We start from the raw sequence: 72,089 nt of genomic DNA on the forward strand, positions 1-72,089 counted from the left end.
AATCAGCATATTTTAATTTCCTACGACACGCAAACAAAGTGCCCCTCGCTTTGTTAACCGTTAATTCTAAATGCTGGTTCCAGTTCAGTTTATTGTTAGAAAGAAGTCCTAAATACTTGTACTCCTCGACCCGCTTTACTGGTTGTCCATCCAGTAGGCAACTAAATTGACTTGGCTTTTTTTAACAGGACACTGTCATGACGGCTGTTTTAAAGAAATTTAACTTCATTTGCCATTTTTTAGTCCAACACAGTATCTCATCCAAAGCCTGCTGATATTCTTAGGATTTGCGTTTTCGCACCACAAGCCTTGTGCTAGTTCCACGAGCGGTAACTTGAGAGGTTCCCCGCGCTTTTCACGTGCTTCGAGTCGTCTTAAAATCGACTGATATAGGGGTCTTTGATGACACCCAGAGCAAGTTTCTAATCAGAACCATGTGCTTTTCACTAACTGAAACGTTAATTAGTAAATTTAATGTTATTCCTTTACTAACTAGTATGTTTTTTGCGATTCCTGACGTTTGCCGTGACATGATAATTTGTTCGCGAAAATATACTCTTTTTTTTTTTTTACTTAAGCGCTATTTTTAGGTATGTTTGTAACTTGTAAGCCTTCGCAGAAACATCCGGTATAACCTCTCAGAATGTCGGAGTCCGAAGTATGCGACCTCAACTTCGCATTTCATTCCGGACCACAGCTCTCTTACAAACTGGCAGGTACGCCACGGGAGCTTGACAAACCGTTTCAGCTCATACTGAACGGGATAGTGCGCACTAAGAATAAATAATATAAGTACCTTTATATTTTTTTTTTTTTTTTTTTTTCAAACAAAAAAAGGCCCGTATTGGTACTCTTCCATTCGGGGAGCGGCATGACTGGAATGCCTTTTTTCGGAAGAAGCTCCTCTGAGAGAGCCTCGTCCGAGGCAGCAAAAACGAAAGCGAGAGAAGAACAACAAAGGACGAAAATAAACGCTTTTTTTTTCCCAGCGGAGCGCACGTCATCTTCTCGGCGCGTAATGCAGCCACGTCGTCGGCCCCTGCGCGCCGCCGACTCATCGCGTGAATCGGGAGCTCTGACTTTTAACGCGACGAAGCGGACCGCATTCGTATTTCCCTGCCGGCAGGACTCTCCCCCTATAGAGCGTGGATACCCACAGCCATATTTGGTGTATGTCTGTTGTGTTCGTTTTTCTTTTAATTTGTTTAATTGCAACCATGAAAGTGACTGTTCCGTGCGTGCATCAGCAAGATCATAGACACTTCGCCATATGGACAGCCTTTTCTGGGACGAATTAGGTAAAGACATGCTGAAAGTGGCGACGGGGGGCAAGTCGTTCTATGACTAAATAAAATAATAGATAGCGCGCAAAACACAAAGACCGTTCTAGTACTGACAAAACAAGCGCTTGAACTTTCTATCCTCTACAAATTTGGTATTTGTGCTTTGTGAGCTATATATTAAACGACTCTTTCTTTCTTCAAATCTCTTCTTTTCTTTTTCTCTTTCTTTCTTTTTTTTTGGGGGGGAGGGGGGGGCGGATGCGATAAGTTCGCGAGGGGCGCTTCTGTTTTCCTTACTATGGGTCGTGCACGTGCTACCCACGCGGTTATGTCTTAATTTTCATAGTGCATAGAAGCTTGGCATTGCACATGCTTGCACCAGCAGATGAATTTGAAGTATCCTCACTCTGAGTTCTGAAAATATTCCACCAGGCGGCGACACCATCACTGTACGTGATATCTCGTGATAACTGTATAATCAGATAACTACCGGAAAGAATCCAGTATAACGTTTCAGGATCTGGACTATAGAACTGGAAACCTAACTGGAATTGTTTTCTGGAAGCCTGAAATCTACATTTCAGACGAAGGAAGTAGTTTCTGAAAACCTGAAATCCAGATGGAATCCAGATAGATTTCCAGTTCCATAATCCAGATAGCGAAAATTTATACTGAACTTTTTGGTAGGTTTCCTGTGGCCGCCTCTGTCTGTTTTTCTGCCTTTCTCACTCTTTCTGACCCTCGAATAATGTGACATGATAACATTCATTTATAGTTGCTTAAAAAAAAAAAAGAAAGACGTTTACAATCCCCTGTAACGCCGAATTAGAGCGCAGCTCTTGAGGAGGAGGAGGGAAGGGTACTGAGGGGAGAAGATGGAAAGTCCCCCACTACTAACATGGGTGTGGATCGACGTGTGCTTAACGCAAGTCCCAGAAAATGCACATCTTTGGTGAGAGCGCCGCGTGTAAATTTGGCGGGATTTTAGCGGGGCAATTTTTTCCCCTGACTTTAGCGCGGAATTTTTTCCACTAGATTTAGCGGGGAAATTTTTCCGCTAAATTTAGCAGGGAATTTTTTTTTTCACTAGATTTAGCGGGGAAATGTTTTCCGCTAAATTTAGCGGGGAATTTTTCCGCTAGTGACATTACACGTGACGTTACAAGTAACGTCACGTGTAACGTCATCAGTGACGTCACCAGTGACGTCACTGATGACGTTACCATAATGCACCGCGCGGTTACGCCGACGGCGACGGCGACGCCGCTCAAGTCGGAAACGGGCGCCTAAGAGCTGCGCTCTAAAAAAAATTGGGTTCTTTTTTTATCTAAGACATTATATCTTTAGATTGGCAGCTGTGTTCTGATATTTCAATCTAGCGATCAAACCGTCGTGTGCTGAATTGCAATGTATGACGAGTGCTGGGTTTTCATTGTGCTTTCTTTTTATTAGCCCTCCGATTAATCACATGATGTCACAAGATCGAATGTTACGCGACTTGGTCACGTGGTGTCATGTGTCACCATCAGTGAGTTGGCCTGACATCATGCGGCGTGGTCACGTGACATCACGGCGTCAAGTCGTGACGTCACATGAGCTGAAGTCACCTGATCTTGTCTTGTGACGTCAGGAGTTACGCCACGACTTGACATCTAATGTTACTAGATCAAATACTGTTGTCGACACCGGGACGTCACGTTACCTGACGTGACGAGGCGACAGGTCCCGTAACGTGTTATGCACGCCATGGACGAACATTAAATCCGAGTTAGCTTTCGTTAGAATGCAATTCTGCTTTCATTCAAATGAGGGGCACATTCGCCAACGTATGAAAACTCGACCTCAAGACACCCCTCAAAAATAACGCTTTTTTTGTTGTTGCTTTTTGTACAAAACAAACTTATTTGTATGTTTATTTTCGTGGGCAGACTAGTGCCCGAGTCCTACTAGAGAAACAAAGAAACAACCGACACCGACAAGCCTCAAACACGTGCAGCATGCACGGGAATGCACCTTTGGCAAGCTTGCAATCACTGGTCCCTGCTTCACTCGTCCTTGCTTCACTGCAAGCCTTCCGAAGGTACCATCACGTACGTGCTGCGCGTGTTTCAGGCCTGTCGGTGTCGGTTGTTTCTGTTTGTCGCTCTATTGGGACTCGGGCAATATCACAAACGCAATGCAACAAACGATGTGCAAAGACCGTTAACGTAATGTTTATTTATTGCACTACCTTCATGAAAAAGGGCGTCACAGAGGGGAGTGGGCAAATAAACACAGTAAAAAATGGAAGCCGTTTACAACTCCCTATAACGCCGAATTAGAGCGCAGCTCTTGAGGAGGAAGAGGAGGGAAGGGTACTGAGGGGACGGTATACCCCTCCTCCCTCCTCCTCACCTCCTCATCCTGTCTGCTATTCCTCCCTCAGAGCGGCGTCGCCGTCGCCTCACGAGGGTCACATGTTTTCACAGGGGTCACGTGACCCCGGTGGCGTCACGTGACCCCTGTGAGGTCACATGACGATGACTATGACGTCATCAAGATGACATCATCGTCGTCGTCGTGATGACGTCATCAGCGACATCACCAGTGACGTCACGTGTGACGTCATCACGATGACGTCATCGTCACTGATGACGCCGTAAGTTACGATTACGATGACATCCGTGACGTCACTGGTGATGTCACTGATGACGTCATCGGCATCGGTGACGTCACCAGTGACGTCACGCGTCCCATAATGCACCGCGCGGTTACGCCGACGGCGACGCCGCTCAAGCCGGGAACTGGCGCCTAAGAGCTGCGCTCTAAAAGACATACATGTATAGGAATTGAACATTGAGGAACACTTACGCGAAAAGTACTTATTCACAGCAGTCATAAACAAATATAATGATATGCAATCGATATTATAGATGCAGGAAGGTGCACGTTCCACTCTCACAATGTTCTGTGTTTGAAGGAATCGTTATAGGTCGAGGTCTGTCAATGAGGAGTGCTAACTTTAAACTGATGGTCGAGGCGTTAAGATGTGTAAGGTGGGTAGAGGACGAGTGTTTATTTTAGGATAGGATTAGTACAATATGTTTTGTAGAAAAAATATAGACGGAAGCATCTACGGCGCAATGAAAGAAGAGGTGAAAAGAGGTTAGCTTTTATGGATGAGACACTGCACGATGATAGTTGATGAGTATAAAACGAGCGCTGCAGTTTTGAAGTGACTCCATGTTAGCTGCGAATGTGGTCTGACCAGGATCCCAAATGGCCCAGCATAGTCTAATTTCGAGCGAACAAAAATTTTAACAATAGAAATTTAAAGGAGAGTTTCGTTTTTCAAAAGAAAGTTTCGTTTTCCAAAGGAAAGTCTTGTTTTAGGTAGCCTAGCATGAAATTGACCTTGACGAGAATGTTATTAATGTGAGTTTGCCAGGATATGTTGGAAGTAATATGCACGCCGAGATTTTTATATGAAGTTGCAGAAATCAGAGGAATGTTACTAATCCAGCAAACTGAAGTAGATGTGTTACGACATGAAACTCTCACTGTTTTGCATTTTTGTAGTGTTAAGGGCCATGTGTCTTTGCTGATACCGAGTAGATACAGCATTCAAGTCATTCTGAAGAAGCAGGCTGTCAGAATCCGACAAAGCACACAATTAACCGCAAACAAACTAAGACTCGATAAAATACACAAGGGTAAGTTCTTAACATAAATTAGGAACAATAGAGGTCACGAGACGAGACCTTGAGGGACACCAGACGCAACAGGACACGTAGGGGAATTACAATCATTTACATTCACGAACTGGGAGCTGTTTGTTAGTTAAATCACGTTAGTACATTGGGGCCATAGTTGAGTTTACCTAGTTTCAGGAGCAGCAGGTTGTGGGAAGCTTTATCGAAGGCCTCGCAAAAGTCGAGAAAAATACAGTCAGCCCGGAAGACGTGGTCAAGAACTGAAAACAAATCGCTAGTGAAGACCAGAAGTTGCGTTTTACAAGAGAAAGATTTACGAAAGCCATGTTGTGAAGATGAAAATGAGTTGGAGTCAGGAAATGTTACCAAGTGAGAATAAATAGTATGCTTTAGAACTTCACAATGAGTGCTTATCTAGGAAATGGATCGATAATTGTTGGGACAGTGTTTATCGCCGGAATTGTGCACTGGGACCACTTTGCCTATTGTTCAGTCTTCTGGAAGAGCGCCAGCAAAAAAGGACTGCTGAAAATCTTAAAAAAACGTTGCACTATTCATTTTTTTAAAGAAATTTGGTATTAATGTTGTCAATACCACAAGATGAAGAAACTTTCAGAGTGTAAACCAGCTGAACAATTCTATCAAAATCAAACACAACTGGGTTTATAGGGAAAAAAGAATGATTTGGGTAAAAAGCACCAGAAGACCCAACATCCTTCGAAAAAGATTCTACAAATACATCGCTTAGATATATCCTTGCACATTCACAATTGGAGACAACAGAAACATTTAAGTCAAAGAGCGAAATAACTTGTTTTGGCTGCCATGCACGACAATCCAAAACTTTTTTTAACACTTGTTGACAAGAGACCAAGCAGAGTCTGGGTAAAACTAGTTTGTTTAGCGTTTTTATTTCCTCTTTATAAAAATCGGCAGCATTTTGGTACGCCACCCAGCGCTCGGCATTTTCACTACGCTTTGCAATGCGAAAAAGGTTTTCTTTTTATCCGAAAGTCCTTTTAAAGCTACGTTAAACCGCCAACATGTAGAGTAAGAAATAATAGATCTCCTTGGGATAAAAGGTGATAAGTGAATTGACTTATCCCCCTATCTTTGAACATGGTCCAATAAACCTTTACCGTGAATTCAGAGAAACTGAAGATAAAAAGATCAAGGACAGATAGCTCGTTGTTCAGAGCATTGAAGTTAGCTTTACCATAATCAAGGAAACCCTTTTTTTTTTTTCCTCTCTTTTGTTAAAAATGCATACAGAAGCGCTGAGGTTAACGTGAAGCAAACCGTGGTCACTGATACCAGTAAGATTGGTTAGAGAAGAAATGAGATCAGGCGCACTAGAAAGAACAAGCTCGATCACAGTGTCAGAAGACCGCAATTCGGGTTGGTTTGGTGGCAAGCTTCGACAAAGAAAAGTCCGAACAAAGATTTAAAATTTAAAAAAAAAACACGGAAGAATTGGACGTATGACAGAATATATGCACCAGAACAGTTTATACCTGGAGGGTAAAAATCGCCCAAAAGAGAAGAGAGAGAGAGTCGAAAACTCTTACAGAAATAGCATTCAAAGTGCCCTGCAAATCAGTACAAACGTTTGCCACAACATTACAAGGCCGATAACAGGGACATAAAAGAACCTGCTCATGACTAAAACGCAAACGTAGACATATAAATTCAAAAGGTGTGGTAAAGTTAAAAAAAGTACGAATCAATTTATAGCGATTAAAACACTGCCACCACGCCTCGATACTCTATCGCAACGACTAAAATCAAACCTTTTCTCAGAATAGAAACTTTCATTGTCACGTACAACACTATAGATAACCAAGCTCCCGTGTGAACAACTATCAGCGGCTGTAGGATCGATAGCAGAAGATAAGTCGTCACGATTCCGAAGAACACTTCGTATGTGGGGGTGAATAAAACTTAGAGCTTAGTAACGGAAGACCTTGCGTTGTTCAGTATCTGGCTACATTAAAATGATAACGGAGACACGGCCACTGCACGATTAGTGTCAGTGCGCACGTAACTCCAACGCCCTATAGGTGGCGGGGCGGTAGTTCCAAAATGGCGGAAGAGACGGGGATAGATTCTCCAGGATTTCCCGTGCGCCTGCTTGCTGAAGCTGGTCAGTGCGCTAAAAATGATTTATTTTTCTCCAAACGCGAAGTGGTCAGGACATTATCATATTACTAAGTGACGGGGATGTTCATTCGCGTTAGCAAAACGAGCATGCTGATATTTAAAAGTTTCGGAACCCTCAACTTGCGAAGTTTTGTGGCGGGCGAACCCGTTTTAGGCACCGGCAACTTCACGGTTTGTGGCAGAATATTTTTGAGGGTGATGAAGGTATCGTGTTTGCGCTTTCCCTGGCCATTAGTGCTCTAAAAAGAGCCACGCGCGGTGACCTCCAAGCTTGGGAAGAGCAGCGTTCACAGTATTGGTGTCTTCGTGTCACAGGCTCGCAACTCGCTGCTTACAGTCTCGGTTTTTGGTGTATTGCAACACGTGATCAAACTGCTCTATGGTAATAGATAGGAAGTTTGTTACCGCAGTCTACCATGCGGTGTAGCATTACAACCGCAAGCTCGCGCTACGCCTTTGAAGCACAACTTTTAGCGCGCGCCAGGAGCGTTGCCGTGCTCACGGTAGCCTGGGGTAACGCTATGCTAAAACTGCCAATTCCCATAATCGGCATGTTTAGGGGTTTTATTTATTGCTCCATCAAGAATAAATATTTTAATATACCGTGCTTTTTTTTTTTTTTTTTTTTTAGTTGTATTTGCAACGTTGCGGCCTCTCTCGCCAAAACTGCCTGTTCTAAGCTCTCGTCACGAACGACTGGCTAACACAGAGGCGCTTAAAATGCTTCGGGAATTTCTTTATTTACTTCGTAAGTACCCAAAAGCAAGTACGCGTATTCTATCTTTTAAAAGTGCTTGGAATAAATGGTCATGTTCCTTGTAACGGCCTTAAAACGCGAACCCATTCCCGATGTCTATTGCTTGACCATAGCGCGACCAGTTTTCTCCTACTTAGGGCAAAGAATAGACTTTTTGTAGACCATACGCTAGAGCTCTACATTACTAGGGGGAGCGTTTTCCGTCACGTTGAGCACAGATCGAGCTGGCGGTCATGAACAAGACGAGAAATCCGCAGCGTATGCAATATACAGTGTCCCTAATGAAATTAGACATCCCGGTCTTTCGTGCAACGATGTTGCAAGGCGGAGCACAAGAATTCCTATTTTAACGCGCTCACTTTTTTCGTTAAAACGGCTTCACGCACCAAACGCACCAAAGCCGACAGCCCCGGCCACCGTTTCCGCGCTGCCGCCGCCGCCGCTGCCGTCCCCGTTCCTCTGGTTCTCCGTTCGTCCGAGGGAGGGCGAGCGGTGCGCTGGAGCTGCGACCAATGCTCACCTTGTTGCAGCGTTGCAGCCGTAGCGAATTCTAATAACTTATTATTAGCAAAACGTGTGGCTGGGGAAACATCTTCTGCCACAGAAATGTCGCTGCCAAGTAATTTGCCGCTCGAAATAAGATATTGTCTTTGGTCTTGAAGGCAGAAACCTTCACCAAAACAGGCCGACATTTATTGCCATCAAAGGCACGCCCAAGTCTATAAGCACGGATACTAAATTTTGGAGAAACGGCAATGTTTATTTTGTTCGAAAGGACATCGCCCACCATGTCTTCCTTTATAGCCCAAGTCTCGGAGTGGGTGTCATAAATGCCGTAAAAAATTAGGTTGTCTCTTCAAGATCTTCCTTCGAGTTCGTCTAGACGTGCACGTAAACTGGAATTATCATTTACAAAGTAATCAATTGTGTCTTTCACAGAAATTAGCTTGTGTCGTAAAGTGTCAATACCCTATTATTGTTTTATTCCACGCACTTAGTCTTTTCTCGATGCCTGTTAACTCAGATTCAATTGCATTTAGGTTATTTAACATCTTTAACTTAAGACATCGTTAAACATACTACAGAATGTGATAGAGCGTAATAATGGTCATCTATTAAACTAACTGACGAGAGTTGTAAAAAAAAAAAAACGAAGACGATAATGTAAATAAAATACAGGCAACTTCAGAGCTCCCTGAAGCTAGAAGTTAGGGATGCAAACATTCTTAGAATTAGAACGGGGAAAATGGTGACCTTGAAGACTCGTTGCGCTGGATAGACCCTATTTCACCGTAGAACGAGCCACAGAGGACACCACAACAAGCTATCGAAGCCAATTCCAAACAGTGTCAATGTCACGCGATCATTTTCTGGAAGAGCTTAGAAGGGATCGTAAGTTTAAAAGGAGGCGAGGAAATGGAATCTTTTGAGAAGCGTGTGTCGACGTCGATTCTGGCATACAATGCCGATGGCGAACTCTTGGGGATTACTAAAGAGTCGCTCAAAGGCACCCAACCCACCCTCAAAAAAAAAAAATTACTTTATGGTTGTTTTTTGGCTTTTGTGGATAATTTCTTTTCCAGGCGGAGAAGACCGTGTATTTGGGTGCTTATGGAATTCCACTTAGAAGACAAAAAGGCCTGCGGACGTGACGTCATCGTTTGTGGACCCCCACCCCAACCAATCAGAAAACACGGCAAAGCAAAGCGGCCGGCAGACGCGTACGTCGTGGTGTCTCCGCGTGCGCGTAGCGTCGCGCACGTTCTGAGACTCCGTAGGACGCGCTTGGCGGCAACGCTGACACTGCGTAGATCCACCGGTGGTGACGCTCTAGGGGGGAAAGGCGGGCAGGCCTTTGTCTTCTTCTAGGTGGTATCACCGAGAGCTGCGTGCGGAGATTATGTCCGCTATCCCTCTCTCACACTTTGTCTAACATACTTTACCAGGTGCCACCATGCACCGAGAAGTTAAAGTCTTAAACGCTCGAATAAGTAGTCCTTGCCCTTCAAAACTTTATTTTTTATTACTTTTTTGTGTGCAAGATTGTGACTTTTGTTAGTAATGGTTGCATATAGTTGCAAATTGTCTCTTTAAATGAGCTTTTTAGGCCATACCCCGATACAGCGTTGCACCAACATATTCTACGTTCTGTTCTGTTCTGTGCTATAACAAAAAAAAATGCATGGCGAATTGCTGTGCGAGTGTGTTGCACGTGAAATGTGTGGTTTCAGTCCCATTCCTCTGGGATCGATGTCGCTCTCGGCGCTCTTTATAGGTTAGTTTAGCGACTGGCTTAACGCGTGGCATGTTCGCTCGATAGCAATTCCTGGAATGGAGATTGGCGCTATCCCGGGTTTTAAACCCCTGGTGCTCTTCCAGAACCCCATCCAGCCAATCAGCGTCCATCTAGGGGATGTGACCTCATCACCCGGCTCAGCCAAGCAGCATCGAATTAATCGGCGGCTTCACTTTGTGTTAGCTCTTATGACACATATGCCTACCTAAACAAACAAATTACATATAAAATAGCGCAAAAAAAAAAAAAGACAAGGACAAGAAGTACACAGGACAAGCGCCAACTTTCAACTATACTCTGTCTCATCCTACGAGGGACTAAAGGCCAAAGCCAAGGGCCGCCAGGTCCAATCACGTTCCACGCTATACTATGACACGCTTAACATTGATTAGGGGTGGACGTATAATGCTCGAATCTAAAAGCGCCGCATCATATCTATAGTTTTGACGCTGCAAAGAGCCTATATGTCGTGGCTTTCTTTGCGATATAAAATTGTTGAGTCACTCAGTGCTCTTCAATTCGAACCACTGTCCACCCGTCCCCTCATCAGTGATCCGAGACGCGGGCACCGATACGTGCATCGAAGCGAAATACCGCACAATTTCTAAGTGGCTCGTGATTGGATCTCGTGGTCCATAGCTTTCGTCTTTAGTCCATCGTAGGGTGAGACGAAGTATGGTTTTACTCAGGAAAAGCAAAGTATATATACACACCACACGCGAAGCAACAACACATAAAAGCTGTCTAGTCAGTATCCGATCATGCAAAAACTGAACATCGTTCCCATGGAGCACAATTGATGTATCGCTGGCGCATGCCTTCCCACTTTATTTGATAAAGAACGCCTCCAAAAGTTATCGAGCGACAGCCTCAAGGGTTCTCCCCAGAATCCTTATCTGCTAAAGTCGCGGAACACAGGCACACGTTTTGCAATGTATCGGCAAATGCGAGCCATATTTATTTTTTACCGGGAGTGCGTGCTCCCGTGCTCGGTCATTGATGCACCGCCCCGTCTGGCCGATAGACTTAACCACAACTCAGTGAGAGATTTCGTAGGTTCGCACCCACTGTGCTGTCCACGTGAGGGGTTACGTGTTTCTTATCAGACGGCCTTTTTGCTTTCTCGTCAGAAATGCGGGAGCATAACCCAGTCAACTTCTTTGAAACAGAGAGCATGACGGGGCACATCTTGTTTGCTTGCCAGTTTCTGCATCAATGACCGAACACGGGAGCACGCACTATCGGTAAAAAATAAATATGGCTCGTATTTGCCCATACATTGCAAACGTGTGGCTGTGTTCCGCGACTTCAGCAGATAAGGATTCTGGGGAGAACCCGTGAGACTGTCGCTCGTAAACTTTTGGAGGCGTTCTTTATCAAATAAAGTGGGAAGGCATGTATGTGCCAGCGATACATCAATTGTGCTCCATGGGAACGAAGTTCAGTTTTTGCATGATCGATACTGACTTGACAGCTTTTATGAGTTGTTGCTCCGCGTGTGGTGTGTATATAGGCATTGCTTTGCCTGAGTGAACCAGTTGAACGATCGCGTTTGTCCAGTTTACTTCTTGTCCTTGTCTTTTTTTTTGCGTTATTTTATGTTTAATTAAGATCAATCAACTAGCCCGAACATACGCTAGTAAACAGATTACATCATGAGACATTAGCAATTTCTAAAACCCAAAGTAAAAAGTCAAAGCCGTTTACAACTCCCTGTAACACCGAATTAGAGCGCAGCTCTTGAGGAGGAGGAGGGAGGGTACTGGGGGGGTCAGCGGATTTGAGGGGGGGTCACGTGACCTGGGGGTCACGTGAGATGACAATGCCGATGATGTCATCAGTGACGTCACTGATGACGTCACCAGTGATGATGACGATGGCGATGCGGATGTCGGTGACGTCATCTGTGATGATGACGATGCGGACGCCGGTGACGACATCAGTGACGTCACTGATGACGTCATCAGTGATGATGACGATGAAGATGCGGATGTCGGTGACGTCATCAGTGACATCACTGATGACGTCATCAGTGATGATGACGATGCGGGTGCCGGTGACGTCACTGATGACGTCATCAGTGATGATGACGATGACGATGCGGATGCCGGTGACGTCATCAGTGACGTCACTGATGACGTCATCAGTGATGATGATGATGACGATGCGGATGCCGGTGACGTCATCGGTGACGTCACTAATGACGTCATCAGTGATGATGACGATGGCGATGCGGATGCCGGTGACGTCATCAGTGACGTCGCTGATGACGTCATCAATGATGACGATGACGATGCGGATGCCGGTGACGTCATCGGTGACGTCACTGATGACGTCATCAGTGATGATGACGATGACGATGCGGATGCCGGTGACGTCATCAGTGACGATGACGTCATCGGGGGCAGACTTGTACACGTTACTGAAAAATAGTAAGGAATTACATTTACAATTACGCAAGGCCAAATTGTAATTTATTACAATTACAATTACCCTCTCATAAAAGTAAGTGGCCGTTACCCCAAAAAGTAATCCGTTACTTTCGTGGCGTTACTTTCAACATTTTTGTCCTCAATTAAGAAACAAAGAAAAGAAGATTATTTAAGTTCTTATTGGTGCCACCGGCTCCATTTATTGACCTTGAGTATGTTGGGAAACAGCTGGCTCTCGAAAGTCTCGTCAGACATTTTCCGTCATTTCTTACTGAAGATGTCGACTGCTACGCTGAACACCCTTTGAACTGAGGCACTGGATCGGAGTGCCATATTGTGCCTCACGAACATTTAATGCTCTGCATTGAACTATTTCAGTGAAGCAATGGAAGTACTATTTAGCTCAAAGATAGAGCAAGGCTTCATCTTTGCAGCCGTTGCCTGATATTCGAGAGTTTTAGTAGAGTTGGTAACAGTAAGGTGATAATTAAACTAATAAATAAGGTTTGGCTCGATATTCTTCTTTCTTTGGTTATGAACAGGTCGAGCCTCGGTTGAGACGTTGGTGAATAAGAGTTTCTAATATATAAATATAAGTAATCGAGAAAAAAATAACCAGGACACTCATAACAACAATTAATTAGAACGTTGGTTAAAACAAATAAATGTAAACGCACGTTTGCTGTATGTACCTTTCTTTGTGCCTTTCAAAAACGCACAGAGCACGGGCTGACTGCAGTTTACTCCGATGTTCTCCAGATAGACATCCGCTGATGCCACGGGCAGCGAAAGGTAGAGTACTAAGTAAGACACACTATGAAAGAAACACTCACGAGTTTCACTCGCTCCTCCAGCCCAGAATATCAGTCTACGTCAGCCATCATTATGTTCTATTTGTAAAAATATCTGCTTGAGATAAGATGCGTATTGCAGGGGTAAAAACAGGAAAAAAAAAGGAAAATTATTACCTTTTTGGAAGTGCTCGCGAAAAGTTGACTCACAAAAGGGTGACTGAGATGCAGATAACCTGCCTGGAGTTCACAAATGAAGTGGGCTAATCCTAGAAGTTAGACTAAAAAATAACACCTTCACATATCATAACATCTCTTTTAATGAATTTTAGGGTAAACGGAGCGTTGTCTCGTGTTGTGACATTATGAAAATTTTCGTAGTCACTATAACCGAGAAGGACATTGTTAATTCTTGTCGTTGCACTTACTGCCTCGAGCTTGTCGAAGGGGCACACAATCACTAGGTGTCCTCTTCTCCCCATCTTCGATCGCAAAGAAAAAAAACAGGCACTAAAAAAAGCGGATATAACTTGCCCCCCCCCCCCCTTTTTTTTGGTAGAAATGTTTATTTGGATCTTTGACATCGTTGTTAGGGTGAAAAAAAAATAGGTGCAGGGGCTTGGTGTTGCAAAAAAAGACTGCGGAACTGGAGTGCCAAGCCTCCCTTTGCGCTGGTCAATTCGCGTGAGTGTCACCGCATTCAACTTTACCAGAATGAAAGAAACCTTTCCTTTAGAAGGGGGGGGGGGGGGGCTAATCTTGAAAAAAAAGTAACGGATTACAAGGAATCTGTTACGTAAAAAATGTAAGGGAATTACTTTAAAATTACTCTAGAAAATATGTAATTTTTCCGTTACTAAATTACCGATAAATGTAAGGGATTACAAGTAATTTCGTTACTTGTAACGGATTACGTACAAGTCTGATCGGGGGTCACGTGACCTCGGCGGGGAGGGGGTCACGTGTCCTCGGGGGTCACGTGACCTCAGGGGAGTCACGTGACCTCCGGGGGAACACGTTACCTTGGAGGTCACATGACCTTAGGGGTCACGTGACCTGGGGGTCACGTCACCTTGGGGTGACCTTGGGAGGGGTCACATGACCTTGGGAGGGGTCACATGACCTTGTGGGAGTCACGTGACCTTGGGTTGACCTTGGTTACGCCGACGGCGACGGCGACGCCGCTCAAGCTGGAAACGGGCGCCTAAGAGCTGCGCTCTAAAACTTATTACGGAGCTCAAAATTTATCCTATCATATCCCGGATATCCCCAACGAACAATATTCACATTTATAAATTGGTAGAAAAAAAAACAACTTTAAAAATAATCGTTTGTGTTCCTTTAAAAAAATGTATAGCACATCCACTTTACGTGGAGATGGAGGGCCAGCGAATCCGTTATCGTTACGACAACGACAACTTGGCGAGATCTATACGATTTACATATATAAGACTGCAATAAATACACGTACACGACTTCGTTGCTTAATTGCCTTTATTCAATTCTTTGTGACTAAAGTGGTCATTGGCTTATGGTCACTTGTGGGCAAGTTCTCAACCCAATTTTTCGAGGCACACCTCGAGGACAGTTTTTTTTTTTTTTTTTCCCCGATTGAGCCCAAATCTTTATATCAGCATCGCGGAAGCGAAAGAAAAGAAGGTTAGATGGGCGCGTTCTTCCCCCAGCCCCGTCACAGCGCACTCTTAGCTGAGGTAAGTCGGTGACCGTAGATGATAACAAGGGATCAGAACCTCACTATCTAACAGGGCTGGGCAGAGATACTCCAAAAAGTATTCGGGAATACAAATACTGACATACATGTGTTTTAAGGCCAAAATACAGGTACAGAGATACATTTGTCTTTTATGCAACGGGATATCCCTCAGATACTTCCGCATTAGCGGCCGAAAAAGTATTCCAGAATACAAATACAGGTACTCATAGAAATACATTCGTTCCCGAAGGGTGCTACGTGGAAAGGGTGCAGTTGGTGGCGAAGGCAAAACGTAATTCATGCTTGTGCTCCTCTTTTCGTGACATTTTATGCCACTGCCCATTACCTCGAACTCTCTATCTATCAGTAATTCCGCTGAAAAAACATGTCACCCCCGTTGCACCACATAGTTAGAAAATGGTAAAGACTCCGTACCATGCTTGACAAAAGGCGTCTGCCCAAAGTTCACCTTGTTTTGCCGTGAGGGCGCATCTCAAACTCGCTGAGTCACCCAGGAAATTGGACAACAGGGCCGTACCTTTTCTCGACTTCTTCACAGCGTTCACTCCGCTAAAATTTAAAGAGTGGGAAGCTTTGCGGGAGCAGTTGATTTTGTTATTCTTGCAAGTAACCTTCTTTAAACCACTTTTGTTTTTGTTTTTTTGTTTTTTTTATTGTTGGTGACTGAGATGGATAATGTTATAGGGCAGGTACATATTATAAATTCCGAAACAAGTTGCACCAAACAGATGTTATTATCCTTTAAATTTATCTTAAAAGGGGCAACAAATGGAACGAGATGCCTAAGTCGGGGCAAAGTATCGCGACACAAGCGATACATCTCAGTAGTGAAATACTCTGGAGTATTTCACTACTGAGATACAAATACATTTTACAAATGTATCTCGATACAGAGATACAGGTACTCGAAAGTATCTTTAAGATACTATCGCGATGCATTTGTATCGCGATACTGCCCAGCCCTGCTATCTGATGATGCCAAGGAAGGCTGACTCACGCGGATTGCCCCCTCTTTTTATTTATACTTGCCACGACCAATCGGAACGAAGGAGCGTCATTTAAACGGAAGTTTTTTGTTAACATCCATGGACGGCATTTTTTCCCAGATCCTATAGCACGTAAGTAAAACAGAAAAAAGTATGTTAAGGATTAGTTTATTCAGCTATAATCTAGCGCAAAAACCTTGTAATTTGTGCGTACCTTTCTGTGTTAAATTTGTGAGCCTGCTGTCTGAGTGCTGTATTGGTGGCTGGGACCTTGTCGGGTGATTTTAATCACCTTTTGTCTCAACCGCTTTGAAACTTGTGCCAAAACGGTTCAGACAACTTTTTTTTTTTATGTTAATGACATAGCCGACAACATTGATACAAGTGTGGCTGCGAAAATGTTTGCTGATGACTGGGTTGTTTATAGCCAACCGGCAACGGCCAGGCGGCGCCAGCGGCGTGAGAGCGCACGGTTATACCCTGTTTCGTTGTAACTTGGCAAAGGGTGAACGATAAGCGCCACACTCCGTGCCCAAGGCTTCGAAATGCGCGACGCATATGAGCGCGACGCATATGAGCGCAACGCACACATATTGGAGCATGACGCAGCGAAAAGCCTGATATTTCTCTGGAGTTGAGGCGCGCTCCGGTGATACGCAGTCACGTTTCGATTGGCCCGCCGGGGCCGTAGCTTCCGCTCTACTGGCACGTTACGCGATCACGGCTTCCTGGGATACCCAGTATTTCTTGCTTCAGACACTAGGCTAAGCGGCGCCACCAGAGTAAAAGCTCACGTTTGAACAATGCAGCCGCCACTCCCAGGGTACCCAATATTTCTTGTTTCAGTCGCTAGATGGCGCCAAACCAAACAGCATTGCAGCTTGCCTATAGAACTGTCAGAAACACGTTGGATCCAGTATCGCTTAACGAAAACTTTTGCCAAAATTTCCGAATGGTGTGAGAGGTGGCAAATGGTTATTAATTACTCAAAAAAATGCGCTGTCAAGTATTACACACAAGAAATCCCCTCTTAGCTTTGCATACCACGTAAGAGACAAATCCATCTAAACTGTAAACGAGGTAAAGTATCTGGGCCTAAATCTTAATTCAAAATTAAATTGGGAAACTCATATAGATAATACAACTGCAAATGCTTAGAGAAAGTTGTGTTACCTAAGACAAAAGCTGGGACCTATGTGATTCGTCGGTAAAACTTTCGGCATATAAAAGTCTTAACTCAGCCAGTGCTAGAATATGCGTCCATTGTGTGGGACTCGTACTTAATAAAAGAGATTGAAAAAGTTGAGATAATTCCGCGCCTCAGTGCATGATTTATTTCTTCCGATTTTAGGCGCCTGTCATCAGTGTCGGGCATGATACGTAAATCCGGACTTGAGTTGCTAAACTTTTCTTCTTTTTTTTTTAATTTACAATAATGAGGCAGGTTTAGACAAAGCCTTATATATTTTGCCACCTCCTCATCGCTCTGCAAGGTTGAATCACACAAAAAAATGCTCCATATGCTTCTAAAAATAACATATTTAAATATTCTTTTTTTGTGCGTGCGATTAATGATTTGAATTCACTGCCCTCCGATCGTGTGCACGCCCCAAATATTGACTGTTCTGTTCGAAACTTTGTGTAACCCTCTCCTTCTTGGATGGTGGAAAACCATCTGCAGTATTTCCTTAATATAAATAAAATAAAAAATAAGATTATATATGTCAAGCAATCAATCATTTGAAAATAGCGGTGTCATACATATTGCTTCAATGCTATAAAGCGAGCCGGCATGTCGTGTCTGTCCCTCGCACCGCGAAAGCCAAGAATGACTCAGCAATTTTATATTCAAACTGCCACTCGCACACCCGTCCTTCGTTTCACCATACGACCGCAGCCAAAGCCTGGCAGATGTATTAACACAGACACAGTGATTTTGGTTGGTCCCACCAGTAATTTCCCTACACAGCCCTTTTTGTTTGTTTTTTTTTGGGGGGGGGGCATTTTTCTTGTTTTTAATTCGCAACGACTCCTCTATTTTGAATGCCCCCCCCCCCCCCCCCCCCTAAAAATGTAGACACCCCTCCTAATTTCAATTCCTGATGAATCCCCTGGGTCCCACCGAATCGCTGCGTCGTCTGCTATTGGAACTTATCGTGAAAGGAAGTAGTTTTTGTCTCCTTGTATTCTGGGTTCATGTTTTGCGGCACAATTATATGTACAATGACTCGATTACAACCTCAAAATCAGGACGGCCGGGATTTTTTTTGTTGTTGTTTTTTTATGTCAAAGTTAAGCCAAGGCTATACACAGGCTCGCGGACACCGACATGCCGCGCAGTCCCCCTACAATCGTCCCTCAATGTCACCATAAAACGACGCGGTCATAAAACGCAATGGGACGGGAAATAATAGCGGCCGATGACCACACGCCCTTCCCGCGCCGGCAGCATCTGCTTCTACAGCGGGCGGCACCAATCATTCAAAGTGAAGGCAGACGACTCGCAAAAACAAAAACCAGACAGAACCGACCCCAGCGCCGCGTTGCGCAAACCTGCCGCCGTCGAGTCACGTGGCAAGCACCCGCCCCGGAACGTGACGTCAGCCTCCACCGCTCCTCCTTGTCCCGAGATGGCGCAGGTGGCGTCGCGACGTGACGTCACTTTGACGTCACGCGCCTCGGGCGGGCCATCCTTGCCGTCGTGTATTCGTGCCAACCGCGTGCTTGTTCGCTGCCGCGAGCGTCGGGGCGAGCGCTACGCAACGCCGTTGCTCGCCGTGACTCATCGCTGGGCGAGAGCGCAGCAGTTCGCGTCGCCCAGAAACTACTCAGTACGGTTCCTCGCTTCCCGTGCGACGCCACACCGCTCGACCTCCCCGATCGCAGTCGGATAAGCGACGGAAACTTAGTTTGTGCACTGGTTCTTCACGTCCTACCTGCTGCCTTGCTTCGATAACGTCGTAGCAACGGTCGTCTTCGCACATTTTTTTCCCAGGTGAGTTCAAACTTGCCTTCGCTCTTCTAGCTCGTAAACACGCGACGTTTCACGAAGACTAAAGGGTACTTCGTCCTGGCAAAGTAGACTTTCAGTGGCTTGTATTCTTGTTTTGTTTGTCGGCTGTTTTTGACAAAAGACAATCGTGTACCGTGGCTCGCGCCTGCTGCTCCACATGTAATTTTATATCGTCACTTCTTTTTTTTTTTTTTCGTAAATAATTTTTTTATCGGTTATCAGGAAGTGTCTACAGCTTTAACAGGCGACTTTTCGAACAGTTTTGACATTTGAAATCACGGTGGTGTGATTTAGGCAAGGCTGTCTTAGCGCGAATGCGCCGACTAGTGTAAGTTTAAGTTAAGTGTGCGCTTGAAATACATTCGATTATTATTTATTTATTTTTTGAAGTTTTCCTTTGACGAATTTTATGCACCTTGGATAACGAGCATTACCTTTTTTGAGTTAGGGAAACTAAAATTTAAATTTGTCGTCTTGTTTTGAATTTGTTGTACCGCCACTTAATTTCACACAGAAATTAACGGCATGTCTGTATCTGGTTTAGGTGGTGTACTGATTCCAGCAAACGCAGGAAACTCGGACGAGACTGCGCTCTAATTTCTGTAATCGCAGTACCTTAGTCGCGTTTGTTGATAATAATAAGAAAAAAAAAAGTTGGCCTCCCCCTTTTTTCTATATCGAGATAGTCTGCTCTTGCTCTATGCATATTTGTTGTAGTTTGACTTCTGTTTGAGAAACGTGCTTTGGCGGTGCTCGCTGTGACAAGGTTCCGAGCTGTGCCCTTCAACGCCTGTTGCAACAAGGCTATAGACGTTCTGTTTTCCTTATTTTTTTTTAATTATTATTCCTGTTTTTGCTCTCTAGTTGGTTGCTGCAGCCTCTGCTTCAGCCTTTCTTTTTCCTTCTCTACTTTCTCTTTGTGTATTATTATTTGCACCAGGAAGAGTATTTTACATATAGCGTTGTTTGTCGTTTGAACTTTTCGAGCCGTCGGCTGTTATTCACTGACCTCCGTAGACGCGAGCTGTTCTTTGTCATAGTTGACTACGATAATGTTATACGTACTTTACATGAAGGTCGGTGCTTGCACTCTATACCGCGGCCGACTTTATGATTCAAGTAATGACTCATGTGAGTGGAAGTTTTTGTTGCTTTTAAGTGAGGCTTAACACGATCGCGCAGTACACTGAATGACCCGCGAATCCTAGCCAATGTTTGTGATGATGGGATGGGATCATGCCGTATATGATGAGGCAGTATCGTTTTAGTCCCATCATCCATGGCATCGTTTCGAAAAAAAACCTTCATTGTAAACGCAGCTTGGAATGCTAAAGGATCCGGCTGACCAATGGCTCGCGCGAGGACATTCTCTAGTCGTAATCATCATTTCGAGTCATGACGGAATCATTTGGCAGTTGTGCCGTATATCCCCGCTAACCAAAGTGCTTAGTCATTGCTGTATACCTCCAGTTTCATACACCCCTCAACTCGACTAAGCCTGAAACAGCGATTCGACATGACTAAACTTGCGTCATGTCGAGTATACTTCAGCTTGCCCGCAATCTTCTTTCATGTATTAAACCTGTCCCTTTTTAACTTTTGCTCCAAATTACGCGCATCGTTCAATCGTCCAACCCATCCAGTTTTTTGGGGTCTTTTTTCTAATATTACAATTTTCCTCATTTCCTACAACAGTCTTCTCCGCACAGGTATCGGTGTTTGCCGCGCTAGTCTGGTAAGGCCCTATAGACCTTTGCAGAAATCGCCTCCTGCGCGCTGCCATCTTTGTCTGCTGGGCTGTGGAACACCTTCCAAGCATGCGCTGTTGATCTGCTCTGCGGTATATCGGACGTTGCGCATGCGTCCACAGCTCAGTGACTCAGCATTTTTTTCCCGCTCGCTTCGTTCGAGACTGCCGCTGGAAAGATCTATACTCTTTTAAGAACCCCATCAGGCAACATTGGCGGCCGCCGTTCCTTGACACGTGGCAAGCACCCCGGAGCTCCCATCCATTGAAGGGTGAAGGGAGACATGAGCTGGGCATCTTGCGAGGTTAGAGAGGCGATCAGTAGGTTGAAATTTGAACTAAGACTGTACACAATTGAGGATACACGATGGGCGGGAAAGGTTAATAAGCATCTGTACATGAAACGTTTGAACACTCATGACCTAGCAGAACCCGAAAACTGAAATTCAAAACAGTCAAGTGCGGGGGTGGAACAAACTACGTCTGTGAACAAAAGGAAGTAAACGAAGTTGATTGAAAGATGTGGGAGAAAAGAATGCAGGGAAAATCAGCTTTAACTACGTATAGGGGACGAAAAGAGGAAATAAGGAAGGAACATTGCTATGATAATTCACGGGGGAGCTCGTTGTTATTCGAGGCTAGAACAGGAGTATTGAGGACTAGGACATATAGGACAAGGTATGAGGAATGCATACGCGGTGTGCCGTATGCCAAGGGGAAGACGAGGGAATAGAACATGTGGTGTAGAGGTGCACAGGGATTGCTCCCGCCCTCCCAGAGGGGGGATACGGATTTAGCCAGAGCGGTGGGGTTTGCAGACAAGAGTGGATGATAAGTGCATTTTAATAACAAAGAGGAGATTGGAAGACTAGGGAGAATTGAATGGGGACTTACAACTAACTGACACAACTGGAGACGGGCGGGACAGAGGAAAATTGGGGCTGCCTCCTGCGTGGCTTCGGCCCAAAATCTCCACCCTGTGTCCCAGTGAGCCCAGTGCCGGGGTAGCGACGACTAGATTTGACCAGAGGAAAATTGCCCACTCCCACGGCGGGGGGAAGGGGTGGGAGGTAAAGTTTTTAGGGTTTATTTTCTTGCTCGCTCCCCCGAAGGTCATTCTGGTGATATCGCACACCGCCTGGTGATAGTTACGAAATTGCAGAGTGTAAGCAAATTGGCGATGGAAAGAAAATCATCCTCTTGGTTCTTAACTTCTAAGATAGGTGGCGCAAGCTACCGCCCGTTATAAACAGTACAGCCGTTAGCATCCATCGGGCACGAAGTGTGTGATTGGATCCGAGTCTTCGCCGAATGCTGACGCAGCCCTCGTGTCCAACGCATGCTCAGAGTATATATCTCGGATGCCATGGGCAGACTCGGATAATTGGCGCAGCAGCTACCAGATGGTGCACATTTTTGAACGGTGTCTTTTTGCCTGTATTCTCATCGGTGTTGTCGGGTGTTTGTGGCCGGCACTGTTAAACCATCCCCAGTCGTTCACTTCCGGAAGCTCGGGACGCTTCTTGATGTACAACGGGCTTAGCGAGCACCGACGTAGCACGACTCAAAGTCGCCCGACTTGACAGTCTAAAAACCCGCATGCCGGGCGTGTCATACACTTTTTGAAAGTTTCGTCCGCGTGTAAGCGTTTCTGATTGTTTGTTTTCCTGTGTTGATGTCGAATGCACGCGAGCGAGCAAGGAGTACGACACCTGTCCTCGATAATAACTGGAACGCGCGCATGACACATCGTGTACGCCCGGCTAGTTTCTCGGACAGTGGGAATTGTTTGTTGTTGTCTGACCGCTGTGCTTGCTATTCGGCCAACGGTTGACCCGCTCCAAGTTTTTTGCCCCCTAACCCTTCCCCTCTCTCCGCCCGCACATCGCCTCGCTAGCAGCTGACTTATTGTAATTTCCGGACTGTTGTCCGCACCCTGTGTACATCAAACGGCCCAAAAAGAAAAACAAAGTTCGTCTGCCACTTTTGCAGGGGTTGTGGTTACGTCAGAAAGAGGCCTAGCTCTGATTGGCTCTGACTGAAGGATAGTGGGTGGACCTCAGAGAAAGCTGCCTCGAGGTCTACCCACTATTCTTTAATCAGAGCCAATCGGAGCTAGGCGTTTTTCTGACGTCACCACAACCGATGCAAAAGTGGCAGACGATACTTGCGCTCTGCATAGCGGATGGTACGAAAGACTCGCTTTCAAACCGGCACGAAAATCTGAAGTGACCCGAAAAGTAACTGTTACTTTTTCCAAATAACGGCCATCTACTTTTCTTCTCAAGTAATCGAGTAATCTAATTGAATACTTTTTTTTAACGAAGATACTGTACTTGAAATATATATATATATATTTTTAAGTAACGTGTCCAAGACTGCTTAGTCGTACAGAAATAAATTTCACATAACAACGTCACACAAAATCCGTGAAATCTAGTTACAAAAAACGATATTAGGAAAAAAAATCTTGTATATATAGTCCGTACCGCGTCTAAGATCTCCGCTTTTAAACACGTAGTATTTACTAAGTATTAACCACGAAAATATCGCACACTCTTGCCGACTCGCATAAAATGCTGCCCTCCGGTTACTGGAGCTTCCGCCTACGTTAATGTTTTCTTGTTTTTTGTTTTTTTTCCCCCGAATGATCGATCGATATGAGTGACGCGATAGTGACTCAGCCAGATATCTCGGAATACTTCCCGCGGGGGCAGTGATTTCTTTTCCCCCGAAATATACGGAGTATTGATGGCCCCCTGTCCACTCGGAAAGAAGTGTTGCACCTTCTTCGGTGTAGGCTGTTGCACCACTTTGGGTGTAAAGGAACGCCCGACTACCTGGTAGCGTCGGCTCAGCTTTTGACGACGCTGAAATCCTCCCGTTATTTTTACGAGTCCCACTTGAGTCGAGTAATTTTGTAGCAGGAAAGTGGCTTTGTTAATGTACAGTTTACATCGATGCACTTCTTCCTGAGCCCCCTTGCAAAGTAGTGGATTAGTATTCGGGCAGGCTGACCTTTTGGTTTTTTTGTATGTGAGAAATCTATTTGTCTTAAGACAGTAATACAGTTGAATAAAGTATGCACTAAATATGCTTACATTATTCACTAAATACAATAAAGTATGCGCTAAATACAATAAACATGCGTACTACACTAAAAGTATTCACTATATACAATAAACATGCGTACTACACTAAAAGTATTCACTAAATACAATAAACATGCGTACTACACTAAAAGTATTCACTAAATACAATAAACATGCGTACTACACTAAAAGTATTCACTAAATACAATAAACATGCGTACTACACTAAAAGTATTCACTAAATACAATAAACATGCGTACTACACTAAAAGTATTCACTAAATACAATAAACATGCGTACTACACTAAAAGTATTCACTAAATACAATAAACATGCGTACTACACTAAAAGTATTCACTAGACTAAACAAATTATTCACATATTCACACTAAACCTTTGCACTATATAGAAACTAAAAGTATTTACTGGATACACGAAACGTATGTACAGTGCTAATCACACTTGTCTATAACGCGCGAGCGTGCAGCTTTCTCCGGGGAGCGCTAGACTGGTGGCATTCGTGGGAACTAAGCTAGTCACGTGGCGCAACTTAGAACGGCCCGCTCGAGGGGTGTCCTGCCCACTCTATCAGCTTTACAAGCGATAAAAGTAAAGTGCTTTATGATATTTTTTTTTTTGTTTTTTGATGACGACATCGTTGATACGCCTTCATGCTTTAGTTCGTTTATCGTTCGAGCAATGATGTTTGCGAAAAGCGTGCGAGCAGCCTCCCGCGTTCGCCGCCAGCTGATAGAGTGGGCAGGACACCCCTCGACCGGGCCGTTCCATGTTGCGCCACGTCACTAACTTAGTTTCCGCGAATGCCAACAGTCTAGCGCTCCCCGGAGAAAGCCGCACGCTCGCGCGTTATAGACAAGTGTGATTAGCACTGTACTAGATACACGAAACGTATGTACTAGATACACGAAACGTGTGCACTATAGATGCACGAAACGTTCGCACTAGGTACACGAAACGTGTGCACTAAATGCAGTAAACATGCGCATTATACACACTAAAAGTGCGCACTCGGTGCAAAAGTACGCTGATTGCTCTGCCAACGGTACGTTAAAAGTATGTTTAGCCCTATTGAAAACACCAGTTTGAAGTCAATTAACCATGCGTAATTTTGTACCTTTATTAGATACTTCGCAAAGTATATTACAATTTACTCGTATAGTTTAATCGCGTACACCTTGGCTGCCGAACTGAGTCGACGACGCGCTAACCGTGCCACTAAGATACAAATGAAAATAATCGAAATATACTTTAAGTGTGCTTCGTTTTTTTAAATGTGCATTGGTGTATACCTTTTTTGCATCGCTTTTACCAAGGGGCGCTATAGAATCCCCAAATTGCAGCTCATCTCCGAACGCGCGAGCGTCATTTAAACGGTGGTGTCACAATAGACGGCAGGAAAGTGACACTAAGGGAACGTGTCGTCTCGGCGCGACCGGTTCGAAACCGGTTAGTGTACACTCCTTCCTATGGGCCGACATCGAGAGGACGGACGGGCTGCCGTCTCCCGGAAGTGGCGTACTTGCGTGGCTTCCGGTTTCCCACCCCTCGACACGGCGAGATTTCCTTCGCCGGTGTCGACCTCGGCATTAGCGGGAACACACCTCTGGAAAAAAAAAACTCCCCGTCTAATTTGTTCCCACGGTTGCTGACGCGTTGTTGCGTTCTTGGTGTGACACCGCGGCCTTCGCTGTCCGACACGACAGCCTTTTGTTTAAGCTCCGAGGCGTCTGATTTCGTCACGTCCAATCAAGTGGTCACGTGGAATGCCGAGGCAATGCCAGTGTTGTAGGCGTTATACAGAAAAGAAAAAAAAAAGTAACGAAATACGTTACTCGTTACTTGGAAATAAAAGGAACGCGTTATCGTTACCGATAAAAAGTAAGACACGTTACTTTTGAGGTACTCTTTTTGAAACTGTGAATGAACATGTTTTACTGTTTTGACGGAACAGGTATATCCATAAGCGCCATATTTCATGAACTAATACGTCCATGCACACACTAAACGTAATTACCTTACTTTCTTTTCTTTTTTGTTTACAGTTTTACTTAAAGGAGCTGTGCAACGATATTCAATTGGAATGTTGTTCTCTCTACACGAGCTTACTGGCACACCTGGGACTCAAGGATACTCACACGCAACACAACTGGCCAAGAAACGCCTTTGTTGCGGTGTAATTTCAAGGACAAAAGCGATCATTTTCATTCAATCTCTCCTTTGCAAAATTTGATGACGTAACTCGGGGATCGCAGTACACCCAAGTGACGATATTTGAATGCGGCTCATAGATTGGACCCGAGCATTGCGTGGGCACTCGACTTGGGCTCGTGACAATTGCTATCTCGAGAAGCATTCGGGTTGTAACCCGTGTCCAATCGCTGCAACGACGACAATAGCCGAGCCATAACAATGTCTGGAACTCAGCGCGTGTCCTGCGCTTTGCCAACCCCAGCGCGTGGCTATGATCAACATTGGCGGCATATAATCGGCTCCAGATCACGTGGCCGCTTGTTCTGGCTGCGAGTTGAGGGGGTGAATGCTGCTCGTTTTTCTTAAATTTTTTTCTGGGACTTCTATTGCGTGAGGTGAAAAACGAACGCGTGTTTTATAGGTCATTAACGTTAGGGATCCGTTTTACGCGGTATTTGTACAAATTACAAAAATTGTTGCATTGCTCCTTTAAATACTCGCTAGAAAAACGCAAAACAAAACTGATTCACATGGCTTGACGCCCAAAAAGAGATGAAGTGCTATTTTTATTTTTTTAGGTTTTCGGAAGAATATGTAACGAGTAATGTAACTATGTTACCCGTTACTCAGAATAAGTAACGCAAGTCATTTACTGTTTTGAAAATGTACCGAATACGTTACGCGTTACTAAAAAAAAAGTTCCGCGTTACCGGTAACGGCGTTGCATGGGACGCGTTACTCCCGACACTGGTCAGTACCGCTTAGAGAAGTCGAGGCTTGCGCCTCTGCCGCCCCAGACGTCATTACGGAGCACGTGTAGCTGCTAAAGGCTCACGTTGCAGGCAGTCCTGGGTTCGATGCCCGCCCCTATTAAATAAAGCCCGCATTTCCTGTCCATGGGTTTTAATGTAATGATCTTTTATTAGCTAGCCATGTGCCCTGAAACTCTTTTTCTGTGTGTGCGTGTGCCCTTCTACGCCTTTGTCTAGCTTATTTGTGGCACCCTGATTTGAGGAAGCTGCAGAAGTGATCTGACGACGTAAAATTGTTCACGCAGCGGGAGAGAGAAAAAAAAGCGCTTGAGCAACATTAGGAAGCGCCGCAACAATAGCGCAAGACAGCTGTCGAGGATATCTTTCGTCGTATTTCTTTTTCGGGGCAAAACGGGAACAGGTGAAGACGTTGACAGGCGCGGATTATGAAGAAAATAAAAGGGACGGAGGGGGAGAGACAGTTTACTCCGAAATAGGAAATGGTTAGGATGTTGCGAAACTGCGGAAGGTCGAGCACGACCAGGTTCGAGCTTTTTGGAGCATAAACTTCGCCACAATTCGTTTCGACGCTTGCGCGGAGGTGGATGGATGGGTACGGCTGAACCCTCTTAATCGGGCGGCGACCTGCGCCACCTAGCCAAAGCTTCTATATCGAACAATTAACTAATCTCCAATTAAATTCCGATTTAATCGAGATGGACAAACTACCATACATCTTCTTTCCCCTGGAAGTTCCGACAATTTGGTGTAAAAGTCTGGCAACACTCTTGAAAGGTCGAACTTCGTTAAATTCGTGTTAAAGATCGGAGGTTCTGCGAGCTATCGAACCTCAGTGCAAGGTTGGACAAAAGTTCGCAGCTTCCCTAACAGCAAGTAATGCGCTATGATTTCGTAATTTTTAGGAAGCATATTATTATTACATTGACGTAAAACTGAGTTCGTCGCAATTATGTTCTTCGTCGGTCAAAAAAAAAAAAAAAAAAATGCTGACGTACATCTGTATTGTGTTTTTCGGTACGAAATACTGGAAACCTTAATCGTGGATAGAGAGAGAAACATGAGAGCACGTTTGGCGTGAACCGCCTTCACTTGCAAGTGCGGAACAGAGCAGAAAGAGGTCAAGTTAGGTGTCTTCACTTCGACCCTTCACCAGCAGTTGCGTATTTTTCTCGCGGGTCGTCGGTTGTGAGGGGAGGTACGCGAATTAGTACCGCCTCTGTATATTTTTCTCCCCAAATATAGCGTTTTTAACTAACATTCGCACGCGTTATTGCTGCATTCTTCGCGAACATCGAGTAATATCGCGGTAAAGTGTCCATCATTCTCTCCTTCCGGACGCTAGCCGTAGTTTCGAGCTTTCGTCGTTGCGTGAAAAGGGCCGGCGCAAGCGCACAACTCTGCTCTAAAAGTGTCCGTTAAACGTCTAATGCAGCTGATCCAGTAAAGAAAAAAACAAAACAACTAGTTCTATTTTTAGGCTAAAGCCGCAGTTAGACTGCACATGCGTCATACGAAAGACACGGAGTTTCTCTGCAGATGCATTCAGAATTCCCTGCGGATGCATGCCTCACGCATGTTGCAATCATGTTTGCCTCATACATGCTTCAAACATGACCGTAAACAGTTTTTTTTTTTTATTGTTTAATGTGACGGTATTGTCATACAAGGAAGAAACTGGCCTCGGGCAGTGTCTATACAAACTGTCTTTTTGTATTATATATTTGCAGTGTGACGGCGGCTCAAGATGGCCGCGTTCAGAAGGCGACTATTGGAATATTGGTCTAGTATGTCGTTTATATACTTGTCGGGGGAAAAGAAAACAATTCTGGCATTTTGGTGCGGCGATTGTAGGCTGGAGCGGCCATGCACTTCTCAATATAAAGTATAAAAAAAGGGCGATGCTTTAACGATGGTGATGAGCAACAGTAACACAACGGTTCTCCCCGCTGTAAATCACGGTGTTGAATTGTTCAGTCGGGCGTTGAAAGGGATTGCGATCGCGAGAATGTATATCGGAGATGCATCACCAGATTGTTGGTAACTTGAAAAATATCGCCCAGGGCTGTGTAAAATATTGTAAATCGAATTGAGGATATTTTTTTTTATGAATTTACGAACAACGCGGTCGTAAATGGGGCTCACGCGGGAACACTTTCGCTGATAAGTCTCGTCTTGCAACCGCGATTATTGGACTAGTTTGAGGTACAGTGGTGTGTTAGGAACGGGGGTTCAAGGATACCGAGGAAATGCACAGCATATTCCCAGAGAATCTTCTTTAATAACCTTCGGAACGGATATACGATAGACCATTACGAACGTTTTGTCACTAGCATTGTTCACGATCGTGAATAGGACCCGTCACGTAACAAGGTAGCAAAAATGTTTAAACTTTTCTTTCTTTTTTTTTTTTTTTTGCGAAGTGAACGAATTTTTCTTTTTTTTTTTTTTTTTCTTCGCTACTCTTTCTTGCAACCTTTGGAACGGACCATAGAATTTGGGAAGACTGCTGCACGAGGGCCTTCAAACTTCCGGCACCTGGCTCGGCGCCATCTTGCTTTCAACTCCCCTCCATTTCCCACGGACGCCGGCAAGCTGTCACGTGGTCTAAGCGGTTCCGACTCAAAAGTCCCAGGGCCGGAAGTGACGCCAGTCTACTACTAGGACCGGAACTGCTTCTTGCTTCCGGTGGGGTGATTCTGTGGAAAGCTAGACGCGGTGCTTTCTTTTATCGGTATTATTATGTACGAGTGCGCGTGACTTGAATTTGTCTGTTGGAGGGAAGTGAAAGTAAGAAAAAAAAAAGAGTTAACGTATACATACCTAGTAAAAAAATAAAGTCGCAACACGTGACACAGTAAAGCTGTTTTTATCTTTTTTTTTTTTTTTTCAAATTTTGGGGGTCAGGTAAAACGTCGTAGAACTCGGATCAGCCCTCGTTCTCACCGACGAAGCCGGAGTCCCCACAGAAAACGTTGACTCAGCACTTGTGTGCACCCTGTTCACCGTGTTTGCCTCTTTTAGGTGACTTCAAAAGTTAAGCACTACTGCATTGCTCGCTAGGAGGTGTTGCTATAACTCTCCTCCTTGCTATCAGGGTGGTGTTGATATAACACCCCTCCACCCTTTTTGGCGCCTCCACCGGGGTTTTTGTCATTATCATCATCATCACAATCGTTATCACCTCTCCATGATGTCAGCCGTTCCGGCGAAAAAAGCGGAGCGATTCCACATTCCTTCCGCAACGCAGAAAAACTTTTTGCCATACCTGCATACGCGAACATCTCATCGCTTGCGGCGCGCACCCTGAGTCAGGCCCGCAAACGTTGACTCACGCGCGATCGGTCGGCCGGAGTAGGGGGGGCTTTGCATTCGTTTGTGGACATTCCATCCGCGATAACTTGCCTCTCCCTCCCCCTCTATTCTTCTTTTTCATCTCGAACCCCCCCCCCCCCCCCCTTCCCCTGTATTGAAAACCCCTAGGGTTTTCAGATTGCGAGCTACAGTTGCCACCTTGGGTGACAGGTCATCTTCCGCGGGTAGCGGGCAGCATTGTCTCGTGACTACGGCGTGGCGTGGTACTAGTATAGTGGTTCGGCCCACGTTGGCTTCGCCCGATGACACCTCCGTGACTTCGGACGTCCAGTTAATAGTTTCCTAGAAGCCGCGCACCACGGGTCTGGCGAAAGTCTGGCGAATGCCGGTAAGTGCAGTCGTGCGAGACGCCGTTTTTTTATTTTATTTATGATGCGTTTGTCTTTATATCTACCTGGTAGGAACGTTTGGCGTAAAGCCAGCCCGCGTTTTTATTTTATTTTTTCTTAATATTGTTTCTGAAGTTTTTGTCTCCGATCCGCACATTGCTGGTTTTGTCAGGTGAGAGTTAGTTAGCCTTCTAAGTTCTCGTCCCATTCCGTGCACGCGCCTTCATTGCCTTTGTTGTCTTTGCCGAACTTAAGCCGTCTTGGTGTGTTTGAGTTTGTCTTACAAGTATAGCGTCAGATGTGTCAATGCACGAGTTTGGGTGTTCGCGAAACAATGATAGTAGGTACTCCAAAGAAATGCGAAGCGTGAATTTTATCAGGGGGTTTTACCCGAACTGATACCTCTGCCTGTTCGTTAGAACAAATTAATTCGTTGCTTCTATCTTTTTTTTTTTTTTTTTTTTTGCTTTTTTATGTGTGCAGTATTGTCACGTTTTCTGATAACTCCCAGTTAGTTGAAGCCGTAGACCTTCAGTCTGCACTCATTGTCTTCGACCTGCAGCTCTGTAGCACCTATCGCCTGTGCTTTTCTTGGAAGCAAAGTTCTGCTTAGTGCTTTCTTGCCCTGTACAGTTCGGAGGAGTCGAAGTAAACGTGAGACTTGCCGTTTCGGAATAAGTTACACGGTATGAACACGAACCGCGTATCTTCCGTGCTTCGTCAGTAAGCCGTAATCGGTTGGCAACGCATGAGTTGATAACAAGGAAATGTAGCGACGCGCACTAACGGCGTCACCAAAAGACTTGTGGACTTGCGCAGTCTTCGAAGGAAAACGAAAAAAAAAAATACTGCAGACCCTTCTTTTTTTAAAATATGTATTGATGTTATTGGCGTGTTGGCTGGCATGACACCCATAGCTTTAGAAGAAAAAAAAAACAAAAAAAAACAGCAGAGTCGCAGCAAAATTTACTAAAAAAAAACGCCACGTGTACTTTTTTTTTTTTTTTTGCAAAAGCAGGTGTTTTGTTTGTGCTTTGTCTCAACTTCTGAAGGGCTGCCGACGTTATCAATAAGGATGTTGCGAAGCTACACAGGTTCCACTTTTTCGAACTTCTGTCGCAAAGCTCGGCTGAAGTTCGACTGGGGTTCTCCTATTCTATTTGCATCCGCGGAAATTAAAAAAAACACGTTGACGCCACTTTACGGAGTATGGGCACAAAAATTTTTTTTTCTTTTTTAATTAACGTATTTGGGCATCTGGTTTTACCACCCCAGCCGAAGACTGAGGATGAATTGCGACCCCTTGAGGATCTTTTGGCATTAAACCGAAGACTCAGCCACGCGGCGCCTTCTCCGCAATAAGCCTCCGTCAGATTTCGGGAACCTCGGCCGGGGTTCGTACCCGCCTCCCGGGGATCCGTAGGCCGTCACTTCGCCTCCGAGACCCGAAAGCGACAAAAAGGCGTAACTATCGGTAACAAATTAAAATAATCACCGCACTTCGTCGCTAACACCGTCTTACATGGCCTCACTACTTCGCGCGACCGACACCACCACAAGCATCGAGATTGATGCAAGGTTCCTATTTAAAGCTATCCCTTTAAAATGGCAGCAAACGCGATGCAAAATCCGAACCATGCGGCACGTCACCTTGCTCCGGAAGAGCGCCAAACCGAGCCCGGCGGTGCACCCTCCCTCCTCCCGTTCCGCAACGCGCGAGCTTCGAACGTCTCCTCGCAACTCTCTGAGTCAGCACGGCGGCGGCGGCGGAGCGCTGTAGCGTCGTCGCAGGTGCATCGGCAGGAGGGAGGGGACCCCTTTTGGCCGTGCCTGAGTCACCCGCCGCTGCCTTGGCCCGGACCCAAGGCTAGAACCCCCGGAGGGTCCTCGACCAGGTGCTCCCCGCTCCTCTCGGGAGACCCGAGGAGGCGCTAATTTCAGACTCCGACTCAGACCGCGGGCTCTCGGAGAGGGAGCGGACGCCGTGCTTCGTTTTCGCCTCCAAGCTGACAGTGCGGTGGGAGTTGCCCGTTTGTCGGACCGACCGGCCGCTTCCTTTTTCAACGTCTGCAACATACAAAAAAACCGTCTGTGGACGCTGTCCTGGAGCGTGTTGCTTCCTTGTACTATGTAGGAGGGCAGTGTGAGCTTCAGCGCGCGTGCAGCGAAAGCTCACGCTGCAGGCTCCGGGGACTCTGGGTTCAAATCCTCTCCTCGCCCGTTTCGATCTGGATGATCATCGTACCGGCGTGCGGTCGTGTTAAAGAATCGCGTCAAAGACCGACGACCAGTTCGCGCTTTTCACTACTCCCTCGCCTCCTTTTTGCCCACCTTCTACCCTGTCCACCATTGCCTGTTTCCTCCTTCCCCACGATGCGGAGGATCTTCATCCTTGCAGAATCTCTAGTCTGGTTGTCGGCCTTTAAAGACCCCCCAGGCTAGCGGTGGTACCGCACCGGCCAAATCTCGTCTACGGCAGAGACGCCCGTTAGGGCTGAATAACTTCCCGTTGTCTAAACATAGCAGGCACGCCAGAATTGCTTTACGAGGGTATGGGCGGGGGCGTGATCACGTGACGAAAGAGCGACGGTATGACTGGTCCGACCAGCACGTATACCTTTCACCGCACTGTCAAGCTACAGTTCCGACCGTGGGCTGCGGCGGTCGCGCCAGGTAGCTGCGGGCTTTCATTTTTTTTTTTTTTTTTTAGTACACTAAGGTTTTTTTGGGGTGAGTCGCTCATCCTTCTTGTAAAGGGGGGAGGGGAGATTGTAGACTTAAATTGTTCCGCTCTGCCCTACCTCTTTCGTCAACGTCGCTGTTCAGTCTCCGGGCTCGCACACGCTTGAGAGGACTCGCGAGAATTGTGGGTAAAAGACCCACGGGCGCTGGTATTTTCGACACTTTGTGTCGGTCCTTCCTCTCTCTTTACACGTAAAAGCTGCTCCCGGTAGGGGTGCTGGTTTTGAGTGGGATGACGTCATTTCGACGTTCATTCGATGGCCTTGGCATGTGATGACGCCAGTCTTTCCTCTTGTGCTTGCCTCACGCGACAGGTTGGCTACAATTTTCGTGACATTGACGGGCGGGGCATGCCCCTAAGCCACGGTGCCCTAAGCTGAGGAACCCACCAGGGCGGCGCGTGCGTGTGTGCAAGCATATCATATTAGAACCCCAGAAGCGCGAGAAAGAACGCCAAGATCGTACGGGACGCCAATCGTATACTGAACGGCATCCTACACACCGCTCGTGCGATACAACGTTGGTGGTGCTTGCTTTCACAGTGTCCCAAGCAAGAGAAGGCTCTGTCCGTTCGGATAGTTCTAAAAATTGCGTCTCGCGTTCGTCTAGACAGCGAGAACTCGGTCAGCGCCGATGGACGTCTCGGTGTCTCCGCTAGATGGAGGAGAAATTTAGAAAGTGGAGTCGTCGCTGTGCTGGGGTTTTCAATGTGCATGACACTGCGCGGTGATTACACGACCGCACGCCGGAACGATGATCATCCGGATCGAGGCGGCCAGGGGTGGGGACTGAGCCTGCAGAATCCCAGGGTTATACCGATATCACTGAAACGACGAGGCCTCCACCTCATCGCCGCCGCAGCGCGTCTCACATGTCGGGAGGTCCAGTAACGATGACGTAGTGCGCGGGCCTCCTCCTATGTGGTATTGGTTATAAATACGGCGCAAGCCTTCGCTCCACGGGCTCAAAGATGCGATGTGGGTTAACACATTCAGCCACCGATCCTCTCCCATAGGTCAGAGTAGTCGGGCAGGTTAAGAACCCAGCATGAGCTCCGCCTCCGGCACGAACCCGTTGCCTTCCTGCGGTCTTTGGCCGCGCGCGCTGGAGGCGGAACATTAAAGGGGCGATGCAATAATTTTCTAAATGCCGCTTGGAACTATTTCTCGACATTCGTATAGCCTATAAATCAGGCGTTAGTTGTCGAGGTACTGATCGTCACGAGCCGAAATCGAATAGTCGCAAGTTGCTCCTGTTCATTGTATGAGCTGCGTTTTAATATCGTCACCACAGGTGTTCCGCGTCAACAATGGAACTGGCGACTACGTCATCAAATTTCGCGAAGGAGAAAAGGAAAGAGAAAAGTCCGCTTTTTTCCTCGAAATTACGCGGCGACAAAGACGCTTCTTGGTCAGTGGCGTTGCGTGCTAGTGCTTGGGTCCCATAATGCCAGTGAGTGTGTAAAGTGAGAAACTTTTTTTCTTCCCAATGTCGTTGCACGGCCCCTTAAAGCTGTCACCGCCCATCAAGGAGGCGAATAACCGAGCCAAGTATATGAACGTAGCCTCGGGTCCACCACCGTGCAGTGCGCGGCTTCTGAGGAGCCGTTCCCGGTAGCGCCCAGCGGGCTGTTTGTGACGGCTAAAAATACCGCTTCCTTCCGCCGCTGTTGCGCGGCACCAATCGCCGGGAGCGTACACGAACCCCGAGGGCAGAAGCAGCGAGCGCTACGAGTCGACTCATTCAACGCCGCCCCCTTCGGTCGACGAACAGTGTGCCCGGAAGCAGAGGGGGCCCCCGCGCGGTTCTGAAATTCGCCGGCTAATTCCCTTTTGTAGAATCGGCGAGGCGGCCGGGTAGGTAACCTGTCGAAACCTGTTGGAACGCGTGTCCACTGCTGCGTCGGTCAGTCGGTCCCGTGCCTGCAGGAATTCGTCAGGTTTCCCCCCGCGATTGTTTCGCGGAAGAGGGTGTGCGGGTTGAGCTTTTTTTTCTTTTGAGGCCGTTGACCGACGACTGTTGTCCGAAGGCCGGATCTTTACCTCGCGTATGGAGCCCCCTGTTCACACTTTAGCTGACAGTGAGGTGCGAGCTACGCCGGACCAATCGACCGCCCCCCTTTCATCGTGACGAAAGATAGATGTGCGACTAGTTAAAAAAAAAAAAACGGTTAAAGTGCAGTGCGTTTTATCGCCAGGTGAAAACGGATTACAGTCCAATGCAGTGGTCAGAGGTTCCGCACACTGACTCAACCATCGCATTTTGACCTTTTGAAACTGAGGAGTTCCCATGCATCGTGTTGTAATGAATGCGTTGCTCGCTTCTGACTCATTCCCTTTTTCTTATTTTTCTTTTTCTTTATGCTATGTTATGTTACGCATCTTGCTGTCTCCTCCTTGTCCGAAACATATGTTGCTGCCAGGCCTCTACGAGCGGGGTTTATACTTTCCCAAGGCACGTTGTTGTGCTAGTTGGTTCATGGTACTGAGTAAATTTGCTGGCGCATACAAGTTTACTCAGTCTATACTTTAAATTATGTTCGGCCCATACCAGGAAAGGTCATGTAGGTAACTTTCCGCCTTTTTTATGCTTGACATTCACCGCTCTTATTGTCGCATGCTTCTACAGCTCCCGACGCAAAATTTACGAGCGTCCGAGCCTCCTCCTCGTGGTGTCGATGGAAATTAGGAAAAGGCACAAGTATTCTGTGTGCTCCATGGCAGAGAGCGGAGTTACGTGGTCCAAAGTCGATTTCTGATTGGCCCTCTTAGAGAGCGACAGAGTGTCACTATCGACGAAGTATCGCGACTCGATCTGCTCTTTACTCGCGTCAGAAGCATGGCTAGAGTCGCGCCTTGAGGCAACTCGTGTAAGAGCACGACTTCTTTGTGAAGGAAAAGTGGAGAGCGAAGTAGTAGATATTAAGTACGATGTCTGTCTCTCATTTCTCGCGCAGCCCTGTCGCCCAGTTCCTGGTTTCACTCCGGAACGTATGTCCTGTGGAGCTAAGGTGTCCGTCCCCAGCGCCATGCTGGATTCCCGACCACGCCAGCTCCAACTCCCGCTGGCGCCACGCTCTATGGCGACGTCTTCCACGACGTCGTCCACGACGTCTTCGTCGACGTCGGGTACCAACGGCGGCGGTCTGCTCCCCTACCGTCGTCGCAGCAGTGCCACGTCCTCCGAACCCTGCGGACGGGTCGTGCGCCTCCTGACGCCCACGGAACTAGTCGACTCCTGGTACCGGGACTGTGGACCTCGGCTACTCCTGGTGGACTGTCGGCCCTTCCTGAGCTTCAACGCGGGCCGCATCAAGTCTGCTGTGAACGTTAACTGCGGCGACCGCATTACGAGACGGCGACTGCAGCAAGGACGTCTTGCCCTGTGGGATCTGGTGGCGTGCGGACAGGCCAGGGAGCAACTCCGTCGCGCGCGGGACATTGTGGTCTACGACGACTGCACGGGAGACTTGGAGTGTCCGCAGCCGTCGAGCTCCTTGTCGCTGGTGCTCGCGGTGCTCTGCCAGAACGGCGCCAAGCCGGCCGTGCTCAAAGGTGAGCGGATTGTGACTTGTTCTGGGAGCGCGCCAGGATTGACGTCAGGTCGGGTAGGTCCTGTCCTCCCGGTGTCCTTGGCGAGGACCACACGCAGAACGCGGAAAAATCGCACCTCTTATGCTTGTTTTTCTTTTGCCGACAGGGATGAAAAATTGTAAATGGCTTGATGGCGTAATGTCTTAGTCGGGCGTTATGACCTCCTCACGCCATGATGACAGAGTTCGCCGACAAGAGGTGTGCATTCTTGTTCCTACTTTGGAAGAGGTATTTTATCAGAAAGCGAGAGCCGTGGCCGCGCCTGTCTTCTCAAAGACGGCCGGCCGTTCTTGCAGCCAACAAAGGGCATTCTTTTTTACTCTCTACTGCTCATTGTTTTTGTTTTTTTTTTTTTTGCACGGGCGTTGCTTGCGCCATCGACCTAACGTGCGTACACTTTAGACATATGCGTCTGCAGAAAAACTTCCGGTTTATGCGTTAGATGGCAAACCTCGGGGGTTGCAGCCCTTAAAGCGAGAGATCCTCGTTTGAAGACGTCAAAAGACTGCCTGCTTCAGTACAAGGGAATTTATGGTGCCTTTTGAGCAATACTCACAAGGAGCTACAGAAATGGGTAGAAGTTATAGGTATTTCTTAACACCGAAAGACGCGGATAATATTCACATCGTTCTCCAAATCCTGGCATGACAAACAATATTGCGGCATTGTCGTGTTTACTCGATGGGACCTTGATAAGCCTTAGCTGTTGCTCGCTTGTCTCTTCGCCACATTATCAGTCATTGACACGTGTTTTTCGTGTGGTAATTTTACACCACCAAACGAATTGTTTCAACGAGGACAACGGGTGAGCGGCGTTTGGCAACTTCTGGTTCCTTGGGAACTTTTATTTCACTGTTGACAAACGACTACAATGAGCTGCAAACCTGTGCCAGCATAGTTCTGAAACCTCCACACTAGTTACAGGCTTGCAGATCATCGTCGTCGTTCGTCAACAGATAAAGAAAATTTCCTAAGGAACCGGAAGTTGCTAAACACCGCTCACCTACTCCGTCTGCTAAAGCAGCCCATGAGTCAGCGACCATAAGCCCGGCCGACTGATGTCACGCAAATGTATGCCTCCTCTGGCACCCGCGTAAGCGCGCTTTGCAAAGGGCTTAAGTCTCGCTAAACCGTCCTCTAAGGGCGCGTACACCGCTCGTTAGAACCGGCCTTCGAGGAGGAGGTAACCCGGACCGGTATATCGACTAGGAGAACGGTCTCTCGGTCGCAATGATCAGCGGGCCGGCGCCCTCGAGCCGGAGATGCTGTCTCCCGCATGTCCCGGGGCTGCCAGGCAGCCTTGCCAAGGACCTATCGTCCGCCGCGCTTGGAGCGACTCTGCAAGCGCCGCCGCGTGTGCAGGAATGCGGTCGTGCCCGGTGTGCGTAGCCCAAGCACCTCCCCGTTGCCGCTGCTGCTGTGGCGGCGGCGGCGCAGCACTCACTGACTCACAGCTGGGAGGGAAAATCCTGGCGGCTGACTTGCGGCGGCCGGCCTTGGCTAGCCTTGGCGTGTGTGGACAGCCTTGGATGGCCCTCACGTAGGGGACCTCCTCCCTTCCCCTGGACGCACTTTCTCTCGCCAGAAGGATGGTGGTGTGATACGCATCGCGTCGGTCGGACACTTCTGACCGCTGGCGTTTTCCAGCAGGCAGGGGCGTTACCGTGTTCATGTTTGAAAGTATCTCGAAGATGGCAAGTGTAGACGTGCAGTGGGCATCGGACGTTCGTTTGTGCTGCGTGTTGAGCGCCGTGTTCTGCAACTTTTATGTCCATCGTCCTGATTGAACTAAAGTTATATTGCGAGTGGCAGGTGGTTACCTCAGGCACGCATTGAATGTTTTTCTGGAAGCCGGCGCTGTAACATATATCGAGACCAAAAACAAGAATTGGACATTTGTTTTGGTGTTGGGCGTTGCAATGTATACGTCGAAAGAGAGTACATTCAGCGCTGAGATGGGTTGAACCTTTGGAAAGCAACTGGCTGTTGTACCCGGGCGCATGGCTGTGTAGAAAATCGAATCTACTCGGATGCTGAAACAACCACAGATAAATCTTGTCTTGGAATGTCGCCAGAAGCTCGGAAGAGTAGCCTGAACAAAGCGACGATTTAGGACTGTTGAAGCAGTGTTTTCACGTATTGACACATACAGACCAGATGCAGAAGCTATTTCGATGTCGAAGCTACTGAGTGAAGAAGAAATAACTAGAAGCTACTGTATGTAGACGAAACAAGTAAATGCTACTGGGTGCGAGAAGAGACAGGTAGACACTATTGGATGTTGAAGCTGGATCTATAAGAAATTTGATGCAGGAGAAACAATTAAGTATGCGCTGCTGGATGTACAAGCTCTTGGATGCAAAACAAACAAGTATAAGCTACTGAATTCAGACGGAACAAGTAGAAGCTACTGGCCATCTAGAGGAAATTGGATGAAGAAGCAACAATCCAGACGGCTATGTGCTAGATATAAAGGAATGTACTGAATGCACATGCAATGTACAGTTCCCAAGCAACCTGCTAGATCTAGTACGCCGGGTTGTGACTCGACATGCTAGCATCCGACTCGAACTCACACTGCTGCACGCGCTCCAACAAAAGGACGAACAGGTGCCGTTCAATAGACGTGGCCACTCAGGACCTGGTATTGACTGCAAACACGTTATATTTTTTTTTTCTCGTCCGTTACGTTTTTTAGAGCTTCCTGGATAGGAATAACCCACCCGAGTAAATCCGACGTTCATTTGTCCTCCAACAGCGTCACGACCCTGCCGATGACTCAAAGGAGTTCAAACAGGGAAGCACGTCAGCAAAGCACGTCCGAGCATTCGCTGCCCGCGTCGTCTTTCCAAACAATTCCCTCTTCCGACGTCGCCCTTCAACGCGCGAAAGGATTTCCCAATAACTCGGCAAGGCTCCTCGGCCGCGGCTGACCCGGCGGCGGCAACAAACGGCGCTTATGACGCATATGAAGAAGCGCGTCAAAACCGGAACACCATCCAACGCCGTGCGCGCAAGTAATTCCCCGGGACTCTTCTTCATAAAGCCGTCGCTTTCGACGACGTGCTCTCACCAGGCCGGTTCCGGCTAGAACTGTAGTGACCCAGCGAACGTCGCGGACGAGTCACCAAGAGAGTCCGTCTCACCACCACCACGTGATGGTGACGGACGCGGATCGTCTCTCGAGAAAGAGTTATTGCCTCGTGAAAGTATAACATATGGGCGAAGCGTGGCAGATTGCGGGGCCGGCGGTGATGGACGGAACGTTGCTGACAAAAAACTTCGTTCGAAAAAGAAAAGGATGAGAAGTCGTGTTTTGGTGAATTGGGATTTCCATGAAGTGTTGACAGCTTTATTGCGTCGCGTTAAATGCCTGTTTTATCACAAAACCAGATTATGTGGGCTTGCTCGCCGACTATAGATTGTGGAATCTACGAGTGCAGCGAATGTGTCATAGGTTGCCTACAATATCGTAATTTGTAAAGCAAGTTTTCGCCAAAGGGTTGTAATCCATGCGCAGCAAGAAACGTACGCTGATGCGGCAGCTTGTTGAACTCTGTCGCAATTCTTGCTGTCTTTCCTTGCGATGCTTCTTCAAGGCGTCTTTGTCGGAGAGTCTGGCATCTTTTTTTCAATACGTCGTTATCTTACGACAATGCGTTTGGGGTGTCCTGCAAAATGTTGAGACGCTGACAACTTATCGCGTCGCGTTGCACACCTATTTCACCACCACCCATACTCTCTGAACTTGCTTGGTGGCCATCGAATGCAGACTGCTTGAAAGCTGCGAATATTTCATACATTCCATGGATGACTCGATCCGAGGCTTTTGATTGTAATACAAGTTTTGCACGGCCAAAGGCTTGTTAACTTACACAGCAAGAAAATCGGGCATATATGTGCCGCATCTTGTTGCCTTTCTTTTTTTTTTTTTTTTTGCGCGGTTTTTGTTTATTTTTACAACTGTTTTTCACTGCGTCTTTATCCGAGAGCCCGACATCTTACTCAAAACTCCGTCATCTTGCGACAACCTAGGTGCGGTGTTCTCCAAAAATGTCCTAAAGGACGGTTCACACATCCGCGATTGGGTGAGATTGACTGTGTTGCGACGGCTTGTGACCGCGCGTGTGCCGAGAAACCGCCCTGGAAACATCTTCGATCTACTTATATAGACCGAAGGTTCTTGCACTATTCTTCGAGATCAAACCTAATATATATCGGCGATAAATGTTTGCTTGTAAGTTATAACATCGTCAGAATTATATCGAGCCCAGGGTAAATAAATAATGCGTTAAAAGAAAAAGAAAAATATACGCATATGGGAAACATTTAAGGTCTACACGTTAAATGGCACGTGTTGTACTCGTAGTAAGCGGTTACAAGCGGTTGTTGCGTCAATTATCCAAGTCCGCCATATTTTTCTGAGCATGAAGGCGGCATCAACGTTCGGCGAGGACTGTGATCCAATCCCACGCTTCGTGGCTCATGGATGGTAATGGCTATACCCTCTGTAACGGGGGGTAGCTTGCGCCACCTAGCCCTAGACTGCCATTGTTGCTCGATTGACTTTTGAAAAGGATTTATTGTTACGAACAGATGCCGCCGGTTAAGGTGTATTATTTCTCTGACGAACGCCGCTCGAGCAAGCGCCATCTCCGATTAATAAAGGAAAGCCATCGCCTCGAGACACTTCCCGAGAAGATCCCCATGGTAACGCTCGAGGGAGGGGGATACCGCCAGCAGCAGCAGCAGCTCCTCGGAGACCTCCTCGGCATGTGGAGAGCGACCTGGGTGCGCGCTCTGAATCACGTGGATCAATAGCAGAGAGCGCTATGTGTGTGTTCACGGCCCCCAGGAAGTTGCTGCGGCTGTATAACCGCCTTCAGGTGCATGAGTCACACCTCTCCCCGCCCTCTCCTCCTTCCATCGTTGCAAGCAAGGGGCTTGACTGTACCCCGCGTCCCTGGTGGTTTGGCAACACGAACCACCACGCCCTTTCGGCCGTTTCGGTGATGCGTCGTCGTATCTGACCCTGCAAGTATATATCGGAACTCGCTTAACGTCGCCGATCGTGTTATCTTGCGTCTATAGCGATCTGACGGAAGGGCCGTGGGAGCGGCCGTGAGACTGGACGTCTGCCTTGAAATAAGACCGCAAGGATTGCTTATGCGCGTCCATGAACGACGATTTCACTCAAACGTATATTGGAATGGTGATCTCGCTGTGTCATGAAGTGGCATTGGTCGCTGTGGCCCAGAGATTGTGGGGGTTGTCACGAGGCTAGACAAGGCGGTTGGACGTCCACCTTGAGACAACGTACATTCCGCAAGGATGACAAAAGGTTGATGGCCACGGGGGGACCAATCATATGAAGTATATGAGTAGGTACCTCGATAAAGGACCAGTTCGTTTCTAGTATGATTTGCATCCACGGTGACTCGGCTGCCCGCTGGCACCCGCTTGTTATGCGTCATCTGTGGGTGGTCATTGACGGTGGGCGAAGAATGATAAATGGACAGATTTCTGCGCGGAATGCTGCCGCATAAGCGGATTAGGCTCGCTTTTTAGTGTCGATATTGATCTCCCAAAGTTACACTAGCTGCGATCAGAAGGTGTATGTATACTTGCAAGGTTCCTTCCCAACTGCGCATTCGATCCTGCGCTGACGTCAATTGTACTCTCCACGCGACTTCAGTGCAACTGAATCTTCGTCAAAGAGGAGACGTTAAAGGTCAACAGGAAAGGGAGAGGATATAAGCTAGGGCAGAACGGAAAAATATAAAAATAAAAATCATCTTGGCCTGACCCTGAATCAGCGCGGTCAATTGATTGATTGCTCATCGGAGGATTCGTTCGGAGAACTGGTGGCCAGGTTCGCGGGCATGAGCGTCTCCCACGTCGACGCTGATCGCTACATGAAGCTTTGGAAAACCCGTTTGGGGTTTTCGAGCCGCCGACGATAGTGGGCGCGGTTTTGTAACGTTTAAGCACGCCTCACCTTTTCGAGGTGCATGCGGAGTAACGATGTTTGGGGACGTGTATTTATTGTTGTTCTTCAGTGACAGGGTTAGTTCATCAGTATTGTTCTTCCTACCATGCGTTGGTATCTTACCGTTTCGCATTAATTTTTTTATAGTTCAACAGCTCTATTCCTTTGTTTTCTTGTGGTCTATTGCATGAAATTCAAAACTTTGAATTTTTATACATTCGAAAGGAATTTGAAGGGGTTGTAGACGCGAGTCCATGTCATCGTCCAAGGCGTGCCGGCCCCCCGTCTGGTTTCCTGCAACACCGATACACGAGTCTTGTCATCGGCGATGCAAGCGGATATCCAACTCCGGCGCCGTCTCAGTGAAACAGTGTCGAGAGACATCGCGCCACGAATACCTATAGCCGATCCGTTGTCGATGCACTCCAATGCGTCATTCATTGATATACACATGCCGAGCAGCGCCGCGGGCGAGAGCACCGCTCGCCGGATAATTAAGACATGACGTGTCGGCCACGACTGTATACTCTACGTCTATCCATACACACATACACAGAGAGGCACGTGGCGGGAGATTCGTTGTCGTCTGCCTGCTGGTAGGGACGAGCAGTCTCCGTTTAGTCACTTGGACCCCGCGATCATGAGTCAAAGGAGAGCCGCGATGACGCTTTGGCGATGAATCACGGACGAGGGAGACGTTTCGGCGGATCCACCGTTCTCGGAGGTTCGGTGTGTGTGTGTGCGTGTGAGCCACCCACCCACCCAGTCACCCACCCACCTCCCCGGAGGACAAGCTCCGTTCGGCGCCCAACAATCAATGGAGCGTATTAGTCACACTCGCGGGGAGGTTTGGACTCCGCGTGCTCGTGTTTTGTTATTTTTTTTCTTTTCTTTGGGTCCCGCGCTGCGGGAGCCTCGGGGGAGCACCACGGAGGTTCGGGCGTGAGTCGGGAGTTGGGGGGAGAAAACGTCACTCGGCATTTACACTTTGTTGCTCGTTTGCTATACGAGGGTGTCCATTACGCGGTGCGCCCGCAGGACTTCCTGCCGCGATTAATTAGCGGGTCTTTTGGGTCCTTAATCGATGTAGAAGATCGCAAGTTTCCAGCTCTTTGGTTCGTTTTTGCCCGTTGGCTCTCGGCGCTTTTCTGTTTGCGTTTCACGGTGCTGCTCTGTTGGATCTTGGTTGCGAGGCTAATGAAGCTCAGTGCGTGCAAACGGGGCATACGGTCTTTGTTTCCCGGCTTGTCGCCTTATGATGAGTGGTCGCTTGCGCATTGCGCTCTGCTGAATGGTTAGGACTGGCAGCCTGAGGCCCCTCGATGATTTGCAACTATTTATTCCGGATTGTCGCTTGCTTGTTCCAAGCGTTATTGGCTGCTCGGGACAGCACTGTACCTGGGATGCCTCCGATCCGCCGGCCTTGGATGGCTCAGAAAATTCTCAAGTCGACAATACAATCACTTCTGATCGTGGATCGCAAGCCCTGACAAGTTGTAACTCGTCGATCGTCTCCACTTTCAGCAGGTATTCGAGCACTGACGAATTGAAGCTGCTCGTACTGGTGAAGGCGCTTTAATGTTGGCCTCTGATAGGTGACGTGGTAAGACCTCCACAACGGCCTCGTTATGCGATGGCCCACTATCCGCGCAGCGTGCGCAGTACTTGTCTTCGGTGATCTACGGCACGTTTGATTATCACGGCGTAGCGACGTATAATCTTCCGCCGGAAATAGGAGTGGGAAAGGCGCTCGGAGGAAAAGACGTCCGAGCGTGGTCCGTCCGTTCCCTCTGTCCGTCCGTCCGGCCGGCGGTTCCAGGAAACAGGTTTCGGCGGATATTGCTCCCCCCCAGATGCCGACGACACTGTGCTGCAGTCTCCGACTTCCCGCAACTTTCTCCGCGCAACGTGTGCCGTGTGAGGCGGAAAACAGGGGCCACTAACCGGGAAAGCGGTCTTCTTCTGTTGAAGAAGGCGCTCTCCTTCCTTTTTATTGGCAGTTTCTTTGTTGGATGAAAGGCCGTCTGCGGAAAGAGGTGCGGAAATACGACCCGGCCGGAGGTCCTTGCGTCGTCTGCCAAACGCCATTCGTGGGCACTGGAGTCTGGAGGCCGCGCGATTTTGGCGTCTGCTACGTGAGAGGGGGCAGGTGCCCTCTACTGATTCTGGAGTTTGTTGCCGATGAATCATTCGTATATCTTCTTCGATGGTCAGTTGGAAAGTCGGTTGCTGCGTGTAATCGTTGGGAACTTTATGGAACAATCGATGCTCCAAATGCCATTTGTGGATACTGGATGCCGCGCAGACTTTGCAGTTTGGTTCCTTAGAAAGGTCCGACATCATCCAATGGTGTGGGGTTTTGATCTGCTTTTTCATGTAACTTGGGAACTTTCTGGAGCAGTCGCTTCTCTTGTCCTGCCAAAGGGCTGACCGAGGACCTTGTCGGCGAATGAACGGACACTGCTTGCAAATCAGTTAAGCGCACCTTGTTAGCAATCCGTCATCAGGTGGTTACAGAAGAACATGTTTGCGATCAAGCGATACTGCGCGAAGACTTGTCGGATCGCCAGAATGTTGTCCACAAACGTCGTTAATCTGTCGACCTTCCTGAACTAAAGTGCACGCGGTGTCTGTATTTTAAAGCGTGGGCATAGTCTGGTGGCCGGCCTGCACGCTGCTTTCAAATGAAAGCCTGTCTCCATCGTCGTTCGAACTGCGATGAGCTTGCGTTACCGCAACGCGGGACACCGCACCCCGTCGGCAGCTTTTCGGTTTGGGGTGAGTTCCCAACGAGAATGTTTCTGCAAAATAGGTATTGATTGATTGATCGCCAGGCATACCCGCACTAGTTCAGCAGCTAGTCGTTTAACGACCCGGCAGTTCCGCTCGCGAAAAGGAAACCAAAACCAAGAGTTATCCGAATCACCGCCACGACAACGCAGAATTCTCTGGTGTGGTCCCTTTCATCGGGGCAACTGCCGACGTCCGTTACGAAGGAAAGAGCTCGTGCGCGGGCCGTGGTAAGTGGAGAGGAGGTTTATGGCTTGGCAGCCGCCAATTTTCTCCGGTTCTAGCCTGTTCAATGTTGCGTCACGGCCCAGGGTTGCTCAAGACACTCGGGCGCCCACGTCACCTCGACGTATTGTTATTGTTCGGGACACGCTTGGAAGGATACGCGGATCGATCCGTCAAAAGCCGTCTCACCGCCCAGACACGACGGATAGGGGCTCGTGTTATCCTGGACAGACGTTTGTTTACAAAACAATGGCGGCCCTCGTGCGCGGCGTTTGAACGTTGCGCAGACGTTGCGCGCGCAGGCGCATGTGGTGCCTAGATGCGAGAGGAGCCGCCGCGTCCTTTCGACGTCCAGCCCACACTCACCGCCTGAGTCATCCGCCGCAGCCATGACCCTTTTGGAGAGTGAGCGTTCCTCTCCCGGCCGCGGTTAGCCTTGCTTTGCTCTTGACTCCGGACGAGTCATGACAACAATGAGTATTGTCCCCTTCTTTCTTTGTATATCTTTCTTTTTTTATTTATTTGGTGGCGAAACACAAAAGCGTAACTGAGGTAATAAAGGGCTCTGTGGGAAGAAACCAGTGATGGAAGTGCTGCGCCCAATCGCGCCATGAACGAAAGTCTGCTACATCTTGCGCCATAGTGCCATCATTTTTGCGAAGAATTGCGCCAGACCTGCGCAGAGATAGACTTAAGCGAGGAAAAATATGAAAATATTTTATTATTGGTCGATTCTAATATTCGGAGAAGTAGGTGGAAAGGAAAATGGTAGAGAAATGTATTTCACAGCGTCTCTACCCGCGTGTGGTTTGTTTCGTCTTGGGTTAGAGCACAGTCGGAAGACTCGAGCACATACAACCACGAACACGCATACTAAAAGGACAAGTCACGGGAGATTAGCTGAACTTGATTGGTTTATTGAAAAAAAAAAAAAAAAGAGCGCGTGCAAGAAGATAGACGAAGGGCACGATGCCGCACTTTGACGCAGTTTGCTCGATCACACTGGCCTGTAGCGTCGACTGCGCTTCGAATTAACGTGAAACCAAGTATAGAGATTGCTTGTCAACCGCGCTGGCAGCTGGATAAGCTGGCGGGTTGATCTCCGACACCGCGTCTAAAACATTGCAACATATTAGAATGACGGCTACTGTGCTAAGACGGAACCAGTGTCTTGCATTCCTGATGAGATCACTTGATTATCGTATCTGCCGCATGCCTCCCTGCCGCCTCTCATCAGCGCGCGCGCGTCGAGCTTCACCGCTTTGCACCGAAGTGCTAGGAGCAGCGGCTGACCAGGGGGAGCGCGATAGGCTCGGAAATTGTGTTTAGTACTATTCCTGGTCTACCTTCTTTGAACTTAATTGTAGGTTGATCCGCAATCTTTAAGAAACTGCGCCGAGAAAAAGAAAAAAAACGCGGGTCTATATTTGATTAACTATGGCAGTGAAGGTAGTCCCCGCGCAGCTGTCGATCGAAAGAGCGGCGAACTGTGACTTCACTTTGGTCCGAACGCCGCTAAAGAGCAGCGCCACTCTTAAAACACAGGTGTAGGTCTTCATATCTGTGGGTGTTTGTTTTTGCAGTTTTTGATTATTAGTCTTGAGTTTAGTAGGTTCCTAAAACTTGGGGGATGCATTTTTGGTGATAGGCGTGTTAGCGGATATGGTAGTTTTTGCAGGCATTTTACATAAATTGTATTCACAGGCTACATAAACTACCCCAGTGTAGAAGTGGAAGGGGAGAGAGGCTTTATCCAAACTGAAATAAGCGCCGATTCATTTTTCAAACATTTCTTAGTACCTACTCTAAATACTCTAAATGGAACCTACACTGACCACAGCCTTATTTCTAAAACGGAGGTTCTGTATTGCGTCTGCTTCTATTTATTCCTTCAAAAGGTAATAAATGATATGGTTTTGTATCAAAAGGAAACCCTTAATCATTATCAAAGATATACTTATTTAGCGATGCAATCAGTTTTCTTTTTTTTTTTTTTTTTTTTCAAGCGATGGCTAGCAGATGTTGGCATCTGCACCAAAAGCGTCAGTGGCTGTTTCGAACCAATATTGTGCATGCTACAGAACCTGCTACAAAATGTCAAATGCCGCTTCCATCACTGGGTTAAGTGCAGGGACTGATGTCTCCTATTCATTTGTTTATGTTTCACCTTCTCGTCTGACACACTTTATCTTGATTCTGCAGTCCTTGCCACATTAGCGTCCCCTTCTATAACAGATCCACAGTTAAAAGGATCATATCAAACTTACCTACGCCTTATATAATTTATATAGGATCTGATGTTTATTAGAGCTTGACTTCTTTTTTGTTCTTTATTTGTTCCCTTTTTACACCATAGCTGTTGTTAAGGGGTCTTATTCGTTATTTTTTTATATTTTTATTTTATGTGGTTGAGCTTTCTTGTGTTAGCCTGTCCTGTGCGCACAAGAATAAAAACAAACCACCCGTGATGCTATTACCTTATCATTGAAATCTATTTTAGCATTCGCTCCTGGATCGTGATATTCCGACAGAAAAAAAAATAGAATCAAGGAGCAGATATTAAGATAAATTTACCATCTGTAAATTACCAAGATTATTAGCATCTAGAAACAAATATTAATAAGAAAAAAACATAGTTTTCTATACTTTTTACCATATATTTTTCGATTACGGTAACTATACTTCTAAGGTACAGTTTGTGGTCCTACTTCTTGGTGGTAATATGACAAAATTTTTCTAATCCCCATATTTTATTTCCTCTTCTTTTTTCTTTTTTGAACACAGGCGGCTTCAAGGAGTTCCAGCGGCAGTACGCGCACGAGTGCACCAGTTCCGCGAGCCCCGAGGACTCCGGCTCGCCGCCGGAGCCCGTGGACAAGGACCTGACGGCGTGGCCCGTGACCCGGGTCCTCCCGTTCCTCTTCCTGGGCAACGAGCGGGACGCCCGGGACGCCGACCTCCTGGACCGCCTCGGCGTCGGCTACGTCCTCCACGTGACGACCACCCCGCCGCCAGGGCTCCAGGCCAGGCACGGTCCGGGACTTCGCTGCAAACGTCTTCCCGCCTCCGACAGTTGCCACCAGAACCTCAAGCAGTTCTTCGAGGAGGCGTTCGCCTTCCTAGGTCAGTACCACGCTCTTCATCCACGGCGGTCTTGCCGAACAATCGAGGCGTTCATTGTGCGTCCACAGGTGTCGGAGCCAAGGACAAAAGTCTAACTTTTGTTCAACGCGCGTCTAGCCCAGCTTTTAATCTTATTTCAATTCAACCCTTGGTTGACTTTACGAGGTCCGGGCATCAGTACTGCTTTTGCTCCGTGGTGGTCTTGCCGAGGAATCGAATCCTTTCTTTTGCATCTGTATCTACAAATGCCGGGGACCCACGTGCAATCAGGCAATGAGTTAACGACTCGCCCTCAAAGTGTGTCGTAGAACTTCCCGGGTCGTTTTCTATAAGCTATCAGCTGTTTTCAGGTTGTTCAGCACTATAGGCAGATCTATTCAATGACTCGTGCGTGTGCTTTTCGTACAAACAGTGGTTCAGATTCTGCGACTTTTGCTACTTAAAATAGAGCCTATGAAACGAGAATATATCCCTTTCGGACGTGGACTTTTAACTTTTTGCCGGTGTGTACAAGAAGGAAACATGTGTTGCCTTGACGAGGTCTAGAATCGGTTTACTGCTCCTGCTTCACGGCTGTCTTGCCGAAGAAGGCTTGTACAGTGCTCGATGAAAGGATATTTTCTATGAGCGAGTTTTGGAAGATGTGTTCGAGTGGCAGAGGTACGTTTGACGTCTAAAGGGAGAAAGGGATGGTCGAGGTAGTGGTAAAACTCCGGGGTTATTTAGAGCTAGATGTCTCCACAAGGATGAGAAAAAAAGTTAAGAGGTATATGTGATTCAATGTTCTTCTGCTGTCGCGTATGTGCGACAACGGACGGTCCCAAGAAGTGGCAGGTTCGCGCATCCATCTGTCGCGCTGTCATTGGAACTTCCAGTCGAGCCTTCCGTATACACAAATGATATATTTCCGGAACTATCCGCGGGCTTTCAGTAAAGACAATAGTTCCAACGAAAAAAGTTTGCGGAGCGGAGCTCTATTCGAGGCGATCCAACTCCCCCTGCTTGCAGCGCTACACGATCAAACCTTGGACGCGTGCGACCACCAATCGAAGAACCGGAGGTTCCCACGAAAAACCGCGCTCTCGCGTCCGTCCGTTTTGGTTCTTCGTCATCGTCCTGTTGTACGGTCGAAACCCGTGGAGCGGAAGCATGAGGCTCACCCCAACTCCCCCCCCCCCCCCCCTTCCACACGTCCCCTTGTTCCCGTCACTCTATGGCTTACACATTGGGTCCTTTTAACGCATACAAAAAAAATAATGGAAAGGGACCATAGTGGACCCGGTTACTCATAGCAGACGCCGCCGCGGCAACTGTTGACGCCGAAGTTTCGTCATCGCAAGGTGGTCCCCCCCCCCCCCCCCCAGTCCAAAACCCGACAGAAAGAGATGACTCAACAGCGGAGGGTTCCAACCGCGGCCCAATCTGCCCGTCGTCGAGACGGGCCTGTAGTGAGTGTCCCAAACGCGGCGGGGACAGCTGCCATGTGTGTGTGTGTGTGGTGCCATTGTCAACGGCGTTTCCCTGTTCTACACTACCTGCGGGTTGGGTCGGTTAGAGTAGAGGGGGGGCTTGCGCGTCCCGACGGCGTTTTCCCGCGCGTTGTGCGTCACGCGCGAGCACGTGCACGTGCTGATCGTGACGTCAGATCGAGAATGACGTCAGCTACGAGCCCGCGCGTGCATCTGCTCCGCGGACGTTTTTTTTTTTTCGGGAGTCTGCTGCGCTGCGTGAAGGACGGGGATGCGTGTACTCCCCTCTTCGAGTTTGGGGCGTTTTATTTTCGTGTTCATTATTTTATGTAGTTTCGGAGTGTTTTGGGAAAAGGAGCGCGTGACTCAAACTGGATCGGCAAAATCCACTGGTGGATTTTGAAACGATACGACACTCCTACTTCTATGCACCGTGAACGAACGAAAAATAAATTATCCCAAGCGATTCCAAATCCAGTAGAGGATTTCCTCGTGACTCAAGCCCTAAAGGGAGAGAGTTGTTTTTATCTCCGAGCGCCGCGTGCGGGAATATTTTGGTCCGCAGCGAGCACGCGCACGCGGGAAGCACCTGGCCGTTAGCTAAACAGCCATCCGCAGCCTCTGCAGTTTCATGTCACGATGTTAGCTCGAGGCAATATATAGAGCGTTTGTTGCGGTTGCGCGATTCAACATCTGAGTCATCCTAATCATTTATGTCACGAAGCTGCAAAGCCACGCTGCAAAACTATTTTCCATTCTTTTTTTTTTTTTTTTTTTTTTTTGCGAAACGGAAGGAACGCAACACGCATGAAACTTTCTGCTGCGTTATAGTGGAGATCCACGGATTTGTCCCCGAGGGCATCGTTATTCTCAGTTTCACTCCTCTTACGCTAATATCCCAAGTAGCCAGTCAAGCAGCATCAAAAACGCAAGTCACCATAGGCCTTCTCCGTACCTGATCGGCTCGTCGACGATAGAATACGTATACAGAAACGTGACAAACACCGTGATGGTGCGCATTTGACGCTCTACGATTAGTCCCATCAGGTAGTAGCAACATGTCAGTATATATATAGGCGATAATAAACAAGCGCCTCTATCTCACGGCCATGCGCACGAATTTGTTTTGCCGCATTCAGAGTCAGTAGGGCTCCGACGATGAGTCTTTCGTAATCCGTGTTTGCGTCTTGCCGCCAGCCGCGTGTGACCGTGAAATGGGTCGGATGCCGCGTCGCCCGGATGATCCAGGCCCCGTTCTACGGGCGTGACAAAACAAAACACCCCCGCGATGGCGTCGGCTTTCGTCCGCGACAAGAGCCAGTGCGGACTGGCTGAAACTCGTCGTCGCCGTATCAGCGCAACCCGCTGGAACGAACAACGAGCTACAGCAGCGTAAGCTGCGTTTGTGAGTTAGCGCGGCGTCGTGAGTGTTTCGAGGAATTCGAAGATAGAGGCGCGCTTGCAGAGACGCTACCGGTCCGTGCGAAGCGTGTACTCAGGTGCGAAGAGACAGCGACACGTTACTAGGCCTACCGCAAGTTCGTCTGCGTCTGCTTCATTTGCGCTTGCAAATCTCAATATTCCTCGTCTGGACAGGCTTCATCTAGGGTGGTCCGGGGCTGGGAGGCCTTTCTCGGCAATAGCTCTGAGTATTGGTAAGCCGTTGACAAAGTTCGCGGGCTTTATTCGCTTAGACCGTATCACGAAGCCAGAGGCGCATATCTCCTCCATATCTCAACCACTACAATGATTAAGCCTCGTTCCCAAACCTTTCGTTTGTTTTGTTTCGTGCCGTTCTCGCTTCACCGTCCACAATCTGCATTAATGGGACTCGTGTAGCGACATTTCCGTGGGCAGCTAAAGCGCCACTTCGCCCTACGCTGGGAAATTACAATTTCGTACTTACACTGTCCAAACTACCGTTCAATCTGCAACACGGGTACACACTGTCCAGCCAAGACTTACCTAGTGACAGCCCAGATCTGTCAGTTGTGCCTACGCTCAACCTAACACACGCTCCTGTGTAATCCGGAAAGGTACTTAAGCTTGTAGGCTTCTATGGGATCCCTTACTTTTACCGATTATTAATCGTTACAGCAAGCGGTACTGTTTGTTGTTGTTGTTTTTTTCCCGAGCCGTAACGTTGCGCTATCCTGACGGTATGCATGTTACAGGCATGCACGTTACATGTTCTAGCTGCCTGCAGCTGGCGAGCTGGAGGCAGCTAGAACACTTTAAGCGGCAGCAGTGGGTCGTACAAGGACGTTTTAAAAAGAAAACTGAATAAATAGAAAACAAAATTAAAAACAATCGTCGACAGGCCAAAAAAAAGATATATATATATAGGAACGATTCAAAATTGGACGCTTCCCAACAGATAAAAGCATGGTGAGTCACTCGTGCCCACAATACACGTAAGGTGCGAAGACCCTGAACTCCCGATAGGGCAGAAAACGACAAAGTAGAAGCTAGATAAGATTTTTTTTTTTTTTTATTCTTTATTTGTGCCCACGCGAGAAGCATTGTGCGGGCACGTGAACGCGGCAACCGACCAGAACTTTTCCGTGTGCTCTTGCGCGCGCGCGGCGGGTTTCGTCGTCTGGGCATCTCCCGCCGCTGTGGCGTCTGTGGGAAAAATACCGTCAGCCAACGTCGTCGCTCCGTTGTTTACTAGTCGTGGCGTGGTCGCGGTTTCCTCCATCGCGCGCCTTTGCGCTGGGCCTCGCCCAAGGACGGACGTTCTTCGTGTCGCCACGACGGTCGGGTCCGTCCGCCGCCTCAAGAGTTGACCGAAACGCTTGGTTCAAATCATATGGAGTGAAAAACAGTCGAGTTGAGCAGTGGTTGTTACACGCCCCCCCTCCCCAAGAATTTTCTACACTAACGCAAGGAATACCATAGTTTTGTTTAACCCGAGACTGGGGTATTTCGGAAAAGGGGACGAGAAGAAAAGAGGCCACAAGGAGGCGACGTCTCAAACACAGCTAAGGATTTTATTCCATCGTATGCACTTTTATACACACCACGTCCACACACCACCAACCAAGTCGACCAATGACAACATAACACCCGGAATACACTAAGCCAAACATAGGCCCAAAACATTACAAAAGAAAAATCTGTGGCCTATGTTTGGCTTAGTGTATTCCGGGTGTTATGTTGTCATTGGTCGACTTGGTTGGTGGTGTGTGGACGTGGTGTGTATAAAAGTGCATACGATGGAATAAAATCCTTAGCTGTGTTTGAGACGTCGCCTCCTTGTGGCCTCTTTTCTTCTCGTCCCCTTTTCCGAAATACCCCAGTCTCGGGTTAAACAAAACTATGGTTAACTTCCACCAGCTCGCCTGCACCCTTACAATTTTTTCAGTAAGGAATACACCCCCCAGAGCACCCTCCCGAAAAATTATTCTCTTCGCCCGATTGACGTTCATGGAAAAGTCCGTGGCTTTAATTGAGGACCTGCACAACAGTGTTCTGTGCATTGAATCAACATTAAGACGTGTTTGCTGTCGCTGAATTTGTAATTTCTGTTTGTGACGACGGTGATGATTTTAGGTATTCATTTGGATCAGACTGTGACGACTCTGAAGCTGGAAGTCCTGTAAGACGTTGGTTTCTTACTTTAGCAAGGGGAACCGCAACTCGAAAGTTTGAATGAATAATGGGAACGGTGTTCCTTGGGTTCCCTAGTGATCGGTAATTTCGACCAATTTTACACTCTTTTGGGTGTAATTCGGAGTCATTCTCAACACGCATCGTGTAGATTGCAGAGACCTGTCATATCGCTTTTAAAATTTCTCGTCAATGTCGGCATTTTTAATAGCATGCTGTCCATCCTTCAACCTGTCTGAGCTGCAGAAATCTTACAATATTATCATTCTCGCACTGCTTCAAAAACGCTAATGTTAACATGGAAAAGCTAAAAATTTCATGAGCACGCCCGTTGATTGCGATCTAAATCCCCCCCCCCCTTTTTTTTTTCTTTTTGGGGTTGTGAATTCTGGCTTTTTAAGCAATTCCTGCTGAAACAACAATCATGATAATTATACTGTTGTAAGAGATTTCTGCAGCTCAGCCAGGTTGAAGGGTGGATGGCGTGTAGAGTGTGAAAAAACCCGATATCGACGGGAAATTGTAAAAGTGATATGACAGGTCTCCCTGAAATCTACACGACGCTTATTCAGGATGATTCCGAATTGCACTCAAAAGTGTGTACGCATCGAATTGATCTAAATCACCGATCACTAGGGAACTGAAGGAACACCGTTCCCATGATTTCTCGAGTCGGACACCCCAAAGTCGGATACTTCTTGATAAAATATTGATGCGAGTCAGGGTAGACACATGAGTGCGCAAGTTTTCAGATTTTGGGAAATTTCGTCTTATTCGAGGTTAAGATGACCGGTTAAAAATTCGGTGTAGATGCTCCGCCTCCCGCACGAGCTTTCTGCCTTTTATAACGCTTCAGCGCACGGAAAGCACCTCGGAAGACAACTGGCGCATGGTGGAGGCAATGCTTCTACTACATTCTTATCCTGTCACCGCGACAATGGCCCGTTTCGATAGTCGTCTTTTGCGCGGCGCCATCTTTGTCTACTGGGCAGTTGAACGCGTTCTGAGCATGCGCAGTCGCTCTCTTCTGCTTCCATAGCCCAGTGACTCGTAATTCCTCCTGCGTATGATCAGCGCTGGAAAGGTATCTAGGAGCCACGTAAGGCAGCCATTTGCGACGCTACGGAACCTGAGACCGCGGGGTTGCCCCTCCCGTGCCGATGGCGTGGAAGACCGCAGCGCTGCGGTCGGAGCAGATTACCGCTTCCTTCGGCGCGAGGAGACACGCTGCCTGGTTCTTTTCCTGCCGCTGGTGATTCAGCGCCGAGGAGCGGGGCCGCACGACGAGCCTGGGCGCTCGAGCGCCGGCGCCCTTGACGCGCTGCGAGCCTGACGGCCAGGGAAAAAAAGAAAGAACTAAAGGGATACCTCTGTTTGAGCGTGACGAAGTCGCCGACGTCCTTCGTTAGCGCGCTTGTTGGCGACGCCCGACGCCATCTGGCGGCGCTGCGCGGCGGCAAATGCACTTATAGCTCGCGGCGGGAGATTTGAATTCGTTGTTCCTGAGCTTTTGCGTTTCCCTCCGTGCAGTCCTAGACGCATCTAGAGTTAGTTCGTCGGAAATGCATCACCTTGCCCGCGCATTCTTTTTCTTTTTATGTATTGGTGATTCTAATGTGGTTCTGTTCCTCTTTGCAGACGAGGCCCACGCCAACGGCAGCCGTGTGCTGGTCCACTGCCACGCGGGCATCTCCCGCTCACCAACCATAACGGTGGCCTACCTTATGCGCCACCTGCGACTGCCCCTGGTGGATGCGTACCGCTACCTCAAGGCCAAGCGACCCATCATCTCGCCCAACCTCAACTTCATGGGACAGCTCATGGAGCTCGAACAGAACCTGGCCCAGCAGCCCGAACAGGCGCCGTGCGCCCAGTGTTGCCGGGCTTCTGCCACGCTGCTCCAGCTGCTCGCCGCCGAACCGACCTGCGCCGGCGTCTGACGTCACTGGGAGACCAATGACGTGAGCCGTCCACGGGAAGGGGACCAATCAGCGACGTCGCCGCCATCAGCCTTCTAGTCCGCTGGGACGCCATCATTGCGTTCTGACAGTTCCACGTTGAACTTCGCGCCGCTGCGTCGTTTTTCTTCGCTTGTGATGTCCCTCGTGTCAGCAGCCACGAGTGTGCCAGCGTCGGGACACAGGTTGCCTGTTGTGCCATCGAGTGCGCCCAACAAGTGCGCCACAATTGCATTTCGGCTGCGAACGGACTCGTTCTTGCGTGGCAGCCGACCAAGGACAGCTCCGGCACCCAAATAAAGCCGACCTTTATACACTCCTAAGCCCTGCCATTGGCGTGTTATTTACTCGTGGAAGTGATTGTTTTTTTTTTTTTTTTTAGCGCGTCAACTTTTTTTGCGTGCTTCAAAAGTGCTCAATGTGCTAAGCCACCTCGGTTATTTCGAGGCAAAACGCTGGCCTATGGTTCCCAGGCGGCGGGTTTGAATCCTGGACGAGGTTCCCATTGTCGTAGCTAGGCGGGAGGCTTGCGGGGGGTCCCGAAATCCAGCCGACCCTATAAATGTATAAACAAGTGGATTTCGACACCCTCCCGCACCCAAAGTGATGAACATCCTAGGCACTTCAGCCCCTCCCGGAAAAAAACATTTCTGGTTACGCCCCTGGAGGTGCCGCAGCCTGACGGGGCTTATTATTGAAAGGAAGGTGCCATGTAACGAGATTTCGATTGCGCTTTATGATCAACACCCAAACTATTTTCGCGAGTCTAAACGTCATCGTTGTTGCACGTGAAGCAATACGTGTGAACGAGCACATTTCGCGAAACTTGAGTGTCGCGAAACTGTTGCGCGCCTAAAAGATGCATCGTGTGAACAGACCTTTAGACAGGCTTGCAGATCATCGTCGTCATTTGTCAACAGGTAAACAAATTTTCCTAAGTAGACGGAAATAGACGGATCTCACTAAGCGTTCGGCACATGCGTGACGCCGCCATAACTTAAGTTCACAGAGGCAGACGGCCGTGCATGCGAGGGCTCGTGCCGTTTCGTGCTTCACACGTGCACACATTGAGCAAGATTGTTGCACGTCCAGAAAGAAAAGAAAAAATTGGGTTGTGTGCATGTTTATACAGCGTAGAACTTGGTCTGCCTCAACGGGGCGACGAGTCTCCCAGCTGTAGATGAGCAATTTAGCCAGTGCAGTACGACCGCACGCCGGTACGATGCTCATCCACATCGAAACGGACAGGGGTGGAAATTGAACCCAGGATCCTGGGTTCTGCAGCGCGAGCTTTCGCTCCACGTGCTCCGAGCTGGTGTGCGCTAGCCAACTCGGCCACCGATCCCCCCGTCCAGAAAGAATAATAATTGGGTTGTGTGTGTGTTTATACAGCCTAGAACTTGGTCTGCCTCACAGGGGCGACGAGTCTCCCAGCTGTAGATGAGAAATTTAGCCAGTGCGGTACAGCCGCTAGCCTGGGGTCTTTAACGTGCATCACGCAGTAGTGATACACGACCGCACGCCGGTACGATGCTCATCCAGATCGAAACGGGCAGGGGTGGGGCTCGAACCCAGGATCCCTGGGTTCTGCAGCGCGAGCTTTCGCTCCACGTGCTCCGAGCTGGTGTGCGCTAGACCACTCGGCCACCGATCCCCCCCCCAGAAAGACTAAAGCCTGGTTCAGACAGTTGCGGAATGGAAGCTACATTGGCTCTGCGAACAAGGACCAATACCTGCGGAAATTTTTACTTAGAGACACTGAGTAACGTTTGCATCGCGTGCCCAAAGCCACCAGGAGCACGCGGATACCGATTTCTTGGTCGTAAGCGCACAATTTTTATTTTCTGGTCACTTCCAGTTTTGAAGCGGGGGTGCCCCGCTAACCCTAAGCCATAGGCGAGGGCCCTGACTACGGCGGCCACATCGCTCGTGATGGAGTCCGCAGCGGCCTGCTCAAGCGTTGATCGAAACCACCAGCCGCATACCGCCAACGCTGAAGAGGAAGAAAATGACATGCGCATGTTGGAAGACCCTCCAAGTACCACCGGCGACGACGAACACGACATGGCACCCTGGATTAAAGTCACCAGCCGGGCTATTCGCCGCAAGACGCGAGCCAGCCTTGCCACGCAAACTCTCAACCTATCGCCGCCAAAGCCGGCTCTTCGACCCAGCCGCCCGGTGCTCAAGCCAAAACCTCCACCCCTTCCTGCTGACGACTTTAAATTGGCGATCCGGCCTCGCAATGGTCTCGTGCTGAGCAAGGTGAGCCCGATAGTACTTTCAAACAGCATTATGCGAGAAGCTAAGCTACGTCCTCAAGAGGCAGACATCAAAATACGCGTCAATGAACAACAGAACATTCTAGTTGCAAGCACACCCTACCAATCAACAGCCTCGGCGCTGAGTAAGATCCAAAAACTACTTACGCAATTGCGTCATATGGTATCTCCCCTGACAACTCGTGTAGAGGGGTGATACACTCGAGAGAAAAGGAAGCCACCAACGAAGAACTATTGGAGGCCATCTCAGCCCCTGGATACGAACCACTCACGTGCCACCGATTCGGGGACTCAGACACCATCCTCATCACTTTCATAGGAAAGAAAGTCCCTTTCCTTATATACGTAGGCGGAGTGGAAACGAGGTGCTTCCTCTACAAACGCACCGTCGCCTACTGCTACGTCTGCCATCAAACTGGCCACCGCGCGGACGTCTGCCCTTACCCGCCAGATGTGCCGACGTGCAAGGACTGCGAAGCCCTACTTACCGCGGAGCCACACGAGTGCAAACCGAAATGCTCTCTGTGCAGCGGCGAACACCGCACAGCGAGCAAGGCCTGCCCTGGGCGCTTTTTGCCGCCCGTCAACCGGCGAAAAGAACAGACGTCGATCGGCAGGCGGAGACCGAGAACTCCTTCTGGCCAGCGAGGGGACCCCTCATCAAGATCTTCCGCTGCCCGGTCCCGATCTCGTAGCTACCCACGTTTGACCCAGGACAGGAGACGCCGCAGTTCGAGGTCCCGGTCCCGCTCCAAGACCCGAGGAAGGACACCGAGCACCCAGGAACGAATAGAAACTCAGCAATCTACGCAGGTGAGCTGGGCGCAGATGCTCTCTCGCAAAGCTCGTTCCCCTCCCCTACCCAATGATATGCTTAAACAAGTCCAAACGCAGAATTTACGTCTACAAGAGGAGAATACAACACTTAAAGCCGAACTTGCCGCACTGAGAGAAGAATTATGCGCCCTTCGTAATGAAATCAAACAAACGACACAATCACCATCCGCTCCCGAGAAACGCAAAAAGATAGAACGCCCCACTTCGAAACCGTTAGAACCCCCTTCCCAGTCCCCGACTGCACTAAGCCCACAACTCGCAGAAATCACTCAGCAACTCGCAACCCTTATGCAACTTATGCAACAAACTAACGTGCGCTTGGATAACCTCGAAGCTCAGAACCCATCTCTTCCCGGTCGTCTCTCACGGCGTGACTTGAAGCCTTACAGCCGACCCACTCCTCATCAAGAGGAGCTCACCTGCCACGATGGCAGCAAAACGGAATAATAATCAAGCTCTTCATCACAAAACCACCATATGGCAGTGGAATTGCCGCGGATTCAAAAACAAGTTCGGTTCACTCTCTCAATTCATTGCAGCATCTACCTCTCCTCCGGATGTCATATCACTCCAGGAGACCAATTCTCCCGCTCGTCTTCCCGGCTACGTGACGTACGGAGAAGACACCGGAAAAAACCTTCATACTCTGGTTAGCAAACGAATTACTGCTATTCAACACGCTCTTCAACAAACAGAACAGCTGGGAATCCTGCTCGAGCTCATCCCGCGTGCCAAGAAACACGTCCACAGTCTTTTCATCTTAAATATGTATTGCAGACCCAAATCTAAAGATCCTAGTGTCCAAAACGTACTCCTGCAGGCTATCCACAAAGCGGGAGGTCAGCCTCTCCTCATAATGGGAGATTTCAACGCGGCCCACCAGCTCTGGGGCTATGCGTACTCCAATAAACGCGGTAATGCCTTGCATGCACTCATCGCAAACAGTGACCTTACCCTCCTAACTAACCCTGCCTCCCACACCCGCATGGGCAATAGCGTCACCAATGATACCTCGCCAGACTTAACTATCACTAGCCACATCCCTCACGCGGACTGGGAGCACCTCGGAGAATATTTGGGGAGCGACCATGCCATTCTAGCCACTACTATATACGGCGCAGAGTACAAAGTCAAAGTCGGCAAGGCACGCCTGACCGACTGGACCAAACTCCGAGATGAACGAGAAAAGAGACTGAAAACGACAGATCACCCCCCGCTTACTCTGCAAGAGTGGGTATCTCGTCTCGTCCAAGATGTCCAAACCCACACTAAAAATATTGAAACGTCCACCACCACTCCATGTGTGGACACTAGGCTTCTCCACCTATGGGAGGCTCGCCGCAGTCTAATTAAACGATGGAAGAAACAGAAGCTCAACCGCAAGCTAAAAAAACGTATTGCGAGGCTCACAGAAGACGCGGCACAGTACGCCTCCGAATTGTGCAAGGAAAACTGGCTTTCCCTCTGTGACGGAATGTGCGACACCCTTAGTACCTACAAAACCTGGAAACTGCTCCGTTATCTTATTGATCCGGCCAAGAGCAAGACGACGTCCCAACACACTATGGACAAAGTCATCCATCAACACGTAGGAGACACACGCCATCTCCTCGCGACTCTCAAGACCCGTTACCTCCCTACTCATCCCACGGAACCCCTTCCTCCATACTCGGGAAGCCCAAATCCGCTCCTAGACGAGGACATCCATCTGCATGAAGTTACGGATGCTCTTGCCAAGATTCGCCGCAACACAGCGCCCGGATTAGACAAAGTTACTAACAAGGCCTTGGCCAACCTGGACAACCCTTCCCTTCTAGAACTGACTGATCATCTAAATGACATCTGGCAGACGGGAATCCTCCCCGAGGATTGGAAAACTGCGGAAGTTAAACTGATACCTAAGCCGAACAAACCACCCAGCACTGACAACCTTCGACCCATTTCCCTTACGTCGTGTGCAGGGAAACTGTTGGAACATATCGTCTTAAACAGACTGCAATCATATCTCGAAGATCACGATAAGCTCCCAGTGACAATGTTTGACTTCCGCTCGCATCTGTCGACGCAAGACGTTCTACTCCAGCTTAAGGAAGAGGTAATGCTGCCTGCTACGCGCAACTCACCCACGGCCATTCTTGCTCTAGACCTCAAGGGGGCATTTGACAATGTTAAACACACTGCCATCCTCTCACAACTTAATACCCTCGACTGCGGCCATAGAACCTACCAGTACATTAAGGATTTTCTCTCCGGGCGCAGAGCGATACTAAAGGTGGGAGACCTCGCCACAGACCCAGCCCTGCTTGGCAGCCGAGGTACCCCTCAAGGGGCCGTACTCTCACCTTTGATATTCACAATCGCGCTCATCGGTCTCCCTGCCCTCTTGGACTCCATTCCCGGCGTACATCATGGCATATATGCCGATAACATTACGATCTGGTCCGGCACGGGATCCTTCGGGGAAATTGAGGAGCGTCTGCAAACGGCGGCCAATGCGGTCAGTGATTATGCCAAGTCATGCGGCCTCGAATGTGCGCCACAAAAATCAGAACTACTACTCGTTTCTCCAAGAAAGAAAGGTTCTCTGGACCCACCCAATGTCACCATCTGTATGGAGGGCCACATCATCGTTCCATCTCCGCATATCAAGATCCTCGGTATGACCTTTCAGGCCGACCGCGCGAACACCATCCTGATAAATAAGCTCAAACACACCACAGACCAAGTCACCCACAGGATCCGACGTATAACCACCAAAACGAGGGGTATGCGCGAGGTCGATACGGTTCGCCTAGTCCAGGCATTCATAATCTCCCGCATTACGTATGCCATACCTTATGCAGTCCTAACGAAGACAGAACTCTCGAAGGTGGATGTAATGATCAGGAAAGCCTACAAACAGGCCCTCGGACTTCCCGTCAGCACGGCCACCGACAAATTGTTAAAACTCGGCCTACACAATACAGCTGACGAGCTCATAGAAGCCCATCTTTCCAGCCAAAGAATAAGACTGGGAGCCACGGGCACAGGAAGACTTCTTCTCTCTCGACTGCGACTCACAACCCCTCTGCAGCATCCTCCTTCTGAAACCACGACTCTCTCTCACGAGGTCCGGAGACACCTCTCCATTTCACCGCTTCCCCGCAACATGCACCCCGTGCATCATGCGGGACGAAGGGAGGCGAGAGCCCAAGCCATATACAAACGCTATGGCCACGAACCAAGCACCGCATACACGGACGCGGCCTCTTATCCCGGCATAAGAGCCATGACAGCCGTCGTCGTCCAACAAAATCACCATGTCAGCAGCATCACACTACCAAGATACGAACCCTTACAAGCGGAAGAGGCGGCCATTGCTCTTGCCATCGCACAAACTACAGCCGAAGTCATCATTACAGACTCGCAGCACGCGTGCCGTAATTTCTCCAGAGGAAGAATTCACCGTACAACAGAACGGATTATCTCCCAACACCCGCCGGATAGACTCATCACTATCATATGGACACCCGCCCACTCCTCTGTACCAGGCAATGCAACCGCCCACCTCTTGGCCCGAGAGTTATCCCGCCGGGCCCTGGGAGACGAGCAGGAGCGGCCGGTCCCATTGGTAACATATCAAGAGATCACGCAGCACTATAGGTTGGAGCGACGTACCTACCCACCCCCACATAAACAACTATCGAAAGAGCAGGAACGACATCACCGTGCCCTACAAACTAACACCTTCCCTCATCCCACTAAATGCCATATCTTTTTCCCTACCCTCTATTCCCCATTATGCCGCTTTTGCGGAGCTCCTGGGACCCTCTTTCATATGGTAGGAGGATGCGACCAAAATCCCACCCAATCGTCTAACCCCTTCCAGTCGTCATACGAGCTTTGGGAGAGAGCACTGACCAGCTCCAACCTCGATGACCAGCTCATGCTCGTGTCGAGGGCTGTGGAAGCAGGGAAGGCTCAAGGCGTCTTGGACTAAGGACTCCTCCCCATCGCTTTCTCATAATAAAGATGTTTATTCTCTCTCTCAGACAGTTGCGTTTGACTGCGTTGCGGCTGCGAGAAACCAGGACATCCCTGCTGGTTATATCGCGTGCCAGGATGATTCCTTGAATTGGAGTCCACGCTTCATACAAAGCACAGATGTGCCGGTGACTCGCTTTCGGTTCTCGACGCAACGCAGTCAAACGCACTCAAACGCAAGTGTCTGAACCGGCCTTAAAGCTCCCTCGATGCATCGAGGCTGCGGCAGTGATGTGATTGGTCGTTGTCATATTGGAGCAGCTGTGGGAGCAGCCAATAGTTCATTTTGGAGAAGCAAAAAGAGCTTTTGGAGCATATCCGCACTCTTCATTTTCATTTATATCACTGCAAATGTGAGGAGGAGAGACAGCAAATATTAGGAGGAGAACAAACACTAGCTGTTTAGTTGCTTGTGGAAGCACCAGACACGGTAAGAAGACGACCGATGAAGGATAGCGCAAACTGCCGTAAATGATTATTTTAGGTACGAAATCCCACTGAACAAATGTTAAAATACAATCATTTTGAGCACCTAGATTTATGTGCCCTTCAAGTTCTAGGCGAGGTTGTAACAAAACTGCAATTCTTAATTCACAAACACACACACACACACAAAAACATAAAAAATAAACCTACAAAAGAGCTTACATCCCGTCCCGCTCTGGAGGAGTACCTTTCCCCTTAGCACGCGGGTGCGCTGCGGTGAAGCAAGACACGCAACATCGTGACGCCTAGTTTGCATTTGTTGCTTCACTCCAGTACACCAGTATGCGGTGAGAAGCGCACTCAACAAAGCTAACTAACCCACCAGAACAGACCACGAACACGAGACGTGTTGCAAAACTTCTGAGTACTGTCAGTGCTTGGTGCGAAATCAAATCGAATAGTATGTTATTTGAGACGATTATTGAAAGTCCTGAAAACCCGCCCGAGCCTACCCTAACGATTCGCCCCGGTAGCGAGGCCTGCGGCTCTAATGTTGGCGCAAATTCCTCACATTTTGGTGAAGTGTAGCAAGTGAATAAGCACTTTGGCGCAGTTTGGCGCACCAATCACATTACTGCAGCGCTGGCGTAGTCAAACTGGCTGGTGAGATCGGTCTATTGCCAAACGCCGCTCACCTATTGACCCCGTAAGTGATGACGTCACAACATGGCGCTCTGCTCCAAACAAACCCTTGCTAGGGCCGTTGTAATGGACAAATGCATGGGGGCTCGACGTGAAGTTAGAAATTGTCTGATAAAAAAAAAAGTATATATATTTTTCTAAGCATTTTGTCGTCTCAATGTTTAATGATGAAGACTTTTTTTCTATCGTCTCAGTATCATAAAGCGGTGACAAAAGCCCGTAACAGATATTCACAACCGGTTTTGCCTTGCTAGCAGACGACACGATGACTTCTCGAACTCTGTGGTTCTTTCTGAGGGAGTACGCGACTACGTTGAATAAAGTTGGTGACGATCGACGAAACTTCTATAATCGGGGTCAACTTTCTGCGGGACTTCGGAGGCGAAGAGTGCCCGTACGCAGCTTCGATCGACGCTCGAGGTGCGCGAACGCGCGAACGCCTCCACTCGGAGCCCGCTTCCGCAATATTTGGGAGAGTGAAAACACTGTGAAGCCGAATCACGTACGACGACGACGTGAAGTGAATCAAGGTCGAAGTGCAAGCCAGCACACGTTTCAAATGAGTTTTGCCAACACAGAAGTTGCTTCAGTGCCATTTGTGTGATCAAACGAATTGTCCGTAACACATATATCTAACTTACCCGATGTTATTATCCAGCTCCTTCGCTATTTGGGGTCTTACAATCAGTACTTGTTGTTGTTGTTTTCAGTGAAATGATTACAAGCAGGTAAGAAACACACACCCATATTGCGAGCATGAAATACGAAGCTTAGTGTCTCGAACTGCTGCGGTCTCACGGCAGCCATCTTGAACAAGGCGTTAGTTCAACCAATAGATGGCGACACGCACCCGTGGGGTGGCCGAAACATTGGTTCACAGTGGGATGGCTCGAGCACCATCACGTTCCCCTCGTGGCCTTGCTCGCGCCGCTGCCAGCTGTGCTCAGCTAGCTCAAGTAGCGTGGCCCAGCAAACGGATGTATGCGAGAATGTCAGGCTGGGTATAGACGCTTTACACACGCGCCAGATTCAGCCGCCATAGCCGACCTTCTCTTGTCTTACCAAGATGCCGAGCCATTGAATCGGGTGTTTACGAGCCTCCACAAAGTCCTATGCTGGGGATAACGACACAGTAGCACTTAAAGTGGCAATAACCTGTTTTGCTGTGGCAATGGAGAAGTGAATCGAACGGAATAAGAGGAAACAAAAATTGAAGGTCGGTTATGGCGGCGCCCATGCACAGCTCCCTGAAAGCGTCTATAAATTGTTCTCTGCTATAGGAAGATGCGGTTCGGCGGTTGTAACGGGCTTTCGCAATAAATCTTACCAAGAAGGAATCAAATGTTGATTGACGTGTCAATATTCTATCAATGAAAATTTCCTCTGCAGGAATGCACGCTCAGTAGACTCTATCTTCCAAGACACCAGTGGAAACAGACGTCAAGTAAGCTGCTTCGCGATTTCCGGTACTTACCTCACCATTTTAAGGACGACTAAAGTAACGTCACGAAATATTGGGTTTCACAGGGTCCGGAAGATGTTGTAAAGGTTGTTACATTATAGTTCCCACAAAAAAACGCCGTTGCAATATTTTCGGAAGTACTGACACACATAATGTTGTAAGTACAGCTTAGGAGGAATATGACGAAAACCATCAGAAGAAGTAGGAAGACGTTTATTTGCAATGAAGACGCCATGAATGAACGGCGTTTAGCGACGGCAAGTTATAAGCGTTCGGGAATTTATAAGTTCCTGTTCCATGTACAGTTTGTAAAGCAGCATACTCATTGATACTACCGTATTCTGTTGCGGGTGAGAAAAGTCTTTGGGTACACGATACTTAAAACAAGTCTGGCACTGTACGTTGTGGTTCGACACCCCCTAATGTCGTCGTCCTTATAGAGCCTCATCATTTAATCATTACATTGCTCTTCATCAACAGTAAGTACAATAGGCTACCGCCATATTACAATCCAAGAATTGAAAAATTGAGTCGTTCAGTCCTTCTACAAGTTTATTATTTATATAATGTTATTACGTTACATCACCTCGAGACGATTGACGTCCATCGTCGATCTTCAAATACTTATACCTGTATATAAATTAGGCGCACAAAAGGGGAGGGGGGGGGGGGAGGGGGGGGGGGGGGGGGGGAGTCTGTGGCCGAGTGCATGGTCTAGCGCACACCAGCTTGGAGCACGTGGAGCGAAAACTCGCAATGCAGAACCCACCCCGCCCCTGCCCGTTTCGATCTGGAAGAGTATCGTACCGGCGTGCGGTCGTGTGTCACTGCTGCGTGGTGCACGTTAAAGACCCCAGGTTTACGGTTGTACCGCACTGGCTAAATTGCTCATCTACAGCTGAGAGTCAGACGCCCACTAAGGCGGACTAACTTCCGGCTGTATAAACATACACACAACAATCTGCAATTAGACGCATAATAACAAAGAGCACAGCGTGCCGCCTCTTTTCTTTGGATGCCTTCTTTTAAACCAGCGCAAGCTCGTGCGTTCTTTCTTTTGAGACGGTTAGAACGGTCGCGCATAAAACCCGCGTTTCCCCTACCCGGCCGCTTCCTCCTCTCATTATGTGTAGTTGGTTATAACTAAATAAGCTATAATAATGGTGTATTATTCATATTTACTTTTAGTTTCAGTCAGGGAAAAGGAGTTTCGCGGGAACTAGAGCCAATAAATGAGCTGCGCTTAGAGTATCGGCACTCTCTTCCCCGACAGTGTTGTGAACGCCGCCATTTTGGTGCTTGTGCAGAGCAGGCGCAACTGCCGATCGTCAGGATTCAAAAGTACGGCATCCTCAGCATTAGATTCGGTGTTAGGAAGCTCATGTAATGTTGCTTTGGTTTGTCCCAAACTGTTTAAAGCGGAGGACGGAAAAGCGTTTCTTGTGATTTCAGATAAAGCTTCAAATAACTGGCAACCATGATTTTAAGCCACAATATGGCCATGTGTTGCTACTCTGAAGCGTAGCTTATTTAATGACTCTATTCATGCTCTTGTTCAAGAGGCTTGTAATACCTTCAGGGGCCGTGAGGTAAGCCCCGTGGATTCCACAAGCCACTACGTTTTGACACCTGCCTCTTCCTCATTGTTCCCGCTTGTGCCAGTAAATTAACTACGGTTCAGAGTAACGACACTTGGCCATATTGTGGCTTAAAATCATTTTTGCCAGTTATCTGAAGCTTTATCTAAAATCACAGGAAACGCTTTTCGGTTCCCCACAAATGTTTAAACAACCCGCGACAGGGCATTGCAATGGTGCATCAGCTTCCTAGCACCGCATCTAATGCTGAGGAAGTCGTACTTTTGGATCATGACGATCGGCAGTTGCGTTTGCTCTGAACAAGACCCAAAATGGCGGCGCCCAAAACAATTTTGGGGAACGGAGTGCCGATACTTTAAAGCTCATTTAGTGTTGTTGTTGTTGAAAACTTTATTCGTACATTCAGAAGGGAAAAATGATGGGATCAGGCGACCGGGAGCCCTTGGGCCCCGGCGGCCTCCGCAGCCCATTCACAGGCCGCCGCTTGAATGACCGGATCTGAGCTACACATCATTGCGTCCCACTGCTCCATAGTTTCGACGTTTCCATATCTCTTCGGGAGGTTGGGGCACCCCCACATCATGTGGGTGAGGTTGGCTGGCTGAGGACAGAATTTGCATATGCCCGTGTACCTATCGGGATAAATGTGCGAATATATTGTGGGATGAGGATATGTGTTTGTCTGCAATCGGCGCCAGGTATGTTCCTGGGCCTTGCTTAAGGATTGGTGGCCGGCGGGGTATCGTTTGCGAGCGAGACGGTATGCCTGCGTAATTTCCTGATACGTGGTCAGTACATCCTTGTGGAGGGTCAAACCACTTTCCCTATCTCCCGGTGCCCGGTAGGCAAGTTCTCGGGCGGTGTTGTGGGCAAAGTCGTTGCCTGGGAGAGAGGAGTGGGCGGGTGCCCAGACAATGCTGACCGTGTCAGTAGGGACGATGTCTCGGAGGATCCTGGCCGCGAACCACGATATGCGGCCCCGGGCGTAATTTTGAACTGCGCGCTTGGAGTCCGAAATGATGGTGGTAGCGTTAGGTAGCGTGAGGGCTAGAGCTATGGCTGTCTCTTCCGCATCTTCAGTACTGGTGGTGGCGATGGATCCACCGCTGAGAAGTACCCCCTGGGAGTTCGTGACGACCATCGTCATTGCCGGATTCGTGGCATGGTCGGCCGCGTCCGTATAAACTGCACCGAGATCCTGATGGTATCGTTCGTGAAGATGCTTGCAGCGGTCTCGGCGACGTGCATCGTGGTATTCCGGGTGCATGTTTTTCGGCAGTGGGGAGACCAGAAGGTGCTTCCGGACTTCCCTTGGGAGGTTCATTTTGGGCTGCGTCGTTCCCTCGTGTTGAATGCCTAGCGCGGCAAGAATATGTCGGCCCGTCGCCGTGGTGGTGAGGCGAGTATATTGAGAGTGAAGGTGTCCTTCAATGAGTTCTTCCACGGTGTTATGAACTCCGAGCGCTCGTAGTTTGTCAGTGGATGTGCCAATAGGGAGCCCTAAGGCCGTCTTGTACGCTCCTCGGATGATCGTGTTTAATTTGTTGCGTTCCACTGCGTAGGGTTTCATGTATGGGGCGACGTAGTTGATGCGACTAAGCACAAAAGCTTGTACGAGCCGAATTAAATCATTTTCCTTCATTCCGTGATGCTTGTTTGATATTCGCTTGATGAGGCGGGATGTTTGATGTGTGACACTATCCAGTTTGCGGATCATTTCGCTGTTATGACCGTTGTCCTGGAACAACATACCCAAAATGCGAATGGTGTCGACCTCATTTATTTCTGTGCCTTGTAGAGTCAGCTTCAGTCTGCAAGGTTGTTCACGCGTCGCTTTGCCTCTCCGTACTGGTCTGAGCACCATGTACTCCGACTTCTCTGTGGAGCAGGCCATGTCTCGGATGCCTGCGTACTTTTGTACAGCGTCAATGCCTTCTTGCAATATACCTTCGAGACTTCCAGCCGTGCCTGCCTCCGCCCAAAGTGTGACGTCATCGGCGTAGAGACTGTGTTTGAGCCCGGGTATTTGATTTAACTGCTCTGGCAATCGACAGAGAGCAACGTTAAACAGGAAGGGGGAGAGGACTGCTCCCTGTGGGGTGCCTCGGCCACCCATGAATATCGTCTGAGAGGTGGTGTCTCCGACCCTTAGTGTGGCTGTACGACCTGTCAGAAACGCCTTCACGTAATTATAGGTCTTCGGTCCGACTTGGAGATATTCAAGATTTTCCATGATAGCCATATGGGACACGTTGTCGAAGGCTTTTTTAATGTCTAGGCCCACTACTGCTCGGTAGTTCTGTTGGTTGAGCGTGCAAATTGCTTGATGATGTATTTGAAGGAGGACGTCTTGAGTGGATAACCCCGGCCTGAATCCTATCATGGTGTGTGGGAGGAGGTCTTGATCATCGACATAGGCGTGCAGGCGAGCGAGTATGATATGTTCAAATAACTTTCCGATGCACGATGTGAGGGATATGGGCCTTAGATTTTCAAGTTGCAGAGGTTTCCCCGGCTTGGGTATGAACACCACTGTGCCATGCTTCCATTGCTCAGGAAGAGTGCCTTCCTCCCAGCACTGGTTAAAGTATTGGGTTAACGCCTCTATCGAGTTGTCGTCGAGGTTCCGTAGAGTCTTGTTTCGCACTCCATCGGCTCCCGGTGCCGAGGTGGTTTTGAGCTTCTGAAGGGCGGCTCTTACCTCGTATTCTAGTATCGGCGAGTCGAGTTCTTCATTAGGTGATCCACAGTAATCGGGAACGGTGGTGGGTATCTGGTTCCCTATGTACCGGGTTTGCAGTTCTTGTAGGAATGCGTCCATGTCACCGCAATGGTGATGTATGAGACGGCTCATGTTGCGGCGATGTTCTGCCTTCGTATTTTCTTGGTCAAGCAGGTGTTTGAGAAGGTGCCAGGTCTTGGCCATTCCCAAGCTACCCTGCATGTTGTCGCATATTTGATGCCATTGTTGATGGGTGAGGTTTGTCGCGTACTCCTCGATATCTTGATCTAGTCTCGCTATTCTAAGTTTGAGCGTTCGGTTATGCTTTTGTCGTAGCCATCGGTTGTGGAGGCTCTGTCTTGCCTGCCACATATGTAGCAGTCGATTGTCAATTTCCGTAATACCCGCTTCCTCTGGGATATCCTGTGTATACGTTTCAACGTCGTCCTGCAGTTGCTGCGTCCATTCCTCGATATTATCGATGGTGGTGGGCGCTATTTCCTGTCGGATTTTACGCAAGCGATCCCATTCCGTGATCCGCACGCCTCTTTTCTTATGTTTGTATCCCGAGGTTGGGATTGTCGTGCTTAATATATAATGGTCGCTGCCGAGACACGCCTGAGTGTTAAACCACTCGCAACTTGCCATGTTTTTAACAAAAGTGAGGTCTGGACATGTGTCAGCACTAATACTGTTACCTATTCTCGTGGGGTGTTGTGGATCCGTTAGGAGGGTAAGCCCTTCCTGTTGTATCGCCATCCATAGATGCCTTCCTTTGGGTGTTTCGGTGCGATACCCCCAGGCTGCATGGGCGGCGTTAAAATCTCCCACAATTAGCAAGGGGTTCTGCTTAGCCCGGAGTAGCGTATCATGGAAGAGTGAGTGAAACCGATGCTGTTTGAACTTGGGGCTACTGTATATATTAAGCACAAATAGGCTCGGCTCCGCTGGTCTGCGTGGGACAATTTCTAGTAAGACGTGATCGATTTCTGATTGTGCGATGTCATGTCGAAGAGCAATAGAGTTCCGGTGTACGAGGGTGGCCGTACAACTATCTGGCATTGCGCCCTGGTACGTTTTGTAACTGGCGAGTTTAGGTGTCCCCCCAGTTTCCTGTAGGCAGATGATGGCGGGTGGAGTTTGTTGGGAGATTAAGTGTTGTTGCAGGTTTCCTCTTTTCCGTTGGTAGCTTCGGCAATTCCACTGCCAGACCGTATATTTATCGTTGGTCATCTTGGTGGGATATATTTCTGGTGGAGTACATAGGTTCCGATAGCCTCATGGGGTCCATGCCTTGTGGTGTTGTACTTCGGGAGGGCGACTCGAAACGAGACGGACGGCATTGCTGCTGCATCTGCTGCACAGTCCCTTCGAGTGGCGTGAGACGCGTTTCAAGTTTCTTCATGTTCTTTTCTAGGTCGAGAGTGTTACCGGTAAGCGTTTGCAACTGCGCTGTCGTTTCTTGATGCCGGACAGTATTCTCTCGATGCTGAGTCTGGATGGCTGTCATTATGTTTTGTATCATAGTTTCCAGTCTCGCTATGTCCTGTGGTTTCACAGCGGGTGCAAGTTCTGTGTGTGGAGCAGTAGTGTTCGGGTTTTCATGTGGCCCTTCGGCTGTCTCTACCGCTTTGCGTTTAGGGGCTGACCTCGGAACGTCCATCTGTTCTCTATCTGCCGGTGCGTTAACTTGTACAGGATTTGGGGATGCCAATGGTTGACGTTCGCGTTGAAGTTGCTCAATTAGAGCATTTTGTCGCTGTAACATTTGTCGGAGCTGCATGATTTCTGCGCGTAGCATTTGATTTTCATTATCTCTATTAACTCGTTGGTCAGTAGAGGGATCAGTTACCGATGCCCAGGTCA

General features: G+C 48.3%; 1 protein-coding gene across 2 annotated transcripts; it reads left to right on the forward strand.

Annotated features, from left to right (window-relative positions):
* Positions 1-18,841: 18,841 nt before the first annotated feature.
* Positions 18,842-56,494, forward strand: LOC8036520 (dual specificity protein phosphatase 10). Of its 2 annotated transcripts, none has more exons than XM_040207226.2 (4): positions 18,842-19,125; positions 36,366-36,966; positions 48,794-49,132; positions 55,852-56,494. In XM_040207226.2, the coding sequence occupies exons 2-4, from the start codon at positions 36,405-36,407 to the stop codon at positions 56,151-56,153; spliced, it is 1,203 nt and encodes a 400-aa protein (XP_040063160.1). In that variant the 5' UTR covers positions 18,842-19,125; positions 36,366-36,404; the 3' UTR covers positions 56,154-56,494. The 2 variants fall into 2 exon arrangements, with proteins under 2 accessions (XP_040063160.1, XP_040063159.1); XM_040207225.2 differs by lacking the exon at positions 18,842-19,125 and adding an exon at positions 30,483-30,669 and having other exon boundaries at positions 36,369-36,966.
* Positions 56,495-72,089: the final 15,595 nt, after the last annotated feature.

Source organism: Ixodes scapularis, unplaced genomic scaffold (assembly GCF_016920785.2).
Source record: "Ixodes scapularis isolate PalLabHiFi unplaced genomic scaffold, ASM1692078v2 PGA_scaffold10__122_contigs__length_95168666, whole genome shotgun sequence".
In the NCBI taxonomy this organism is placed as follows: Eukaryota; Metazoa; Arthropoda; class Arachnida; order Ixodida; family Ixodidae; genus Ixodes; species Ixodes scapularis.

Coding starts and splice junctions, on each gene's coding strand:
- LOC8036520 (XM_040207225.2), top strand. Junction 36,967..48,793: donor CAAGCCGGCCGTGCTCAAAG/GTGAGCGGATTG, acceptor TTTTGAACACAG/GCGGCTTCAAGGAGTTCCAG. Junction 49,133..55,851: donor GGAGGCGTTCGCCTTCCTAG/GTCAGTACCACG, acceptor TCCTCTTTGCAG/ACGAGGCCCACGCCAACGGC.